Source organism: Tiliqua scincoides, chromosome 5 (genome assembly GCF_035046505.1).
Source record: "Tiliqua scincoides isolate rTilSci1 chromosome 5, rTilSci1.hap2, whole genome shotgun sequence".
In the NCBI taxonomy this organism is placed as follows: domain Eukaryota; kingdom Metazoa; phylum Chordata; class Lepidosauria; order Squamata; family Scincidae; genus Tiliqua; species Tiliqua scincoides.
In genome coordinates this window covers 94,531,875-94,603,963 of record NC_089825.1, presented here as the reverse complement: position 1 = coordinate 94,603,963, position 72,089 = coordinate 94,531,875, and the positions used below count along the sequence as shown (strand labels likewise).

General features: G+C 45.4%; 2 protein-coding genes across 2 annotated transcripts; one reads left to right on the top strand and one right to left on the bottom strand.

Moving 5' to 3' along the window:
• The first annotated feature begins 5,232 nt into the window (after window positions 1–5,232).
• On the top strand, window positions 5,233–16,130 carry LOC136652376 (vomeronasal type-2 receptor 26-like). Its single transcript, XM_066629314.1, has 4 exons — window positions 5,233–5,520; window positions 9,876–10,088; window positions 12,106–12,232; window positions 15,229–16,130. Exons 1-4 carry the CDS (start codon window positions 5,233–5,235, stop codon window positions 16,128–16,130), a joined length of 1,530 nt encoding a protein of 509 aa, XP_066485411.1.
• A 26,541-nt stretch (window positions 16,131–42,671) lies between these two features.
• Window positions 42,672–56,441, bottom strand: LOC136652375 (vomeronasal type-2 receptor 26-like). The gene is made up of 5 exons (XM_066629312.1): window positions 56,389–56,441; window positions 53,855–54,146; window positions 48,549–48,761; window positions 47,324–47,450; window positions 42,672–43,567 (listed from the first exon to the last, which is right to left on the bottom strand). Exons 1-5 carry the CDS (start codon window positions 56,439–56,441, stop codon window positions 42,672–42,674), a joined length of 1,581 nt encoding a protein of 526 aa, XP_066485409.1.
• Between the last annotated feature and the right edge of the window lie 15,648 nt (window positions 56,442–72,089).

The following is a 72,089-nucleotide window of genomic DNA, read 5'->3' as shown; positions in this document are numbered from 1 at the left end:
CTTCAAATCTTATTAGCTTTTCAACTGCTTTGTGGGGTTGAGAATCATTTTGTAATTGCTCCAGCATGCCCATCTGGTATTCTGGGAAATCTGGCTTAATTTCCAGGCACCCCAGTGAAAATGCTATACACACGCTGGTATGGACAATACAAGCAATATTTAATTTTTTCATAAGCCTACACAATTTCTCTCTAATAAATTCATGCATCTAATCAAAACATTTGTGAACTTCTTGACCAGGGGCCCAGATTCTGCAACCTTCACATGAGACTTTTAGGTACTTGGTCACACAAAACTACACAATGGTGTACAGGCTTGCTCTCAGCATACTTTTTGTGATTCTTTGCCTTGTTTGTGATGTCAGATTGTTATGTCTGTCCAGCGGGAGAACCCCCAGGATGTTACGTAAAGTTTTGGAAACGTCCTGCTTTTCATCCGGTGGGGTAGCGTACAGAAAAAACACAAATAAGTATTTTTTTCCATTTTTGTTTTTTTACAAGTCAGTCAACACACACACACACACATGTGTACATGCTTGCACTCAGACACACAGATTTACCTTTGGCGCTGGCTCATTCTCTGCTTCAGTTTCACGAGGTACAGGCGCATCTTCCATTGCAAACTGGTAAACCAGGATCAGAGATGGAAATGGTAACACGTCTGAGGTCTCATCATCATCATGTTTGTGTTTCTGCTTTTTCATAGGTGCTTGTGGTAGGGTTAGAGAATCAGTTGGTCTGACCGGGGTCTCCGGGTCTTCAGGGCTCTCCATCTTGAACAGCTGCCGAGCGTGGCTTTCACAAGTGGGGGGCTTCTGGGGAGTCTCCATCCTGGCAGGCAAAGCGGGTGTGTTTTTCAGAGGGGATGCCATGGCTGCAGCAGGCTGAATGGCTTTCTCCCTCCCCCGAAGGCCAGGGTCTTAAATACAAGGGGGATTCCCGGGCCTGTTCCCATTCCCCCTTTTCCCCATTGGGGCCCTTCGGAGGTCTGAGAGCTACGAAACTTTCTCCTATTGGTCAGCAGAGATGGGGCAGGTTGTTTGAGGGGTCACATGATCCCCTTTCCTACACTTCATCGGCAGGCTACTTTTCCCGCCAAACCAAATGTCGGGGCGCTACAAAACCCCTCCCTAGTGGTCGATGGTCATGCGGAGAGTTGTATGAGGGGTCACATGATCCCCTTTCCTGCACTTCATTGGCAGGCTCCTTTTCCCACCAAACCAAATATTCTGGTGCCACAAAAACACTACCTTCTGGTCGGGGGGGGATGGGTGAATGTTGTTTGAGGGGTCACATGAACTCCTTTCCAACACTTTATTGGTGGGCTTCTTTTCCCACCAAACCAAATACTGGGGCGCCACAAAAACCTTTCCTAGTGGTCGGCGGGGATGGGTAGAGTTGTTTGAGGGGTCATATGAACCCCTTTCCTGCACATCATTGGCAGGCTCCTTTTCCCACCAAACCAAATATCCTGGTGCCACAAAAACCCTTCCTTCTGGTCAGGGGGAATGGGGAAAGTTGTTTGAGGGGTTACATGAACCCCTTTCCAACTCTTTATTGGCGGGCTCCTTTTCCCGCCAAACCAAATAGCCTGGTGCCACAAAAACCCTTCCTAGTGGTCGGCGGGGAGAGGGGCAGTTGTTTGAGAGGTCACCTGACCCCCTTTCCTACACTTCATTGGCAGGCTCCTTTTCCCGCCAAAAAAATGTTGGGGCGCTACAAAACCCCTCTCTAGTGGTCGAATGTCATGGGGCTGTTGTTTGAGGGGTCACTTGAACCCCCTCAGGGGGCAGGATTTCGGGTAAAGAGGGACGGGACTTCCGCTGTCAAGGATAGTTTGAAATGAAGTATGTATATTTACTACGAACTTTCTCCTTTGCAGGGATAAGGGCCTCTGGCTTGGCCAGAGCTGTGAGCTTTTGGCATGAGTTGGAAGAGCCAGGGGCCTAAAGCTCTTGATTGTTGGTTCTTTGCACTGAATTCATGCCTGAAAAGCAGCAGGCACCAGCAGCAGGTTTCACCATCAACCCTCTACCCATTGTGAAGAGAGAAAAGGTGAAAAAATTATAGAAGTGGGAGTAGCAGCATGCCATTTCTGCCTGTATCGTTGTCCATCCAGCATTAGAACCAGCTTGTCTCTTACCAAATTACTGTTTGTTTGATGGACAGAAGCTGCACCAGCCTAACAGAATCAGGCTGAAGGAGATCAAAATAGCAGCAGAAGCATTCATGACCACAGGATCGATTTTTTGTAGAAGCAAGAAAGAGATTTAGATCTTGAACACAGAGTAAGAAAGTGGGTGGAAGTAACCCAAGACCCAGTGAGGGAGGTGGAGTTGGAAACCTGAACCTGTTTCAGGGGGATGGTGTAGGCTAATGTTGTTATGGAAGCAAGATTGAGATGCCTAAGAGCCCAATACTGAGCTCTGCAAGCTGGCTTACTGCCAGCGCATTGTTGCAAACATGCCATAATGCAAGGTGAACACCAGTGCTAGCCCAGTGCTGGCCTGGCACCCGGCCTCCGCTGCTTGGTGGTTGCATGGACCAAAGAGCAGTGGAAAGGTAAGCGGGGGCATTGGGGGAGGTGGGGAAGAAGCATTGCGGGGAGGGGGGAGGCAGGCAGAGGGTGGGAGAGGGCAGGGAGGAGGTGTGACAGGGAGGTGGAAGGCAAGGAGAGGGCGGGGGAGGAGTACCAGGTGGAGGGAGCGGGGAGCAAGGGAGGCGGAACCAGTGGAACTTTGCTGCACCAGATCCAAATCCTCCGTGTTGGGCTTGCCATCCAACACAGAGGCTTTTACCTCAGTGCATACCTTTTGGTCAGTGGTGAATTAAGTAGTTGCTGGCAGCTTGAGGTTGTGGCAGCAGCCATTATTGGGCAGCTAAGGATTGGGCTCTAATTCCTACAACCTAAATCCCAAGGGGGAGTTGATGGTTACCTTGGTTTGAGTGGTCTGGGTGGGTGAACTATTGGATGCTCTGCTGGATGGTTGAATGGCTAAACAAACTTCCCCAGTTTAACATGGTGGAAGGTCTGCAGGCTCAGAGTTTTGAGTAGCATCCCAGCTCTACCTGCTGGATGTTTCTGGGTGCTACATCCTTTTGTTTTAAAAATCAACTTTTCTTTGTGCTTTCCAGACAAGCTTGGATATTTCCCATCCATCTGCTTGTACTTGTACTACCCACCTTTCAGTCTGTCCTACTGCTTCATTCTGATTTCATTAGACTTTGAATAAACTAGTTACATTTCAGCCCTTTGCCTGCCTTGTTCATTTCCCCTGCCAATTCAATGGATTGTTCTATATTTTGCCATGCAGATGCTGCTATGGATTTAATTTTTAGCATGAAGCCCAGGTTTTGTGATCTTCTGGTAAGGGGCTGTTGCCCAGAGGGCCCCCCCAATCTCTGTAGCCTGGCATGGTGTCAGCAGATATAAACTATCATGGCATCCACTCTGTTCACTGGAATAGGGAGGGGTGTAGGTGCACTAACCACTAGGCCATACTCCTCTTGGTCAACCTGATTTCATGCTCTCCCTCCTTTACAGAATCCTAGAGGAGACTATAGGAACACCAAATCTTGCCTAGTCAGATTCTCACAAACACAGATGTTTTTTCGAGTTGCACTGCGTATTCAGGTCACCAGGGAAGTACATATTATTCTGTAATCATTTATATCACTGTGATTTGTTTTGTTTTCTACAGTTAATAATGGAAAAATAATCTAGATTTAAAACATGGATGGTTTTATTTTGAACTGTCTTTTTCAGCAGCCTCAGTCAGAAGTCATGTGTTTCTCCAATTGAGGGTAGGGATGAATCAGGCGTATCGTCTTTAGTTCACCACACAGGGAAAAGCTTTCGAGCAGAATCTCCGGGAACACAGTTCTGCTTTTTTGAGGCTCCAAGGACTATCGAAAGAATGCAGCTGTACAGCTGTTACCAGCTTGCACCCCATCTATTTTCAAACCTATGGCTGATTTTGCTCTTCTTGCTGCTGCTTTTTACTCCACCTCTATGTTCAGAGGATATGTATGCTGACTGTGAGGATGAAAACAATCTTCGTAGGTCAGGAGATGCTATCATTGGTGGGGTCCTATCTTTTCTACAACCCTTAAGGCCTGTCAATAACTTTCAGAGACCACCACCTATGGAAGCAAGTGATCATGCGTAAGTTTTGTAATCTTTTCTAGTTGCTTTTGCCAGGTCATGCCCAGGGTTTCAAACATGCAGTGGAATCTCCACATGAGCAGCTGTTCGCGTCATGGAAGAGAAGTGATCAAAAGTGATTGACAAAGTTTAATTTCTTTTTATAATTTATTTCATAAAGGAATTGCATCCTCCTCACATCATCGCTGAGCTATAATGATGACCCTAATCCGAAAGAATCTTAGGGGGTATTCAGAGTTTAAATTCTGAAGGAATTTGTTATATAATTTAAGTGATATAATTATATAATTTTTCAATAAAAAGGCTGCATATGTCTTAAGAACATAAGAACAGCCCCGATGGATCAGAACAAAGGTTCTTCTAATCCAATAATTTCTTTCCCGCAGAGATCCAACACCCACCCTTTGGAATCCCACGAGCAGGAGTGAAAGGCAGGAGAGATTTTGCTCACCTGCTACTAGCTGTCCAAGGCACTCTGCCCCTGAAACTGGAATCTAGCACATAGACAACATGACTAACAGTCATTGACAGACCGGTCCTTCATACATACATTCATACATACAGTCCCGTACTATCTAACTCCCCCCATACCGATGTAGCTGTGCCAACAGAATGTCTGCTGCATCTTATGGCGGGGGGCAGTAGCAGACAGTGAACTTTTGTTCCCTTAACCTGGATAATGCCTCTACTTTTGCTATGTCCTTGGACTCCCAACACAGGGTTTTTGATCATATACTTTCATGCTTTTGGAAGCTAAGCTGAACCTTCACACATCACTATAGCATTGTGAGAAACTGAGTCTGTTCAGAGTGGAAAACAACCACCTCCTTTGATAATTATTGTGGCATCAGTGGTGGAGTGGTTGAAGGTGTGGAAAATGAGCAGGAGAAAAAGTATACCGAAGGAGCAGATTAAGGGCGCAATGAGCAATACATGCCTCCTTTTCTCACTGTGCTTCAGATTTCCAATATAAGGTATAAGGTATACTGATGTAGGTTGTGCTATTGCCAGTGCAGTAGACATTATCTCTCAATGCCTTAGCCACAATTTCAATCTCATTACAGAATAATGTTTAAAGATTATCAGCAAATCTTCTCCTTCATTTTCACCATTGATGAGATAAATGGGAACCCCATCCTCTTGCCCAATTTGACCCTGGGGTTTAACATTTATGACAACTTTTTCAATGAAATGGCAACATACGAGGCAACCCTAGATCTACTCTACAATCAGCAAAGGAATACACTTAACTACAAGTGTGGAAAAAAATGGAATATCTTGCCTGTCATTGCAGGGCTCACTGTAGACTATGCCATTCAAATGGCCACCATCTTGAGCCTCTATAAGTATCCCCAGGTATGTGCACTTGTATTATTATTATTATTATTATTATTATTATTATTATTATTATTATTCCTGTATAGGTGGAGTATGACTGCTATTCAGGTATCCTTTGAGGCACTCCACTGGTGAGGGATGAAATCAGGGGCCTGAAAGTATGGGTTGTGGGTTCATAGCTATCAGAATAAGCATCCACGGTCTCATCAGTGACGGAAGTGTGTTTTTGGGGCTCAGTGCACGATTTTGCACCAGTGACCCAAGAACATGGCACTGGTACAGTGTGTGGTAGTTAAATGTGCATTGGGCTGGTGGTGTTATTCATAATATTGTAGACCTCATCTCTACCTCAATGTTAATACCTCCAATTTTGCTGTGCTTTTGCAAACGCCAGCAGAAGCAGCACCAAATGCATTGGAGAAACATTTATCTCACCCAGAAAGGGGAGATCATCCAGATGATGGTCCTTTTAGCATTCCTTTGCAAAAGGGAATAAATGGTGAAAAATCAGCATCATTGGAGTATAAAGACTATTCTGCATGAGAGAGGGTCTTCCTTCAATGCTGAGGGCACACAAGGGGCCAAGGGTTCAAGACTGCACATGTCTTAGGTATATATGTGTTGAAGATCATTCTTTGTCATTCTTCAACAAGTCTGTTTTCTAAATGTTAAGAAAATGCCCGCATAAATACTGTATATTATTATATTATTACTGTCTATATATAGCATATTCTAAGCCAGTGGTCTCCAAATGCTTCAGCCAGAGGACTGCATCAAATATCTGGCATAGTGTCAAGGGCTGGCAAAATAAATAAATATAAAATGAATATAGAATTTAAATAAAAACATTAGAGATGGAACTTAGGTGAATGAAGAAATGAATGAATGGGCACAAAGTTCCAGGATTTCTCCGAGCACCATCACACATGCAACAAAATAAAGCTCACAGGCAAACGACCCCCCATTCCCCCTCCTCCCAAGCAGTTTACTGAAATATATTGGAGTAAATACCTCAGAACCAGCACATCAAAGGAAACACCCAGAGATTGTTCTGGCTTTTTGGAAAAACAAGGAAGAGAAGTTTTTAGGCATTCTGAGGGCTGGGGAGACAGCCCCAGGGAGACTGGGCAGTCTAGGAGGCCTCTGCAATGTAAAGGAACTTGTGTTCCCTTAGCTTTGGGCTGCATTGCAACTGCAGTGCTGGAAAGTTGCTTAGGATTGGGCTGTAAGTATTTATATGTACCTGTTCTAAGGTTCAACAATGCAAAGGTAATGAGACATTTCATTTGTAGAATACCATACAAGATACAGAAAGCTTTCAAATGTGCCTACCTTGGATTGTGGGGTGATGTATTTCTTATCACATGACAGGACCTCTGACTTTCCCAACTCAGTCAACATGGAAACTAGAAAGTGGTATGGCTAGAAAAAATCATTATCAGAAGGCTTCCTTGTATTCTCAGAACTGAAGCTGAAACAAATTAAAAGCTCTCCTATGAAAGCTTCTGTCTGTACCATGTATCCACCATGCATCACATGATGTGCTTCCGGTATTTGGGTTTCATAGCTAGGTAGCTAAGTCCTAATGCCCTCTGATGCAGCTGTGCCAACAGAACACATGCTGAATCTCATTGGGGTGCAGTCTGGAGCTTAACTTTCTGTTAAGGAACATTTGTTCCGTTACCTGGGGGTAACGGCTGCAATCCCTCTGGGTCACATTAGATCTGCCATAGTTATTTTGTTGGTGTAGCTTCAAGATGGGTAAGGGGAGAGGAAGAGAGCCAATAAATAAACAAACAAACAAAAAAAAAAAAAAACAAACAAACAAATGGGCAGGAGGTCTGGTCTAGAGGGTAGAGCCTCTGTTTGCCTCAAGATAACATCCGCAGGTCACCAGTTTGAGGCCAGCAGCACTGTGTGACCTTGAAGCAGCTGACAAGCTGAGCCGAGTTACTCCATCTGCTCTGAGTTTGGGAGGATGGAGGCCAGAATGCGAAACCAGATCAGAAAGAAACATCTGAATTGTTATAGTTCTTGAAAGATAGAACCTTCTTTCAATTGTAAAAATCCCTACTGGGATTTAAATAGCCTGCCTATGTAAACTGCCTTGAATAAAGTCTGAGGAGAAATCTGACGACCAAGAAAGGTGGTATATAAATACCTTTATTATTATTATTATTATTATTATTATTATTATTATTAAATAAGAGGAATGGTGGTGTAGTGGTTTGGGAGGTGGACTCAGACCTGAAAGATCCATGTTGCAATTCCCCCTCAGCCACAAAGTTTCCTGGGTGACCTTGGGCCAGTCACTTTCTCTCAGCCTCACCTACCTCACAGGGTTGCTGTGAGGAAAAAGGAGGGGAGCAGACGTGTACACCGCCCTGAGCTCTTTGGAGGAAGGGTGTTATAAAAATGTAATAAATAAATAAATAAGAGGAATGGAATGGGCTGAGGATACGTCATCAGCAACTGTCATGTTCCACACCATTCCACCTCCTACCCTCCCTGACATTTCCCCATTCTTCCCCCTCCCAAACCTATTCCTCCCACTGTTGGATTAACTTCAACGCCACAGGTAGCTGGCATGGAGAGTGGGCCATTTGTGGTAATAGGACTGAAATTTTCCACTGTCCTAAAGGACTGCCTAGGCCTAGTTAGGATCATGGTGGATAATATCCATTTTAAGGTATTTGAGACCTAGATTGTAAATTTTAACATAGGATGACATATAAAGCACACTGACAGGACAGTGGTAAACATGACTTTTTTTTACAGCTATCCCTATACAAGTTTCTGAATGTTTAAAGCAAAGATCTACCTATATCTAATTTCAGCAGCATCTGCCATGATATACATGCCATCTTGAAAGCAATTGAAATATTTGCTTTCCATTGTCTCTTATTAATGATTTCAGTTGGGAATACTGTTTGTTCAGTACATATAAAATATCATCAATAAGCAGAAGTTTGCATCTTAGTACTGAAGAGATTCTTATTGGTTTGAAAGTTGCAGGAAGTTTTCAAAGCACTGATGAGTCATATTTTTTTTCCCCATTAGCTCACTTGTAGGACATATGAGGCTCCACTCATTGGAAAAAAATTCCCTTCTGTCTACTGGATGGCACCCAAAGAAGGGACTCTGCATGCAGGAATAGTCCAGCTACTGCTGCATTTCAGATGGACATGGATTGGCCTCTTTGTGTCAGATGATGATACTGGAGAAAGCTTTCTGCAGAAGCTGGCACCATCGCTTGCCCAGAGTGGCATTTGTGTGGCTTTCTTGGAAAGAACTGGAATAATAAAACAATTGAAAATTCACCAATACAATCACATTATAAATAAGATAAACTCAAGCCTTTTCTTGAATGAAGTCAATGTGGTTTTTGTCCAGGGGGATATTCATTCTTTGTTAGCTTTACTATTAGTCTTTCATGAAAATGAAAAACTCAAGGTCGATATAGGAAAAGTTTGGATCACACACCCTCAATGCGACTTCATCAGTGAAATTGGATCTTCCTACGATGCAAGGACTTTCCATGGCACTTTATCTTTCTCCATTTCCACAAATGCAGTTCCCAGATTCAGGGACTTCCTCTGGAGCTTCAGGCCAGATCAATCACTGGCACGTTTTCTCTGTTCTTTCTATCAACTCACATTTCAGTGTTGTGGGAATGGAAATGTAGATGATTGTGAACACTGTACAGGACAAGAATCATTGGAGAACATGCCTATACCTGTGTTTCCAATGGAAATGAGTTGGCAGAGCTACCAGGTTTACAATGCTCTTTATGCTGTAGCACATGCTTTTCATGCCATATATGTGTCCAGGAAAAGAACAATGGTAGACAGAGGCCATTTCAAACATGTAAACATTGAACCTTGGCAGGTATATTCCTCATTGCATTGTATGATTTGTATGCAACCTCAAGTGTTTGCTAGGGAGAAAACTGTGACTGAGCTCAATGGGCATGATTTCTGAGTATTCTGAGTAGTTGCATTTCCTGGTTCTAGTATGTGGGCACATCAAATGGGCTGTGTGCTCTCACTAAGCGAATCTGTATCAAGTTATGGCCATTATGAAAAACCTCCTAGGAAACCTGTGATTACGATGTTGGGTTCCATAGTGTGGGAAAATTGAGATATAAAAGTTTACTGAATCAAATCATCCACCCTGGCATCACCACAGATCTCTTTGTCACTTCCTATGTAGAGTACAAAACCAAGTACAAAAATTGAGAAAAAATGAAAAATTCTCAGATGCCAGTAAGCTGAGAGAAATCTGCTATATTGATTCTTACAGTTTGTGCACTACTGAATGGCAGAATGCGCTGAAGGATTTGACTGTAACTTCAATATTCTCTCCCAAATTAGTGGCACTCTTTTATCAAACATGTCCGCTTCAACAATGACGCTGGGCAGGAGGTCTCGCTTGCGAATGAGGAATTATCCTTTGGATTTGATCTTATCAATGGGGCCCTTTTTCCCAATCAATCCTTCATGAAAGTCCGAGTTGGGAAGATTTCATCAGATCAACACTTTACCATCAGTGATGATGCCATCGTGTGGAATAGCAGATTTCAGCAGGTAGCAATAAAATGCACAACATGAGTCACAGGTACTACTAACTAGTGTCTTAGTTCTATCCCCTGCCAGTGGTGCCAATGCAGCCATGTCATCAAGGCATGAGCTGCATTCAATGAAGGGGGGGGATATGAAAACCTTACCTCAAGGTAAACCTCCTGGTGCCTTATGCATCTATTTATATCTGCAGGATAGTGCAAGTGTGAATGGATCCATGGGGGTGTGAATTTATGCCAGATGGGGGGAGCATTAACTATCAGTGGTACCATTGCCACTGATATCCCTTACTCCTGCACCAACTTAGCAGCACTGAGGGAAACAGGAGAGCTGCTATTACATGGATTGCACTTCCGACCTTTTGTGGTAGTGACCTCACAGCATACAACAGCAGGTCATATTTTGCAAAGCTACAAATCACCCCACATTGCTTCCAGCCTGCAGTCAAGGGATCAGATTGGGAAGTTAAGAGTCACAGTTGCTACTGTCCATGTCTTATGGCAATGCTGTTGGAGAACCATCAGCATGAAGAGACAGAGGCCACATTATTGATTAACAAACCGTGCAATGCCAAATTTGAACCAATGCTACTGCTGGGCTGTTGTGATGTCCATTGCCAATCCCAAGCCAATCCCAATGAAAGGAGGAAGAGAAACAAGAGCCCAGTCAACTCTACAGTTTTGCAGCCCTTCCAATAACCCTATTGCTGTCCATGGAAACCCTGACACAACCCACCAAGAATGGGGTGGAGGTCTGATGTCAGACTGACATTGGCCCAATGCTCATAGAACTGGTCACTACAAGCTACTGAGCCCCAACACCAGTGGTCAGAGAAGCAATGCCAGAGTGAACCAAGTGGGGGCAGGGACGGGCATAAGTCCAATGAATGGCCACTGGTGGAATGACACCCCAAAGGACCCACAGGAATAATGGAGGAGCAGATGCTCAGATGCTACCATACGTGCAGCAAAGAGATGCCATAGTATCCCTCCTCCTGTAGATCTACAGTGGCAAAGAAAGCAGCATCCCACAGTATCCTGCCTCCACATGAGATCTACCTTGTAAGAAAGCAAGGAAGTAAAGGCTGAAAATGGGTTGGAAACCCAAAAGCCCAAGTTCACGTCCTCTTATACCACTAATTTGTATTGGGCATGCTTTTAAAAACATATTAATATGCACACGTGGAGGACAACTATCTTGTTGCTGGGATCTTGCATAGTGGTCAATGGTGTCGTTCAATAGTTCAGTGGGAAGTAAAATGGAGACAAGTATGAAGCATGTTTTGCTACCATTATTTGCTCCAAGTCAGGAAGTACCCAGGGGTGGAAATCATTCAGCAGACCAAATGTGTGGTGCAACCGAGGTGTGTTCATAGAACGAACATGGAATTTTTCAATGAAGCAGGCAGCTCCTCACAAGCCAGGCTGATAGAGTGATGGTGGGATTTACTGTACTTCTGATAAAAAGTAATCCCCCCTTTGACCTGTGGATCTGGGGCTTCTCATAATAAGTACTGCTTCTGAAACTGAGAACACAGTCCTATCCAATGTTCCTGAGCTGATGCTGCCGTGCCATCGGGGCGTGTGTTACATCTTACAGTGGGGGGGGGCAGTCATGGAGGTCTCCTAACGATAAGGGGCCTTTGCTTCCTTCCCTTGAGGCTGTGTTGTGGCTGCATCAGTATTGGAAAATTGGATAGAATTGCTGGTGCCGCCGTTCCCCCCCCCCCCAAAAAAAAATTAGAAATTACTTGCTTGAGTCATCCTTTCTTGGCAGACACCCAGCAACCTGTTCTCATGTTTCCATATAAAATAACCTTTCAGGCAGTATCACACTAACATGTTCATTCAAGACATACCTTTTTGACTTCAGCAGGTGGAGCAGAAAGAGAGCCACTTCGGATCCCAGCCAAATAATAGTGTCCTTGCTATTTCATTTGGGCTCTCTTTTGAAAACCTTCTCTGCAGCTTTAAGGAGAGAACTATCCCAATGGCAAATAGGTGTCCCCATTTTCTATTCTTAGATTCCGCCCCGTTCAACATGTGTCCAAAGCTGCCGTGCTGGACAGAGCAAGAGAGTTCAAGAGGGAGAACCAGTGTGTTGCTATGAGTGTATTCCTTGTCCGGAAGGCATGATAGCAAACCAGACCGGTAAGTCCAAGTGCACAGAACTGCGTGGAAATGTTTGCAAATATTTCTTTGCTGAAACACAAGTCTTCTCTTCCATGAACATTGGAATTATTTCTTACTGATCATCTCCTAGTCACAGAAGACTTTAGAGAGCTTTAGGTCATTTACATGTGAACTAAATCAGATCAGTCCTGTGCCAGGAAGCTGGAGGTGCATAGACCTGTATGACCATTCTCCATTCTGGAGATCTGGATGTATGTTGTGGAGATGGGAAATGCTTTTTACAAAGGCCTTACCCTGCTGTTGCCTTTCAGTTTATTTTTATTTCTATTTCAAAAATTCATGATGACATTTATAGCCCACTCTGACAGAGCTGGCATTGCATACCAAGCTGGGGGGTTGGGTCGATCACATGGCCCAGAGGAAGTACGTTAAAATCACTTTTATTTATTCTTCACATTTTTATGCTGCCCTTTCTCCCAGGAGCTCAGGGTGGCATATGTACAACCCAATCCTGAACTGCCCGGTGCCCAGAGGAACAGTGACGCCAAAATGGCGACCACTGTGTCCTGAGCATGCTGGGGAACTACTGGCAGGTCCTTGGGAGAAGCAGACATTCATTCTCTTCCCCCAGATAATTCAGCAGGCCCCGCAATGGGGCTACTCAAGTCAATGCCTGCTATTTAACCCATGCGGAGTTGAGAGGCCCCGTGCCAGGCCAGGAGGCCCAACGTGGGGTTCTGGATTCAGCAGGATACTGTCCCCTAGTGCTCCCTCCCTTCCCCCACCCTCCCTTCCCCTCACCCTCCTTCCACCCCAGAACTCCTCCCCCTGCCCCCACTCACCTCTCCACCACTTGGAGCTGGTCCTTTGCTCCATGGAGCATTCGACAGGCCTCTGGATAGCAGTAGCTCAGGACAGACTGGCGCTGAGCCAGTGTCAGTGCTGAACTGGTGCTGAGTGTCTCAGGTGTGACTTTTGGCACCTTTGCCACACTCAGTGCCGGCAGAGGGCCGGCGCTGGGCCTTTAGGATCAGGCCCTTAGTTCCCTCCTTTTATTCTCACAACAACAACGCCATGTTGTAGCTGAGAGATAGGGACTGGCCCAATGTTAGGCAGGAAAGCACATGGATGAGCAGGGATCGGAAACTTGGACAGATTGATGGAGGAAAAGTTCATCACAGATTACAAACCAGGATGACCAGTGTAAACTGGCCACCACTGTTCACTCTTGTCAGCGAGAGCCAGCCTGCGCTCTATGACACATTGCATTTTGGGACTGCCTTGAAGCTCACTGACCTGCCAGAATGTGAGTCCTGCTGATCTAACAAGCCTAGATAATTGACCGGTAAGTTAGAAAACGGGGTATGTCTCCTATCTCATTTATTTGCGGTGCCACTGATCGGTTTGGCATGACCAGAAGCAAAATATTCTTCAATGGGACGTCCAAGAAAGAACCATGAATAAAATCATCAATAGGAATATCTTCTCTTACATTAGTTCTATGAAAAGATGTACTTCCACAGGAATTGACATTGGCCTGAATCTGGATAAAGATAATTATGTCCCTCAGTACTACATGATATAAGGGCACAATCCTATCCTGCACTGTAACAGACAAGCCAAGAGGCTTGCGCTGTATCCAGTGCAGGATAGGGGCCATAAGTGGCTCAGCCAGAGGGAAGGGGAAACATTTCTCCTTATCTCTGGGTAAGGATCGCTGGCCCCTCTGGATCTCCTTGGACTTGCGCCACCTCTAGGTAGTGGGAGATTTGTTCCCTTGCCTGGAGGAAGCTGTCACTAACTGCATGTTTCTATCTGGATCCGTTTCAGTGATTTAGTAAAAGTCCAAGTGGACCCAGGATCAAGGCCAGGAAGTGGGATGGGATATTGGCGGCACTCTGCTGGTGTTACTAACCCCCTTCCCAAGTTCAATCCACTTTCCTTTCCACACTGACCCCTTCCCCGTTCCTCCCTATTCTGGTTCCCCTCTGCCCCTCCCCCCACAATGACTTACATCTGAGAGGAGATAAGGACAGATCACTTGCTGTGGCCATTCACTGCTGGTGGTGGTGGCCTGGTTGTGCAAAACAGCATGTCAGATTTGCTGACAGCTGTAAAAGAAATTATGCTGCTGGAAGGAGAGTTCCTGCAGTGTAAGACACTCATAGGATTGTGCTATAAAACCACAACAGTGTTTCAGTAGACTAGTGGAAAGACTGTGTCTCTGGTTACAACAATTAATCAGTGGCTCAGGTCTAAAAAAATATAAAGGCAATTCACCCTACAATTGCACACATGTAATCCTGCTGGTGCCTCTCCAGGATTTGAACCAGCAAATGAAGGCTGCCAAAAAGGAAAAGTAAATAATTCCTTTCCAGAATGGCATCTTGTGTTCTCTGCCTTTATAAGGAATCAAGAACTACATGAACTAAGAGACATGATGACTCTCTGTTTGGTTCCTTCAGATGCAGTTCATTGTGTCCAATGCCCAGAAGATCAATATCCAAACAAGAACCAAGACCAGTGTATCGCCAAGGTCGTCACCTTCCTAAGCTATGGAGAGCCCTTGGGAATCGTTTTGGTTTCTGTGGCTTTGTCCTTTACTGTGATCACAGTTGTAGGCATTACACATTGAAACATTTTCTTGCTGCCTCAAAAATGTGAATTGAAACATCTAACAATTCTGGCAGTGTAAGGTCAATAACACCAGGAAAAAGGGATTGGGCACCAGGATTGGGCAATAACACCAGGAAAATGTTTCATTCCAGGAGACTAGTAAAGAGACTGAAACAATTCACTGGTGGTTACAACTATCAATCTGTGGGTCAGGTCTGAGAAACTATAAAGGCAAATCATATGTCATCCTGCTTTCTGGGATTTGAGCCATCAAATGAACATTGCAAAAAAGGAAAAGTAAATCATTCCTTTCCAGCATAGCATGTTCTCTGCCTTTATAAGGAATCAAGTACTATATGAAAGAAGAGACATGATGACTCTCTGTCTGGCTCTTTCAGATGCAGTTCATTGTGTCCAATGCCCTGAAGATCAATATCCAAACAAGAACCAAGACCAGTGTATCCCCAAGTTCATCACCTTCCTTAGTTACAAAGATCCCATGGGAACCATTTTGGTTTCTGTGGCTTTGTCCTTTACTGTGATCACAGTTTTGGTGATACTCATCTTTCTGAAGAACTGGAACACCCCCATTGTCAAAGCCAACAACCGGAGTCTCAGCTGCATTCTTCTCAGCTCCATCCTGCTTTGCTACCTTTCTTCCCTGCTCTTCATCGGCAAGCCTAGCAAGGTGTCCTGCCTCCTCCGGCAACTGACTTTTGGCATCCTTTTCTCTCTGGCTGTTTCTTCTGTGTTGGCCAAAACCATCATAGTCATTCTGGCCTTCATGGCCACACAGCCAGGCAGCAACATGAGGAAATGGCTGGGGAAAAAGGTGGCCAACTCCATTGTTCTTTCCTGCTCCCTCATCCAAGTGGGGATTTGCACTGTATGGCTGTCAACCTCTCCTCCATTTCCAGACACTGACATGCACTCACTTTCTGGACAAATCATCATGGAATGTAATGAAGGGTCAATCATCATGTTCTACTCTGTACTGGGCTATGTTGGTATGCTGTCCATCATCAGCTTCTCTGTGGCTTTCTTTGCCAGGAAACTACCTGACACGTTCAATGAAGCCAAATTAATTACCTTCAGCATGTTGGTCTTTTGCAGTGTGTGGATCTCTTTCATTCCTGCTTACCTCAGCACCAAGGGGAAATATGTAGTGGCAGTGGAGGTCTTTGCCATTTTGGCCTCCAACACTGGCCTCCTGACTTGCATTTTTCTCCCCAAATGCTACATTCTTGTTCTAAGAGCAGATCTCAATTCCAGGAATCTGCTAACAGAGAGAAGTAATTAAAGGTCACAAAACAGTGAAATCACTCAGGTCCTGTGCACAGGAGAAAATGTGACAAGAACTATGTTTGAATAGCCTGTCTGTAGCATGTAGCAAGTAGCAGCGGGGAACTGATTGCTAACTCTGTGCACCTGATTGTGGGCGTGCCTTGTGCATAAACCAAGCCTGCAGACAAAATGCTCAAAAGGAGAGAGAAGAAGGGGGACATAGGAATCGAGAAGCCATATGTGTGTTGCTGTATGTTCAACCATGTGATGGTAAATATCCTTTGTATATAATATACCTTGGTGATGGAACCCAGCTTTTCATGTCGAGTGCTTCTTTGCCATTTACAAGCCTCCTGAAGGACTGCCTTGGACATTAGCCTTGAGTTTCTGCTGTGCTGCCTTTTGTTTTGCTCTGCTAGAAACTCCTACACCCTCCCACAACAAAGACCTGGGCTGCATTTCCACTAGAGCTTTAATACACTTTCAGTGCACTTCTGTTCCTCTAATGCAGGTTGACCAGATACAGTGGAAGCTTGAGTGCCTATACCTTTAAACATTGTATAGAAGAAGGAATGTTGGCAGGTGCAGCTCAACATGGAAGGGTTTGAAAAGCTGCCCCTGCCCCAATTCCCTCCACTGTATCTGGTCACCCTTGTTGGGAAAATTTGGGTTCTCCCAGAATAGATGGGCATGTGAAAAAGGTGGAATGACAAGGATGGCGTAATGGTTTGGGAGATGGACTTAGACCTGGAAGATCCAGGTTCAAATCCCCCTCAGCCATGAAGCTTCTTGGGTGACCTTGGGCCAGTCACATTCTCTCAGCCTCACCTACCTCACAGGGTTGTTGTGAGAACAAAAGGAGGGGAGTAGATGTGTACACCACCCTGAGCTCTTTGGAGGAAGGGTGTTATAAAAATGTGGGGGGAGAAAAAACTGCACTGAGGCAAGGGGAACAACAACAGATGGGAAAATTTCTTATCTAGAAAAGAAGATTTAACATGGTCTTAGCTATGCTGGCTACAAACTTTCATCCCTATTTCATTCCCTTCAGCAGCTGCCCAGGATGAAGCTGTAGAGCAGGCAAACAGGCCCAGGAATAGAGTGCTGCTGCTCAGGCTCTCAGGAGCCTTGCTAGAAGGTTGGGTCAAAAGCTGGGACTTGGGCTCCTCCTTTCAAGGCAGAAGGAACTCTTCAACTCTTTATGACCTTAGTTCAGATCTCTCATCAAGATCTGCCACTTGAGTGTCCCTCAGGCTGGACCTGAGGACCCTTTATAGACCTTGCAAAGCCTTCTTGCTGGACCTGAGAAACCTATCATAGTCTTCAGTCAGGTCTGGGACTGAATGGCAGTTATTGTTACTGCAGGAACTCGTGAACTCTTTCTTAACACCCTTCTCTCATGCACTCTGGTGGGACTGTAGTTTGTTAAGGTGTCTGAGAGCTATTAGGGCTACCCTCAAAACACCATAATTTCCAGAATGCATTGGGGGAAGACATGTGCACTGAAAATGGATTAAAACCATAGTGGAAACGCAGGCCCTGAATAAATTCATTTTGTACTGGACAGTCTGTTTTGTGATGGTCCAGGCCCCCTGGAGGCCTGGGCCCTAGGAATTTAGCCCCCAGTCCCCTGCCACCCCTCTCCATAGGTCAGCCTCCCAGTACCTTGGCAGAAGTGGTGCTGCTGAAAGGGTGCCTTTCATGATAAGTGGCCTCTCCCAGTGGGAACCTTTCAGCCGTGCTGCTTCTGCGAGTGCATCACTGAAGCTCAGCAGCTGAGAGCAGCTAATGGTGGTGTTGGGAGAGCCCAGTTATCATGGGGGACACATCCAGCTTGTGGGCCTTTCGTTTAGCAACCCTGAGCTGAGCTATTGCAACAGCTAAGCAATTGCAAGGCCAGCCAGATCTCACTTCCCTCCAGCACTGCACAGAAGAACTTCATACTAGCACAGAGAAGGCAAAAGTTATATGAGCAACATACAAGACTGAGGAATGACTTTTAGTACAATGTGTGACTTGGCTTGTGGCTATGCACTTTGTCCTCTTTGTTTCATCTGCAGCCACTGAGATGGGGCACAAGGTGATCTCAACTGGAACATTGGCAAAGGCACATCATCTCACACACCAATACCAATTCAGATCATTACATTACAACCTCTAGAGCAGGGGTCGGCAACCTTAAACACTCAATGAGCCATTTGGACCCATTTTCTGGAGGAAAAATAACCTCAGGAGCCACAAAACCCTTTTGACATCTAAAATGAAGATAACACTGCATATAGTTTTTTTCCCCACCTTTATGCTCTTATAGGTCCCATTTTTATAATGTAGCCCCCTCTTGTAGCTTTTAGTTAGTTTTGTCATACATTCTTGTCCTGTGTTTTCAGACACCTGGTCCTCTATGGTGTTTTGCCTGATTCCAAAGCCATTCTCTGCCTGGAGAATTAGGCCTACTTTAAGCAAATTAGCTCCCCTTCTTTCCCCCAACAAATGACCCTGGTTCTGCCCTGCAGTCCTGCTGGACCCCACCTCCAGGGTAGCTTGCCTGTTCAACCTGCAGAGGTCCTCTCTCCTGCCAGCAGCCTCCCACCACTACAGCAGACCCTGGGTCCTCAGCAGGTCTTGGGCACAGCAGCCACACACCAAACTCCAGTGTATCCAGCAGTCCATTAGTCACAAAGTCAGTCAGAGCATCCAGGGCAGAGTCCAAAGTCAATAAACCAAGTCACAGTCCAAGGTCAGATTCCAAAGTAAGTCAGTCAGAGTATCCAAGTCAATAAACCCAGTCAATCTCCTCTCCAACCTGCACTCCTTCTACAACCCACGCCCCCTTCCTCAGATGCTCCTTATATCCCTGAGGGCCCTATTACCTTCAAGTGGCTGCAGCTGTGCAGCACACTCTGCTGGATGCCCAGGCCCTACCCTTAAAGGGGCCACTGCTGACACCACATCTACCTCCTCACCAGATCTTCCAGGATTCCAGTACATATGGCGGTTATGACATCTGCTTATCTTACATGGATACTAAAGAACTCCCCCCACCTTCCAGAGGCACCCTGCTGAAAGGAAAAAAAGGACACAGACTCCAGAGATGGGGAAGAGAAGAAGCCAGAGCTGGGGAGGGCAAGGTGGAGGCGGCAACCACAGGCTAGCTTCTGCCCTGCCTGCCTGCCCTCCCTCCCTCTCTCAGGCTGCAACCCTCTCCACACTATCCTGGGAATAAGCCCCATTGGCTACAATGGGACTTCTGAGCAGACAAGTTGGTTGGAGCTCTCGGGCTGCAGTCCTCTCCACACTTTCCTGGGAGGAAGCCTCACTGACTACTTGTGAGTAGACCTACATAGGAGGGGGCTGAGGCTGCAGCCCTCCACACCTTCCTGGGAGGAAGCCCCACTGACTACAGTGGGGCTTACTTGTGAGTAGACCTGCACAGGAGGAGGCTGAGGCTGCAGCCCTCCATACCTTCCTGGGAGTAGCCCAGGGACTACATCGGGGCTTACTCTGGAACAGACCTGCGTGGGCTCCCACTCACCCATCCTTGCGCTTGACCTTGAGCAGGCTTCAAGGCTGCCATCCCAGGCACCCTTTCCTGGGAGTAAGCTTCATCCTCTGTAATGGGGCTTACAACTGAGTAGACACGCGTAGGAGCAGGTGCCAAGGCTGCCATCCCAGGCACCCTTTCCTGGGAGTAAGCTTCATCCTCTGTAATGGGGCTTACAACTGAGTAGACACACAGGATGTCTCCTCTGCTGTGGAGGAAAAGCCTCTCCTTGCACTGAGTGTGGACCTGCTCAGGGAAAGTCCGGCTGCAAGGGCTTGCAATGGCTGAGGAGGAGTGAGGCTCAGGATTGGCTGGTGGTCAGCCAGTGAAGGGCCCTGAGCCATTCCAACAGAAAAAGCCAGGAGCCTGCTGGATGCTGATTGGCTGAGCCTGCTAGAGAGTTGGGGAAGGGAAAAACAGGGAACTTAAGCCTGCAGAGCGGGCAAAATTGAAAAGGGAAACCAATGCGGGGCAGGTGGGGGTGAAGGGAGAGGAGGGTGGAGGGAAGCAGCCTGCACTCCCAACACAGGTGCCTCCTTTCACACTCTTTGCCACTCTTTGCCGCAGCAGACAGCTGAAAGAGCCGCATGCGGCTCTAGAACAGCAGGTGGCCGACCCCTGCTCTAGAGCAGTGGTTCTCAAACCTTTAGCACCAGGACCTACTTTTTAGAATGACAATCTGTCCAGAACACACAAGCAGTGATATCATTTAACTGAAAGTGATATCATGGTGGGAAGTGACATCATCAAGCAGGATGTGCTTTCCTGAGAATGCAGCAAGCACTGAAATTGTAACATTTTCCCTAGATAGGTGTGCTATTAATAATTAAATAAATTAAAATGAGTAGTGGTTCATGACCTTCATTTTGAGAATCCCTGCTCTAGACAAACCTCCACAATGTCTTTATGTTCAAATGCCTAGTTTGATTCTTACAAACAAACATATCTGTCTTTCGAGTGGCCCAAAGAATTGAGGTCATCAGGGGGAATTGCTAATGTGCTCTGTCATTATCTAGATCAGGGGTGTCCACAGTTTTTGGCAGGAGGGTGACATCTTCTGTCTGACACTGTGTCGGGGGCCGGGGAAAAAAAGGAATTAATTTACATTTAAAATTTGAATAAATTTACATAAGTTTACATAAATGAATATATTAAAAATGAACTTAAATGAATGAGTGAAGGTCTTGCAATAGCTCAAGGCCTATAAAAGGCCTTGCACAAAGCAAGGCTGGCCTTTCCTTTGTTGCCACTACTGCATCACAGATGTGAAACAGCAAGCAGTGGAGGGAGCTCTCATCCCACAGCTCACACGAGAGGTCAAACAGTTGCCCTCACACTGAGAGAAGTTGTGTCAGGCCAGTGTGGGCTCCAACAAATCTCCAGAGGGCCAGAGGCTCATTGGAGACTAGGAGCTCCCTGAGGGCTACATTGAGAGGCCTCGAGGGCCGCAAGTGGCCCCAGGGCCAGAGTTTGGGCACCCCTGATCTAGATCACTGTGATTTTGCTTCTTACAGTTTTCGAAGACCAAATGGATTCAGATAAAAATGTAAGAACATAAGAAGAACAGCCCCACTGGATCAGGCCATAGGCCCATCTAGTCCAGCTTCCTGTATCTCACAGCAGTCCACCAAATGCCCCAGGGAGCACACCAGATAACAAGAGACCTGCATCCTGGTGCCCTCCCTTGCATTGGCATTCTGACATAGCCCATTTCTAAAATCAGGAGGTTGTACATACACATCATGGCTTGTAACCCCTAATGGATTTTTCCTCCAGAAACTTGTCCAATCCCCTTTTAAATGCATCCAGGCCAGATGCCGTCACCACATCCTGTGGCAAGGAGTTCCACAGACCAACCACATGCTGAGTAAAGAAACATTTTCTTTTGTCTGTCCTAACTCTCCCAACACTCAGAGTGGATGTCCCCTGGTTCTGGTGTTATGTGAGAGTGTAAAGACCATCTCTCTGTCCACTTTATCCTTCCCATGCATAATTTTGTATGTTTCAAACATGTCCCCCCTCAGGCGTCTCTTTTCTAGACTGAAGAGGCCCAAATGCAGTAGCCTTTCCTCATAAGGAAGGTGCCCTAGCCCAGTAATAATCTGAACTGCTGCTCAGAAGACTCATGTTGCTCCCTTGAGGGCCAAGGATTTATCCAGAATTTGTTCTATAATTCACCACACAGGCAATGGTTTGTGAGCAGAATCTGTGGGAACATGTTTCAGCTTCCATATGGCTCTTTAGCAAAGTTCTTGCAAGGTGCCTGCCATACAGATTAGTGCAGCAGGTACTATAGGAAAGAATGTGGGTGTGCAGCTGTGATCAGCTTAGGCACCAACCTGCAAGTATCTGTAAGTTATGATCAATTAACCAGAAAATGAAAACACAACTGCCTTATGGAACCAAAAGTGAATTTCATAACTCAAAACTGACCTATGAGACTGATTGTTCTGAGAGCCAAAGACATGTTATTATGTTATTGACATGTTGCAATGACATGTTATTATGATACAGCATGAAACCAAAAAGGTGTTAATATGAGTCAGCTCACATTTCCATGTATCATATCATTACCCCTGCTAACTGGTAAAAAGGCACTTTTTCAAGTGGTGCCCCTCTTATATTTTGCAGGCAGATAATAACCATCCTTCTTCACGCTAAGCACAGTGTCTCGAACCAATCAGGGGCACACGTTTCATTTATTTACTTAATTAAATTTGATTTTGTCTAGGGGGGTTACAAATCTGACCCCAGTTAGCAGATAGATGCCAGAGCTATACCACTGACTGGTGTGAAGCAGCAGAGCAAGTGGGTCGTGAGCTGCTAGGGGGAGGAGGTGGGTCCCTCCCAATTTTCACTTTTAAAAAAGCGGGCGTGACGTCACTTCTGGTTGTGACATCACTTCCAGGGCAACATTTTGAGCTTGGCACCGGGCTACATGATCATTAGCTACGCTGCTGCTACCAACCACACCCTCAGATTCTCTCTGCTAGTTTGTCACTGAACCAACAGACATTGTCTGTGTATTGGTTAGAACAGGATGGTTTGCCATCAACGACATGCACTGATATTGAACTGCATTGGCCTTTTGGAAGTTCATTCCCCTAGACTGGAGAAGTCCTTGCCAACTCTTCATAATCAGATTTGGTTTTTAATCACCTTGAATAGTTTGTGTCCTCTGCGAACTTGACTACCGCCTTGTCTACAAACTAACTCTGGATCATTTGTGATTAACTAAAAAAGCACCAGTTGGGAGTCCCCGTTTCCCTTCCATTTCTAACTTCTGGGAATTATCCTTTTATTCCAATGTTTTCTTCTTGTTCTTTTACCAGTTATTGATCCCTGGAAAGCACTGGTCATTTCCAAATTTGATTGGCGGGACAAACAACATTTTATATTCGAAGATCAACAATTTAACATTTCAGTTCCATATTCCTTAAGAACTATAGGGTAGATGCAATCAAAACCACTGATTTTGCCATGCATCTTGTGTGTGGCATGACAACCTTTTTATACCTTTTTTAAATGCATGATGTGTGCTATGCTTTGACTAGACATGTGGTGCAGGAGAACATGACCCATGCCAAGGAAGAGCAATCAAGGGCCATCTAAGCACAAACTAAGGTTCGTTGCTGAATTCACCCACCAAAATATCTCAAATGTCTCCATTCCTCCTTCCGCACCCTGCCTTGCTCTCAGTATTGTTCATTTAATAGCTGTTTGCACCTTAAGCACCCACATGCCAGCTACTACCCACTTTGATGCCTGGAACTGGTAACTGACCATTGTCTTTCTAGCCTTCTTTTATTCTCTGTTTCTCTTTCTTGAGTGCAACCCAAGAGACTTCTGCTGTCACTTCTATTTGACTCGAATCCTCAGACTCCCTTTCGGAGAAATTAATATCCGGCCTGGGTATCTGAACTGCATCTTCTGTCATAAAGACTGACGAGAAATTCATTGAGCTTCTCTGCAACCTCAATAGCTTCTTTAGGGCTCAATCTTATCCAACTTTCCCACACCAAAGCAACTTCAATTCAGTCCGAAGGTAAGGGAACAAGCTTTGCCTTACCTTGGGGGCCTCTGTAACTGCCCCACCAGCACCACAGGATGCAGTGTATGCCCCATTGGTATGGTTGTATCAGCACTGAAATGTCGGATAGGATTGGGCTCTGAAGCTTTCTTTTTATTCCCACACTATTTTAGGTTGCAGCCGCTGCCCTGGAAAGTTTCCTTCTGTTGCTGTATTTTAAAAAGTTGTTTTGTTCACCTAGCTGTTTGTAGCCGTGTGTGTGTGTGTGTGTGTGTGTGTGTGAGAGAGAGAGAGAGAGAGAGAGAGAGAGAGACCTCCTTTTCTCATTGTGTTAGGAGTGAGATTGGTGTTGGTGGTGCTAGTCAACTTGTGGTAGGCCTTATCTTTACCTCAATGTCACTCTTGCTACAGATCAGAGCCTAAGCATTCTCAGCATCTCCTCTCCTTCATTTTCAACATTGATGAGATCAATAGGAACCCCAGACTCTTGTCCAACGTAACCCTGGGGTTTAACATCTATGACAATTCTTTCAATGAAATGGCAACATATGAGACCACCAGAGATCTCCTCTTCCATCAGCAAAGGAAGATACCTAACTACAGGAGTTCGATCTCCCTTGCCTTTGACTTCAAAGTACTTTTGGCTTATTGTTCTGCTCTTCTCTTTTTTTTCATACTTGCTGGAACAGCATTTAGACTTTATCGGTATTATTTTGTACTTTGTATTTTTGTGTTTCTGCTGGCAAGGCATCTGTTTTGGCTACTTTGAACGCTGCGGCCACCATATTTATCAGAACTGGAGATATGCAGCTGATTTTAATGACTTGGATGTTTCCAGGTTTTTTTTGAGTAAGCCTGCTTTTTATTTGATAAGAAGTCATTTTGTTTCGAGATATATACCAACTCAACGATCTAATTAATATACTGAATATATACTGAAGAATATATTGAAGAAAGGAGGAATAAGGGAGAACTTGGAGAACTTGGTGCTCCCTCATAAAGAAAGAAAGAAATTAAGATGGTATTGACAAGAAATAATTATAAACAATTGGGTTTACAAATTCAATCCCCTCTGAATCATGAGAGGAAACATCATCAAACTGCAACTCAAGCCAAAATAACAAACTTTTTTTCACGTACTTCTCCTTCATCCACCTTAAGTAATTGTCCTCCTCCAGACGCTGATGCATTACCTTACTCCTCGACAAGTTTTTGTTGTTCCCCAGCTAAGACTTCATTACAAACATATCCATTGAATGAGTCTCCTGTAGCTGCTAAGAACCCTATTCAAACGGATTTTGTGGACAAAGCTGTACAATCTGATGATTTATCTTCAATCAACTCCCAAGCAATGACACTCCCCGTGTTGGATTTATTCTCTTTAGATACCCTGGGTACTCAAAATATGCTGATAGCTAACACCTTTCAGCTTCTTTTGCGGGACATAGCATCATTAAAATCTGATATTGAAGTTCTAAGACGTCATGTAATTGACTTGGGTTCTAATCAATCTACTCTGCTCTCCAATAATTTAATAGATCCCCTTTCCTCAAAGCCAGACTTGGGAGGTATTATATCTATGAGTCAACCTCTAGCTTCTGCAAACTCTCCTATTGCTGGTTTTATTCCGAAGCATTCAGAGACTCAGATGAAACCCTCAACGACTTCGGATTTGGATTTGAATGCTTGTAAATCAACTGATAATGTACTTATAAGATCTAAAAGGACAAAGTTGAAATCTATGAAATCTAAATTCCATTTTTCTGTTGGGAGGAGAGCTAGGGTGAAATTGCCTCGTCATTCCAAATCAAGATCTAAAAACCTCCCCCGAATTGTGGAGTCTCCCGGATTACCTATGGATTCTGATAGACACCATTTAAAGTGTGTGTGTGTGTGGGGGGGGGGAGGTAAACAGTCCATATTTAAGAATGTGATTTCTGAAGTTTGCCCTGGCATGTCGACCCAACCCTTCTGCCACCATTCCTCCAACTTGGTCGATTGTTCTAGTTCTGTTGTGCAGAATCACTCGACTGTTCCTCATATCAAATCCGGTTCTATTCCTTTTATCCCCCCTCCATTGGAGTTAGGTGAGACAGCTGAGGTTGAAATTCGGGACCTTTTATCCATTCCAAAATCTATATCTATTGTCAAGTCAAGTACTCCTGCCACCCCTGTCTTAATTTTTCTTAGGGATCAATTGTTTTTTTTTTTAAATTTCCCCAAACCAGCAAAAAAAAAAAAAATGTCCCCTATGGAGGGAAAATCCTTTTTTATACAAACGCTTTCCTCCCTTGGTATCAATTTTATTTCTATTGACGAGATCAGGGAGGTGGAATATCTATTATTCCCCACCCTGGTCTTAGGTGTAAGAGTTGCATTCATAAATGTATCCCTTGCTCAACTGTTCCTTGAATTTAAAGAAAGACTTGCCAAGGCAAATATTGTGGTTAAAAGACATTTTCATACCTCTTTAGCTTTACCATTGTCTGATGTTCATTGTAATTCTGATGTAAATCGCAAGACAATTTGTGCTCATTCACAATATGTCCACCCCGCTGTGACGAATGATTTAATTAATCTAGCCTCTCAGGTGGGAAATGGCCTAAGGATCTAAATATTGAGAAGACCTCTGCTATTCTAGATAAAAACAGTTCTATCTCATATGAGAAGATTTTAACTTCCACTTATTTTCCTGTTTCACTAGGGGACTCTTGTCCCGCGAAAGCCCTGGATTCAGATCCGATCTCTGAAGAGGAGGCTACGTTGATAACAGGTTTTTTTCTGCTCCCTAAAGAGGGTCAAAAATATATTATCAATAGGCTTTACTCACTTCTTACTATGCTTAGCATAGACCTTCCCAATAGTGATGAACATCTTCCTTCCCCTGCAAACTTTCAAGGCCTATCTATGACCCCTGGGCTTAATATGGATAATCAGCGATTTTCTGTTCAGCCACTTCCTTCTTTAGATTTTCACATGAATCTCCCTCAAAATAATATTAAGGATACACATTGTAGTAATTCGGGACCAGTTACCCAGGCTTTTTTGAGCCATTTGCAGTCTGAAACTTCTGTAAATAAAACTTTAACTAATCATAAACAAGATGGGAGATCCTGTGTACTGGATCATCCAGGGACTGCCCCTATTATTCATCCAAATACTTTCTCAGTTAAATTTAATAGTTTATGACTACCTTCTTCCTTGCGAAATACCTCTTATGAGCTTACTTTTATATCTTGGAATGTTGCTGGATGGCAAACTAAAGTGACAGATAAAGACTTTAGAGATTTTTTTTCTCAATTTGATGTGATTTTTATCCAAGAAACTTGGTTATCCCTTTCTATGCCCCCTTTTCTCCAGAGATATCTCACATTTTGCTAAACCTGCTATGAAATCTTTGACTGGTGGCCGTTCACGCGGAGGTGTAGCCACACTTATTTCAGTAGATAAGAACCCCACGGTTGTGGATTTAAACATCTCTTCAAACCTTAATATCCAGGCCTTACATGCCACATGGCCTTCGATGTTTAAAATAATCCTTTTAAATGTGTATTGCCCCCCCTTCCCCTGCCTGATCATCCGACGATTCTTTATTAACTGAATTAGATCAGGTCCTTACAGATTTGGCTGATAATTTTCCTGATATACCCTGTCTATTAGCTGCGGATACGAATGCCCGTATGGGCCAAAATAATGCTGATATTGGCGATAAGCTAGGTCTTGCCTCTGAAGATATACATTACCTCCCTGTTAGATCTTCCCGAGACTCTAGAATGAACAAAAGGGGCCGAATATTGTTTAGTCTCATATATAAATTCCAACTATGTATATGTAATGGCACTTCATCTGATCCGGACTCTGGAGATTACACCTTCTTTGGTCCTAGAGGTAGTAGTGTTATAGATTATATATTGATCTCTTCTTCCATTTTTTATGCCCTGCAATCCTTTAGGGTTCTTTGCAGACCGGATAGTGATCATATGCCAATTCAGATGACTCTTTTTCCTTCAACAGGTATAACCTCAAAATTAACTGATCCCCCAGAATTTAATGGAAATTTATGTGTACAGGGAGAGAGAAGGATTCGTTGGTCTGGGACTATTCAGGAACCGCTTATTTCACTTTTAGAGTCTGAAAAATTAATGGCATTGAGAGAATATATGTCTGATGATCCCTTGGATACTTATCAAAAGATAGTTGATTAAATTAGACCTATATTAGTCACCTCTAAACCTCTGCCACAAGCTCCTTGTTTTTATAGGGGCTGGTTTGATTTTCAATATGCTTCTCAGAAACAATGTTTAGCTAAAGCTCTCAGAAAATTGAGAAATGTAGATTCACCTGATAACCATCATCAGTATGTTTTACATAGGAGAGCATATAACAATTTATTGAGAAAGAAAAAGGAAGCCTATATAAAGAAATTGTGGCAAGATTTAGGCTTGGCAGCCCTGGATAGAGATTCTGCCAAATTTTGGTCTCTGGTTTCCAAAGGAATGAAACCATATTGTGGTTCTCTGGATAACCAGATAACTGCAACTCAGTGGCATGATCATTTTTCTGCCATTTTTGGTAATAGCTTAAATGAGAATATTGTTACCCCTTATAATGATCAGGTTCTATTTCCTCCCTATTACATCTCGCAGTGGGATCCTATTAATTCGGAGGAAATAAAAGAACATTTCATCACTACCTAATAACAAAGCCCCGGGTTTAGATATGCTTCCAGGAGAGTTATTTAAACAGAATATCGACTGGTGGAGTGTAATTCTCTCTAAATTATTCACCTTTATAAATTGTACTGGAGAATTACCCTTGGGCTGGGGTGACAGTGTTGTCGTTCCCATTTATAAGAAGGGACCCAGAGCGGATCCTAAAAACTATAGGCCAATTAGTCTACTCAGCGTGGCTTCGAAATTATATACCAAATATTTGCTCTCCAAATTGGAGCATTGGGCATCTGAAAATGAGATCATTGGTGAAGAGCAGGCGGGCTTTAGAAAGGGAAAATCTACGATCGATGATTGTTTCGTCATCCAGCATCTGATTCATAAATACACGCAGATAGGGAGTAAAAGATTATATGTTGTCTTTGTTGACTTTAGTTCGGCAGTTGATTCCATAGACAGGGCCTTGTTATGGAAGAAATTATATGCCACCAATATTGACAGGAAGCTACTATTCCTAATTCAGAAAATGTATTCTAACTTTACTATGAGAGTTAGATTTGGAGCTAATGGTCATCTTTCAGAGAAGATTTCGACAGTGAGGGGAGTTAGACAAGGTTGTTTATTAGCACCTTTTTTATTTAATTTCTATATTAATAACATTATTGGTGAATTCCAAGATCCCGCTATTTTTCCACCATCTATTTTTCCACCAAATTATCTATCCTCCTTTATGCTGATGATATTGCTCTATTTTCTATTTCCTCTATTGGCATGCACAGAATACTCTCTAAATTGAGTGCCTTCTGCACACATGAAAAGTTAACTATAAATCATAGTAAAATCAAAGTAGTTCTCTTTGGTTCAACCAAAAAGAAGCATATATGGAGGCTTGATCATACTCAAATTGAGCAAACTAGTCTTTAAGTATCTTGGGGTTTCTTTTAATGCCCAACTGTCTTGGACTCCACATCTGAATGCCTCTAAACTGAAAGTAGTGCATTCATTACAACTACTTAGGCACTTTGTAAGATCGAAAGGGGGTAATTTGGTGACCCCTGTGATAGAAGTATTTGCTAGGAAAATAATACCTCAATTAACTTATGGTGCTGAAATATGGGGTCATGCGAATTTGCTCAGTCTAGAGACACTTCAAAACTCCTTCATTCGTTTCCTTCTCGGAGTTCCTCATTCAACTCCCTCTTCTTTACTTAGATCTGAGGTAGGCCTGATTCACATTGAGGCCTCTTGCCATATTGCTCTGGCTTTGTATTGTTATAAACTTGTCTCTATGGCTGATTCTTCCTTACCTAAAATCTGCTTCAAAGAACAGCTTACAATTCCTTTTCGTAAATCATGGTTATCTTTGATAAAGCCCATCTTGGAATCTTATGAAATAGACATGAATCTTTTACCCACTTTTACCCAAGATCAAGATTTTAATTAAAAATAAAATTCAGCTTTTTTTTTTAAGAAAAAGGATTTATGTAATATTCTTAATTTACCTTTCCCCCCTCCCCTTTCCTATATAAATCAACTTTTGGAGCAGAAAAATATTTAACTAATTTAACTTTGCTCCCTCTATGAAAGGCTTTCACTGCATTGCGATTTCAATGTATGCAATCTGCTGTCTTAGTAGGGAGATATGAGAACATCCCATATGACTTAAGACTTTGTGTCTGTGGTGCAGATGAGGTTGAGGATATCTCTCATTACTTATTAACTTGTCCTCTCTATGAAGCTCCAAGATCTAAATTCTTGTCCACTCTAATCCCCTTGTTACAGGACAGACCTACTATAGCTCAGGTCTGTTGCCTTTTAGTAGATGCTGACATGGGGATTACTTTGAAAGTGGCCAATTTTGCTCTTGCAGCATTGAAAATTCATACAAATTATGTACAATCTTGTGCAGTGTAGTAATTGTTCTTATGGGAAATTAACTTATTCCATAGAGCTGATTATGTTAGTGAACATTTTACTTCTATGGATTTAGACTCGGTTTTTATTTTAGCTAATTTTACCTAATTTTGAGCTAAGCAGTAAGCCCTTTTAAATGGTTTTTGATACTGTGGTCTATTTCATGTTTTTATATCTTTTATCAGTTGATTTGTCTGTATGATGTTCATAATTATTCTCCCTTTTCAGCTTATGGATATATTGTAACTCACTGATTTTTTTTATTGTAACAACCTATGGTTATCACAATTAAACTTTGACTGACTGACTTATCTTTGGTTGTCAGGTTAACTTCTCACCTTGTAAAAGTCATAAATCTTATCTTCACCATTTGCTTTAGAAATGTGAAGTGAAATTTGGGGGGGGGGGCTGAGTCTTCCTGCCATCACAAAGGGATGAGCTGATGAGCTTAAAAAAAACTCTACTATGTTGTTTTCAAAGCTACCTCTGCTGCCAGAAGTTGACAAAGGAGTGAAAAAAGAAGATTGTGGGTTTCTACATTGCTCCCTTTTAATTTCAGAAAGCATAAATTCTCTTTGGCATGGGCTGCTCCGGGAAGCCCCCGGATGAACTTATCAATGTGTCATCTTCCCCCAGATCCTCCTAAGTCATTATAATTAAAAGAATTCTTCACCCTCAGTAATGAAGTAAGTCCCCCTGAGTTCCACTCTATGCGATTCTTAACGAAGACTCTCTTGATCAACATTAGAGCCTGTCCGTCTTATGACTTCAGTTTTGTGCTTTGTTCCTACCTGCTTAAATTTGCCATTCCACACAATGACATCATCATAGATGCTGAACTCTTGGCTTGGAGAAATCTTTCCAACTCGAACCTTAAGGAAGGACTGATTGGGAAAAGTCACCCAGTTGAAGATATCCAACCCAGATGACCATTCCTCATTCACAAACCAGACTTCGTGCCCAGCACCATTGTTAAAGTGAACATTTTTCAGGAAAGAGTGCAGCTAGGTTGGGAGAGAATACACATATCATAATTTATACCACAATCTGCCATCAGTTATACTGCCCTTTCCTTAAAATAAGTACTGTAAATCTGAAGTGTACAAAGATAAGGTTGGTAAATTTCCCACACCTTCCTTCTCACAGCACCATCATACACACTGGTGCTGCTAGGAGGTGCGGGTGCACCGGAAGATGCTCATGGGGGGGGGGGAGGTGACAACAGTACTGGCAAATATTGTTAAAATTGCAGTTAGGAATAATACCATCATGTTATATATCATTCAATGTGTAATTTCATGCAGAATGCAATGAAATAAACCAGGTTAAAATACATCTATTCCAGTGTTTCTCAAACTGTGGGTCGGGACCCACTAGGTGGGTCATGAGCCAATTTCAGGTGGGTCCCCATTCATTTCAATATTTTATTTTTAATTTATTAGACTTGATGCTACCATGGTATGTGACTGTATTTGGGGAAATGTTACAGACCTGTTCTTTTAACAAGCTACTACGTATATTCTTTTAACAATGATAGTCAGTGGGACTTACTCCTGGGTGTGGGTAGGATTGCAGCCTAGGATTGTTAAAAATGTTCCTGCTTGGTGATGTCACTTCTGGTCACCACATCACTTCCGGTGGACCCTGACAGATTCTCATTTTTAAAAGTGGGTCCCGGTGCTAAATGTGTGAGAACCACTGCTCTATTCTGTCAAAAGTTATAGCCAAAAAACCAGTGGGGGTGGGGTGATGATGTGTTGCCATGCCCTCCACCTGGAGCATTGTCACATCTACTGCATGGGAGGTGGTTCATCATGGGGGTGATGCACTGCCCTCCCATACCAGGTGACGTAAATCCTAGTGATGCCACTGAGCATACAACACTCCCACATCTATGTGAGCTGTTTTATTCAGTTCTGTACCCCCAGGTTTCTAGACAGCTTTCCTGTAATGATGTTACTTTCAGGGCCCAATCCTATCCAATTTTCCAGGTGTGTGCTGCATCCTATGGTGGGGAGGCAGTCACAGAGGCCTCCTCAAGGTATGGAAACATTTGTTCCCTTACCGCAGGACTGCATTGCAACTACACTGGTGCTGGAAAGTTGGATAGGATTGGGCCCTCAGCCATCCAACATGCATATCCCACCTTATTTCCATGATGAAATACTGTCTGGTGTACATGGGGTTCCCATGGAGTGTCTTTTTGAGGTACTCTTCAGACCCAGATCTGCTTACCTTCAAAAAGCTGGCTGCCTCATGTGACTTCAGACTAAAGCCTTGAAATGATATTTCACCAAACACTATCCAAGCAATCACAAGCTTGTTTACTTATAAAGAATCAGCAGTCTCCCTAGTAACCATATGCTTGAAATTGCATTGTGAGCGCCCAAGGCCCAGCACCAGCACTGAGCCCTAGCGCCAGCGCTGAGTGCGGTAAACATGCCATAAAGCATATTTATGGCACCTTGTGAGGAGGGAGCCCTGATGGTGGGCCCACACCAGTCAGGTGGTGGGCTCAGCACCAGCAGGAAAAGGACACGCCAATGCCAGGGGTAAGTGTGGCCTCTGGGGGCAGAGGGAGGGGGGAATGAGGGTAGGGGAAGGAACCAGAGTGTGATGGCAGTGGGTTTGACCAGAAGACCCATGACGAAGTCTCTCTAGTCTGTGCTGGCAAAATAGCCAGCACAGACTTGAGAAGTCCCATTGCAGGACATGAAACTTTCCTTGGGGATAGGAGATGACAGTCCCCTTCCCCCGAGGAGACCTCTGTTGGCTTCCTGGAACCTGCTGGATACAGTGGTAGCTGCTTTGGCACCATTGCTCCAGTGGATGCTGGGAAGCTCAGGATTGGACTGTGAGTCTTTCATAACAATGAGGAAAGTACCTGCCAGGGTTGAATGTCCAAATGCATGGATTTTTCTCTATCTGTTTTTTGTTTGGACTCATGTATGGCATGTAAAGCAAGTGCTACAGCATAGAGAGCACTGTAAATATGGTAGCTCTGACCACTTATTTGCATCTCAAACTGAGACCCAGGAAGGCTCTCCAGCTTCTCATCTCCTACACAGGGTTCAAAATCTTCTATTTCTTTATTAAGACAACACTTGAATGCAGCTTCCAAGAAGAAACAGAAAAAATGTGTCAATGACTTGTCAGGCTTTAGGTTCTGGAGATAGTCCTGGAATCCTGGCAGAGAATGTGTTGGGATGGAGAAAGACAAGGTGCCCTGGAAAGTTTTTGTAGAGAAGCCCTCAACATTAATTTCACTGGTGAAATCCCATTGAGGTGGTGTGATCCAAACCTTCCCTATATAGGAATTCAATTCAAATTCATTGATACATATGACTGTTGCTAAAGCCACCAGAGACTGAGAATCCCCACTGACAATAACAACGCTGGCTTTGGTCGATATAAGTTTTGAACGCATAATTAATAGATGAGGAATGTAATGATTCACATTATTAGCATCCAGGAGTACGACAGCCCTTCCAAGAAGGCAACACAAATGCTATTCTGGGCAAGCAAAGGTGTCAGTATCTGCAGAAAGCTTTCCCCATTATCGTCATCTGAAGCAATGAGGCCGATCCATGTCCACTGTAAATGCTGCAGCAGCCGGACTATTCCTGTGTGCAAAGTACCTTCCCTGCGTGCCAGCCAGTATAGAGAAGGGAAATGACTTCTGATGGCCGGAGTCTCATATGCACCATAAGTGAGCTAATGGGGAAAATATGACCCATTATGGCTTTGAGAAATAACTGCAATTTTCCAAGGCAATGTGCTGACTTCCTAAAGTAAAATTTTGACTGTCATGTTTATTGCTTTAAAAAAAAATCACTATACAAACATAATGTCTCTTTACCTTTTGAGATTCGCAACTGAACATTTTAGTAAGTGTAGTCAAAGGAGTTTTCACAACTGTAGCCACAACCAGTTTCCTGAATATGTTAACCCATTGCTGCCAAGCCCACAGGTGTACGCATTTGATCCCTGCTGCTTATGCAGCTTGTAAATGGATAATATATGTGATCGAGATTGAGCTATTGTTTTCTTCAGCACTTTAACAAAAACATTTACAACAAACAAATTCCCATGCACTCTGTGGGTATATTCAAAGTTAGGCATAGGCACCAAGGAATGCAACAAGTTAGTGGTGAAGCTAAGCTGAGCCTCATTAATTTTCTTTGGAAATAAACCTGTGCTTTCTGCATTCAATAATATTTATGCACGTCTAATAGCGCAATCCTATGTGCAGCCAGTGGCATTGTCAGTGCGGGATACTTGGGACTGGTGTCACCCGCCCACACCACATGATACACACATACCCCATACTCACTAGTAACAACGCATGGCACCCAGAAGTGGTTAAGCAGTGATGCAATAATGTCATTGCGCACACCACTGAATTGCTTCTGGGGTGGCCATTTCCAGCCATTTGGAGCTTGATGGGGGGCACCAAACATGTCACAGGCCTCTGATCAGCAGGGCTGAGGTGGTGTGCCCATCACCAGCCAGGGCTCATCACCAGAGGCAGATCACCCCTGCCCCCCCACTCCCTACTGAAGAAATGTGAACAGCTACGCAGAAATGTATGCATTCATTCATTCATTTGAAGAGGCTTTGATACCTTGTTTCCCAAAGCTCGAACAGGTGCACAATACACAAGTACAGGAATTAAAAACATGCAAATATAATAAAAATAAACAAACATGATACAGGAGCAGGTAAAAACAATATGAACAAAGCAATATGAAATTTGTTAGAATTTAGTTGTACCTGATCTATTTTCTGTTGCATTTCTACTTGACACTTGTCTGCACATGTACATGATGCTGAGCACATGGCTGGGGAGCATGCCATTGTGAATTGGGCTGATGAGAGGAGGACTCGCTTCCCTCAGGTGTTGTGGAAAATACCAAATGGTGGTTCATCAGACCAAACTCACCCCCCCCCCCAAAAAAAAAAAAAAAAAACAACAACAACTAGTGTGTTTAGGAGAAGCCTTGCCTTTTCTTCTCTTAGAATATTTCAGGAGTAGCTGTACCCTGCTTCCGCAACAGATTTAAACATGCAAACAGGTCACACTCTGGGACCTTCTTGGCTTTAGAATAAATAAAGTCATTAGCAACTCAAAAAAGATGCCTCCATTCCTAGTTTCCACTCACCAACTCCATGGCTAAATTCAACCAAAGGTAATATACCAACTAAAAAGAGAGGATACTTCCTTCTAAACTCTCTGGGAAACAGAAATACTGCAGGGGAAGCATTTAAAATGGAGATCAGAGCATCCAAGAAGCTGAAATAGAAAGTCTTCCAATGTCTATTTGGACATTGCAAATAAATAGCAATGTCTATTTTTTTCAGTGGCACAAGGACATTTTCTCAGCTCTCAGAATAGGATTTAATGATTAAAATGTCATCAAATTGTCATCTGGCACTCCAAAAATCATCACATGGTCAAATAAAGAGTCACAGTACCATTGGCAGGTTGCTGGGGGAACTGGGAAAAGTCCTTCAGTGAATCTCCCATGGCACCCAAGCCCAACCATTGATAGTACCTTGGTCACTACTGCTACATCAGGTACTGAGAATTCAGAACTTGACTTGACTGGATAGTCTTCCTAACAGGTTTGGGGACACAACCATTACCTTGACTCCTGATGCCAACCATGATCAATCATCAGGATTATTACATCAGAGGATAGCTGCACAATAGGAACAATTCATCCATACACAAATATGAGTTGATACCTGTGGAATCTTGAAAAGACTCAGGATGGTGGCCATTTGGATTGTAGATGCCACAGTGAATCCCGCAACAACAGACAAGACCTTCTCTTTCTTATCACACCTGTAAATCAGAGCTTTCCTTTGCTGGGTGAAGAAGAGATCCAGGATGGCCTCATATGTAGTTGTGCCATCAAAATAGTTATCATAGATTTTAAAGCCCAGGGTCATGTTGGGCAGGAGTTTGGGGTTCCTATTGATCTCATCAATAGCAAAAGTGAAGGACAAGACATGCTGATAATTTTTAAGCAGTATTCTGCAATGAGATTGACATTTAGATGTTCAGAGATTACAATAATCTACCATAGGCAGGAGGTGAGAGCCAGAGATTGAGAGCCCAATATTGAGCTCTTACTGCCATTCCTGCACCAGCGTTGAGTGTCGCAAACATGCTGTAAGGCACATCTGCAGCCCTCAGTGCCAGTCCAGTGCCAGTGCTAGCTCAGTGCCGATTGGTGCTGGACTAGTGCTGGTGGATCGTCGCTGCTCCTCTGCTCCGTGGCCACTTGAACCGCCAGGCAGTGGAGAGGTAGGTGGGGGTGTGGGGGAGGTGGGGAGGAGGTGAGCCAGAGGAGGGAGCGGGACGGGAAGGAGGTGGGACCAGAGGAGCTCTGCTCTTCCACATCCAGAGTCTCAGGCCAAAGGCCCAACATGGAGGCTCTTGATTCTACAGAAGCTCAAGGGTTGCCACAGGATCGAGTAGCCCCATTGTGGTGCTACTTGCCTTATCCACAGGAAGGGGACAAATGTCCCCTTCCTCCAAGGATCCAGTGGCGGCTGCCCTGTTGCATGCAGGATGCCACGGCAGCCGTTTCGGTGCCGTGGCAGTCGTGGCACAATGGGCAGCTCAGGATAGGGCTGTGAACTACCTGATGACTGCCCAAAGCTAAACAGGAGTAGCCAAATTTGTGCCTGTAAGGGAGACTGGAAGTCACCGATGAACTGACATGACCCTTGGTGAGAGAAAGGAGTCATTGCTGCGTGCTGCAGTGAGAGAAAACAGACGTTTTCACTCTACTCATTTTGTGTATGTGGTAGCTATTGAGACATTTGCAGCCAGCTACTTTAGTGACTGATTTAAATGATAAAATATAGCTTGCCTTATCTTGAAATGTTTATTGATTGCAGCCAATAGCAGTCAAGCAGCAATGCTAAAAAACTACTTTTCTGAAATGTACACCTTTGGCATCCAGTTTTATCAACTTCATATTTGTATCATACATAATCTATTATGGCAGTGGTTCCCAAACTTTTTAGCACTGGTACCCACTTGTTTATACAACACTCTATTGGGACCCACCTAGGTTTTAAAAAGGAGAGCTAGGAACAAACATTTATTTATTTATTTATTTATTTATTTATTTATTTATTTATTTATTTATTTAATAAATAAATAAATAAATAAATAAATAAATGACGACCCTCAAAAACATATATCCTATAGTTATACATGCTTGAAATTGAGTTATTTGCAGGGTAATTAACAGCCAGTGGCATCTCCAGGGGGGTGCGGGTGGTGTGGGCCGCACCCAGTGATGCGCAAGGGGGAGTGACGCACACTGGGGGGGGGTGACATGCTAAAATTGAGGTGGTTAGGAATAATACTGTCATGTTATATACTTTTGGATGTGGAATTGCCAGCAGAATGCAATGAAAAAAACCGGAGTGAAATATCTCCTTTCTATCAAAAGGTATTGGCAAAAAAACAGGAACACAAAAATGCATGGAGCCCTATGGAAAGTGAAATCGAGTTGTATCGGGCGTTTACTCGTGAGTAGGTGAACTTGCATTAGTCCGTCAGAAAGGGCAAGCTGAGAGGAATCCAAAGACATCAGAATGGTCCTGATCCAATGAAGGTAGCCCTCAAAAACACCTGCGAAGCTGGTTCCTCCCTCCAAGCTGGTGAATGTATTGAGCCCTATGGAAAGCAAAACTAAGCCACACAGTCAGGTTTACTCATGAGTAAGCAAATGTGCCTTGGCTCCTGGGCAGGTTAGGCAAAGGAAAATGTGAAGCCATCAGAATGGTCCTGATGTGATGGAACTAGAGCTCAACAAATGCTCCAAAATGCAGGCCCCCCGAATAAAAAGAATGAAGCAGATAGGGTAAGGTGATTTTTTTTTTCTTCCTGTTTTAGGCTGCAATCCTTTTCACACTTTCTTGGGGGTAAGCTCCACTGACTATAATGGGACTTACTTCTGAGTAGGCAGGCATAGGTTTGGCCTCTCAGACGTATAAAGCCAGGTGGGTCCTGACACTGATATGCTTGAAATATAAGAACTTAAATTGAACTGGGTACTGGGTAGGGCTGAAAATCTTACTGATATTTTTGTTTTTTTTGGTGGGGGGGGGTGTTACTGCAGGCAGGCTACAGAGAAAATTCACTTGGTGGAACAGGACTGGCTTCCCCTTATTTAATTATTTGTTTTACTTTAATTTAATTATAAATAAATTAAATTGTTTATTTTAATTTGCTTTGTGATGTCACTCCCGGCCATGACATCACTTCCTATGAGTCCTGGACAGATTGTCATTCTAAAAAGTGGGTCCTGGTGCTAAAAGTTTGAGAACTGCTCCATTAAGGTGTTAGTAAGTTGACATGGGGGGAAGGGGTGTGTGTGACACCACTAGTGCCCCAAACCACTAAAATCCCAGTTTGTAAGAATAATACCATCATGTTATATATCAATCAATATGTAATTTCATGCAGAATGCAATGAAACAAACTGTGTTGAAATATCTTTATTCTATCAAAAGGTACAGCCAAAAGACCAGTGGGGTTGGGGAACAGTAGATTGCCACACCCACCACCTGGTGTATTGCCCCGCCCACTGCATGGGGGTGACACGCTGGCCTCCCGCACCAGGTGATGCGAACCGTAGTGTCACCACTGTTCACAGTTACAGTATCTGATTGATCTTTCCATCACCCTTTGGCATCTCACCAAAAGTCAGATCAGGTCACACCAGTGGGTCCTGACTCACCGTTTGGGAACCATGTTATGGTACCAACGTGTCACTGGAAGTAAAAAGTTACATGCATTGTCGCCATATAAAGGCTTGTTCAAATAGACTTCAGTCCTATCTGACCATGAACACTTTGGGGATCTATGCAGCTTGTTACAACTCATCCCTCTGTTCTCACTTTTCTTAACATGAACATTAATATCTCACTAAAAACTTTTTGAAAAGTTCATTGCTTGCAAGTTTCCTATCCCAATGGTGGCCTGTTCCAAATTAATCCATTATCAGCTCTCTATTTTTCATTTCCTCTCTGCCTATCTTGTAAATATCCCCCCATTCTACACTAATGCCCCAGTGATGACTGCAGCAGACATTGTTGAAATTCCACCCCTCATGTGGTTGTTTGAAACCCTCCAGTCATCACCTAGCAAACACCATTATGACTACCAAGCAATAAAGAACTTACCTATAAATTTGTACCTTCATATCTGGAGGTCTCTGAAACCTAAGTGCCAACATATCAGGATGTATCAGAGAGAGGACTCCACCAACGATAGTATCTCCTGACTTATACAGATTATTGTCATGACTTCTTTCAAATTTACATTCACTGGGCATATCCTCCCAACAGACGAGAGAAGGGAAAACCAGCAGCAACAAGGGCAACAGCAACCACCGGACTACAAATACATGTCTGACTTGGTCCCAATTGTATGCCTGCATCCTGAATTCCTCCTTCAATTATTTGTATGGCGGCACCTTCCTCATCTAGGAGCCACACGGAAGCAGAATTTCCATTCTACTTGGAAGCTTCTCCCCGTGTGGTGAACGAAAGATGAAATGCCTGATTCATTTCTGCTTCTCAATGACACAGTTATGAGCAGCAGTTCAGAATAAGACCACCTAAGTCTTTTATCTGGGCTTTTTTGTTTTTTTACAGATTGTCCCAGAAAGAAAATAACAGTGACCTGGATAACTACAGTCACTTGGTCTTGGTCTACAGTCACTTGAATAATTAATCCTAATTAACAATAGAGTCCACTTCCCATATGGCCTAGATTTTCTGTGCAAAAACAGTCATGTTTGTGAGAATCAAGCTAGACCAGCCATTTTCAACCACTGTGCCATGGCACACTGCTGTGCCACAGATGGTCTGCAGGTGTGCCATGAGAGTTTGGGGGAGGGTCATTTGTTACTAGGGCCACTGGGGATTGTGAGTCCCCTGCAGGCAGTATAGTGTGTCTTGTGAATTGTCAAAAAGCGGATGGTGTGCCTTGACAATTTTAGCACCTTGTCAGCAAGCCGTGAGATAAAAAAGGTTGAAAATCACTGAGCTAGACTATGCTATGCGGAGGAACAGGCAAACATCTCACATCTCATCTAGTTTGACCATAAGGAACATATCACATATTAGAATGCTTTGGGCCCACATTATCCATGGGGCGTTCATTCCCTGAATCCCCACAGATAAGGAAAATTGAGGGTATTCAAACCCATGGCTTTCAGGACCCCCCACCCTATGAACCTGACCAGAGCTGAGGGTCTTCTGAGGCCCGCAGAGGCGATACATGACCATCTGTTGCCTCTACGGGCCTCAGAATGGTCATTTTGTGGAGGAGGGGGGCAGGCTACTTCCAGTTTCTGTTGAGAAACCTGAAAGGATGTTTTTGTGCTTTATAAGGCATTCTGAGGCCTGGGAAAGCCTTCCAGGTGGTCGCACACTGTCTCAGTGGGCTTCAGGAGGCTCTCCTCTCCTCGCAGCTCCACCTCCAGAGGGTCCAGGTCTGCCCACCCACGGGTTTGGGGGGACCTGTGGATAAAGGAATCCATGGGTTCTGAATCTGTGCAAAATGCTGGCGACTTGTATATGCATGATGTGGTCAGGTAGTCATAGTAGTAGATTTTTTAAAAATAGCTGCTGGAGAGGCACCATGAAACAAAGTGGAACTGTGAAGGGGGTGTGTGGGGTTACATTTTGCAGGCTCATGGCAGCTATTTTCTTTTTTAGAATCAACAACAACTCGGCCACATTTTGCATTTAGCATAATGTATTGTTGGCCGTTGAATTTCACAACATCTCAACTTCTTTAGTAAAGAAGCAATAATAAAAACTTATTCTCATTCAGTGAATGTGTGAACATGGATAGGCAGTGGGCATGGGGGTGCTGAAAGCCACCCCTACTCATTTGCTGCCTGGGATGACATGGTCCTCTGGACCCCCTGCCAGGTATGCCACTGGCCCCAGTCATGCTTTCTCTCCCCATCACACCCTTCTGAGTGCTATTTGAAAGACAACAGCTTACATTGGCTTTATTGTAAATCATTTTTTTCTGTTTAAAGAAGCACACTGTGGCACAATTAGGAGTGCATTGATGGCTGGGGTGATTTGTTCCCTTACTCCAAGGAGACTCCAGCTGCTGCCTTGACCCCACAGGATACAGTGGCAGCTGTTCTGTGTAGCTTTGGGTCAGCTTAGGAATGGGCTAGCAAGTTGCTGCTGTGTGCAGCTCTGGGGATAAGTTCATTAACTATGCTATCAGAAAGGAAGAATGTGGTCTGTTTTAGTGTGCAGATGTGGGACTTGGTAGTTAAATTGCATTGGAATAAGGGCTACTGTGTCCACAATTAAGGGATAACAGAATGTGGAAAGACGGGATGTTGCCCAAGGCTGGATACTGGGAACAGATAAAATGCAAATGTTCACATACCAGGGGGACGTACGGGAATAGGGTTGCATTGTAGCAAAAGCACACAGGAGATTACATTGTGACATTTAGGGCCCAATCCTAACCTAATCCAGTAGGCTTGCTCCACATCCACAGCAGGGTTTGGGGCCAAGAACAGCACAGCCTGGAGCAAGGGGAATTGCTTCCCCTTTCCCTATGTCACACTGCAGCAGTCCCAATGGGTCTACTCAGATCTGCACCACCCAAAGAGGTGGCACAGATCCGGGCAAAACAAAGCAGCCTGAAGCCACTTTATGCCACCTAGGAACGGGGCTAGGATCCAGCACAACTGCTGGGCCCTGGTCTTGCCTCCTGCTTTCCTTTTGCCCACCCATGGAACCACCCTGCCACCTGCCCTCCCCATGCCCCAAAGTGCCTCCTCCCCATATCTTCCCTGCCCTCCCCACGCCCCCCAAACCTCCACACCAGCTGAGCTCAGCAGGCGCTAACTCACCTGTTGCTACCATCATGGAGGCTGGATGTGGCTTCCACAGGCCAGCACAGCTCCATGCGCCCACGTGGCTTACTCTGAGGGAGGCACAAACAAGCTTTATGGCACATTTACGACCCTCCCAGTTTGGCGCAAGGGACTTGTGCCAGCCCAGGGCACACATAGGATTGCACCCTTAAACAGATAAAATGCAGATGTTTTACACCATGACATGTTTTACACCATGAATATGGAGATGGCATGGGGAGAGGCAAATACAAGCAGGAGGTGATACAAAGGAAACAAGCGAGGTGACAATCATAGGCATTAATTAAAGAGAAATAATGATAAAAGACTATTCCATAACACCCTACCATGAACATTCTAAAGCAATGAACCTGGATACAATTATAAGTCTGCTGTTTTTTGCTCTAGTGTGCATCTTGTATGGATACAGATAGAGAAAAAATATGCAAAATTTAACACTAGAGTTAATGGTTTATCTCTCTGTTATATGTTTTCTGGAGTTGAGATCTGTTCTGAGAACAAGAATGTAACATTTGGGGAGGAAGATACAAGCCAACAGCGCAGTGCTGGAGGCCAAGATGGCAAAGACCTCCACAACTACTACATATTTCCCTTTGGTGCTCAGGTAAGCAGGAATGAAGGAGATCCACACACTGCAAAAGACCAGCATGCTGAAGGTGATGAACTTGGCTTCATTGAAGGCGTCAGGCAGTTTTCGGGCTAAGAAAGCAACAGTGAAGCTAACCATGGCCAGGATACTGATGTAGCCCAATACAGAGTAGAACATCACAATAGAGCCTTCATTACATTCCACTATGATTTTTGTGGACTGGGAGTTCATGTCAACAGCTGGAAAGGGAGGAGAAGTTGACAACCACCCAGTACAAATCCCCACCTGGATGAGAGAGCAAGAAAGAACAATGGAATTGGCCACTTTTTTCCCCAGCCATTTCCTCATCCTGTTGCCTGGCTGAGTGGCCATGAAGGCCAAGACCACAGTGATGGTTTTTGCTAACAAACAAGAAACCGCCACAGAGAAAACAATGCCAAAAGCTGACTGTTGGAGAAGGCAGGACACCTTACCAGGCTTGCCAATGAAGAATAGGGAGGAGAGGTAGCAAAGCAAAATGGAGCTGAGCAGAATGCAGCTGAGACTCCGGTTGTTGGCCTTGACAATGGGAGTGTTCCAGTTCTTTATAAAGGTTAGGATCACCAGACCTGTGATCATCACAAAGGAGACAACAGTGGAAACCAAACCAATCCCTAATGGCTCTTGGTAAGAAAGGAATGTGATGACTTTGGGAATGCATTGGTCTTGGTTCTTATTTGGATGCTGGTCTTCTGGGCACTTGGAACAATGAACTGCATCTGAAAGGGACAAACACAACACCTGGAGCTCTCTTAGTTATTTTAGCGTAGAGTGTTATGTGAAGTAAAGATAGTGCAAAGCAAATGTTGAAGTAGGATGTCTTACTTTTTTGTCACTAATATCTGTTCATGCTAGGTACAGTCAGTTCTCGTTATCCACTAGGCTGAGGTTTCTGAAAAACCTAGAGGATACCAAATTAGAAGTCTTTTGGCACCTTCTCTTGGCTTACCCCAGCCCCAGAGCAGCCCTCAGGTAGCCTTCCAGAGGCCTCTCATCATGGGCCACTCATCGTCACCAGGGTTGTGAAGGTTCAACTGGGGTCCCCAAGATGGTGCCCAAGAAAGTGGGGCAAGTCTAGTAACGGGCACAAATGTGGGACATTACTAATGCCCAGTGCTTTTTTTGTAAATAAAAAGGTGCAGGAACTCACAACTTGTTAATCTTTTATTTATTTATTTATTTATTCATTCATTTATTTATTTATAAACCATTTTTTATTGGAGAAATAAAATATTTTTATGTGCTTCCCCCTAAAGATGAACTTACTTCTGAGTAGACATGCATAGGATTGGGCTGTCAATCTCCACATCCCCTTCCCCCTAGCTACTTTTTCTACACAGGGGGAAAAATACTGTGCAGGTGCACTTGTAGCATGTAGTATGTAGTGTGGCACTACTTAGAGGACAGGAAGCAGTGAATGGATTCTGAAAAACAGCTTACATGAGTTCCATGTAGTAAAATTACTCTAAACAACTGTGGAAGTAAGAACAAAAAAGGAATTCTTACACAAGAGGGGTCCTTAGGTGCACATAGCTACGTTTGCAAACAAGCGATTAAATATGGTTTAATTCAGGTATCAGAATACTCTGTGTCTTTGGGAAGGCACTTGGCATGCAAGTGTATGTTCTCTGCTGCCCTGAGCAGCTGCTGTGCATTGCTGGAGAGGAGCTGCAAACGCTGGCTGGTGGAGGTCATGCTTGTGGGGGAAGGATGAGGAGGATCTCTGGCAAGGCTGGACAGCATGTTGTACACACATAGAATCCCTTTTCACCTGCCCTTAGCATGTGAAAATGGGTGCATATATATCTCTGCCAGGATTAAGAGCCCAATCCTAGGTATGTCTACTCTGAAGTAAGTCTCGTTCTAGTCAATGGAGCTTACTCCCAGGAAAGTGCCTAGGATTGCAGCCTAAGAGCCCAATCCTATGCATGTCTACTCAGAAGTCCACTTTAGTGAATGGGGCTTACTGTGGATAGGATGGCAGCCTCAGAGCCCAATCCTGTGCCTGTCTCCTCAGAAGTCAGTCCCATCAGAGGCAGTGGGGCTTCCTCCCAGGAAAGTGAGGAGAGGACTGCAGCCACAGAGCCCTTCCTCTGCCTGTCTACTCAGGCTGCAAGGCTATGACACTTTCCTGGGAGTAAGCCCCATTGAACACAATGGAACTTACTTCTGAGTAGACACGCCTAGGCTCCTGCTGCAGATTGGCATGGGGGCTGCACCAGCCAGCTTCCTTCCCCTCATCCTCCACCAAGCCAGTATCTGGGCGTTCCGTGGGTGCCGCAGCCCGTCTCCCTGGCTGGCTGGCTGGCTGGCTGTCTGTTCTCCTCCTCGGCGTTGGCGTGTGACCCCCACACCCTCCACCGGCTTGGAAGCTGCGCTGGGAAGCAGCGCGGGGGGAGGGGAGGTAGGCTGGGCTCAGGCGAGAGCTTGGAGATGGGGGCAGGAGGGGGTCGTTGTGCGGTCAGGCAGGGGCCAGGCACCCGCCCATCCTGCACCCCCCAGCACCCACCCAGCGAATGCTTCTGTTTTGCTCCCCCCTCCTGGAATGCCTCCAAAGGGGAGGGGCCCCTGCAAAAAGGTGCCGGAACTCCGTCCCCCCGCGTTCCATTAGAAAAAAAGCCCTGCTAATGCCCATTTGATGCAGCATGAGCACCGTATTCACAGATAATGGCAGAGTCATGAAAAGTAGATGGCAATTCAACCTCTCATGATAAGTGAATTTGCAGATAGCACATATAAAGAAAAGTGATTGTTGATCAGAATTTTGTCCTGTGAATTTTTTCCAAGGTCACTCATATCATTATTACTCATATCATTACTCATATTATTACTCGTATCATTACTACGATACAAGGACATCTGCAAGAGGGATCTGAAGGCCTTAGGGATGGACCTCAACAAGTGGGAAACCCTGGCCTCTGAGCGGCCCGCTTGGAGGCAGGCTGTGCAGCTTGGCCTTTCCCAGTTTGAAGAGACACTTGGCCAACAGTCTGAGGCAAAGAGGCAAAGAAGGAAGGCCCATAGCCAGGGAGACAGACCAGGGACAGACTGCACTTGCTCCCAGTGTGGAAGGGATTGTCACTCCCGGATTGGCCTTTTCAGTCACACTAGACACTGTGCAAGAACCACCTTTCAGAGAGCGATACCATAGTCTTTCAAGTCTGAAGGTTGCCAGTACAATACATATCATTACATAAGAACAGCCCCACTGGATCAGGCCATAGGCCCATCTAGTCCAGCTTCCTGTATCTCACAGCGGCCCACCAAATGCCCCAGGGAGCACACCAGATAACAAGAGACCTCATCCTGGTGCTCTCCCCTACATCTGGCATTCTGACTTAACCCATTCCTAAAATCAGGAGGTTGCGCATATACATCATGGCTTGTACCCCATAATGGATTTTTCCTCCAGAAACTCGTCCAATCCCCTTTTAAAGGCGTCTAGGCTAGACGCCAGCACCACATCCTGTGGCAAGGAGTTCCACAGACCGACCACGCGCTGAGTAAAGAAATATTTTCTTTTGTCTGTCCTAACCCGCCCAACACTCAATTTTAGTGGATGTCCCCTGGTTCTGGTATTATGTGAGAGTGTAAAGAGCATCTCCCAATCCACTCTGTCCATCCCCTGCATAATTTTGTATGTCTCAATCATGTCCCCCCTCAAGCGTCTCTTTTCTAGGCTGAAGAGGCCCAAACGCCGTAGCCTTTCCTCATAAGGAAGGTGCCCCAGCCCCGTAATCATCTTAGTCGCTCTCTTTTGCACCTTTTCCATTTCCACTATGTCTTTTTTGAGATGCGGCGACCAGAACTGGACACAATACTCCAGGTGTGGCCTTACCATCGATTTGTACAACGGCATTATAATATTAACCGTTTTGTTCTCAATACCCTTCCTAATGATCCCAAGCATAGAATTGGCCTTCTTCACTGCCGCCGCACATTGGGTCGACACTTTCATCGACCTGTCCACCACCACCCCAAGATCTCTCTCCTGATCTGTCACAGACAGCTCAGAACCCATCAGCCTATATCTAAAGTTTTGATTTTTTGCCCCAATGTGCATGACTTTACACTTACTGACATTGAAGCGCATCTGCCATTTTGCTGCCCATTCTGCCAGTCTGGAGAGATCCTTCTGGAGCTCCTCATAATCACTTCTGGTCTCTACCACTCGGAAAAGTTTGGTGTCATCTGCAAACTTAGCCACTTCACTGCTCAACCCTGTCTCCAGGTCATTTATGAAGAGGTTGAAAAGCACCGGTCCCAGGACAGATCCTTGGGGCACACCGCTTTTCACCTCTCTCCATTGTGAAAATTGCCCCTTGACACCCACTCTAATGGGTGACACCCATCATTATTCCTTTTGTGTTCTAAATATAGTTTTAAGTATACAGAAAAAATATGATGCAGATACATGTTACAGTCCACCAGTATTTGGACGATATCTCCAGACAAATCTGTGCAGCACAACTCACCAATCTGGTTAGAAATGGTGCCTTCTGGGCATGGGGTACAGTCATAGCAACAAACTGGCTCCACCTCTCGAACTGTCTTGCTGTGTCCAACTTGGCAGCTCTCAACACATGTTGAGCGGGGCAGCGTCTAACCATAAGGAAAGGGGAGATAAGTTGAAGCAAACCTTGGATGCCCATCACTACAACCACCCTTCTGTTGGCCATCAAGGACATTTTGACTCCAAACTTTTGTTGGAAGATTTCTTGTTCAAGGAGAGCTTGCCGCTCTTGTTGCCACCACCATCACTTTCACGAGCAACAGTTTGCTCATGTCCATGTGTGAGATTGTGTACAACCATGACACCGTAGCAATGTGAGAATGCACCGGAATCAGGGTCAGTTCTAGCCTGATTGGATCCTGTGCCTGGGGGAGGGTCTGCCCTGCCGTGGAGAGCGGGTCACTCACACCTGCAGCTGGCAGATTTCATGGAGTTAAGCCTCCATGCAGAGGCTGGCATGGCAAGCAGAGCTCTCGCTAGGCCATTCCCTCACCCCTGCTTCCAAGTAGCCTGGAATCAGGTCACTTCGGAAGCAATGTTACAATGACATCAGTGTGTCACAAATCTACTTCTGGGCACTGTGCTGGCATCCAGCACCATACTTGACCCAGGCCACCTCCACTCATTGCAGTAATGGGGGGTGGGTGGGCTGTGCAGCAGGAGGCCATGCAGCAGAGCACTCACAAAACAAATGTGTGGGGCCCCACAAGAACCTTACATAATTGGGCCCCACACTTCCTAAGGTCAGCCCTGACCGGAACTGCTCCTGTTTTAATTCCAGACCATAGATTCTGTAATTTTAGATTCCTAAGATTCTAATTTCATTTCAGTTCTACATTTAACTTATCTAAATACAGCCATGTCATATCATACCAGAACAGTGCCTATGGCATGAAGTGGCTGAATGTATGTTCATCACTGATTTTGCCCATGTTTTGGTTTTTCTTATTTACACTCATTCATCATAATCTAAAATGGAACCTTTACACAATGGCAGAAAATCCTAGTTCCTTATCTCTTTTAGGTATCTGATGGTACATACTGAGACATTACAATTAAAATAATTTTTCACCCTCAGTAATGAAGTAGATTCCCCTGAGTCCCACTCTATGCAATTCTTAACAAAGACTGTCTATTGATCAAAAGCCTTTCCATCTTATCACTTCAGTTTTGTGCTTTCTTCCTACCTGCTTAAATCTGCCATTCCACACAATGGCATCATCACAGATGCTGAACTCTTGGCTTGGGGAAATCTTTCCAACTTTAACCTTAAGGAAGGACTGATTGGGAAAAGTCACCCAGTTGATGATATCCAACCCAGACGACCATTCCTCATTCACAAACCAGACTTCGTGCCCCGCACCATTGTTAAAGTGAACATTTTTCAAGAAAGAGTGAAGCTAGGTTGGGAGAAAATATACATATCACAATGTACACGTCCAGCCTATTTATACACATATTTTTTATACATGAATTGGACTCAACATGGATGGCCACTGCAAATCAGAAGGAACGTGCTGATCCCTGGAGAAGGAAAAAAATGCATCCCTTTAAAATCAGTTTAAAAAATTGAACAGTCCTTTAACAATAGCCAATGGGGGGGGGGGGCAGCTGGCTGACAATTCATCAATCATTCTCTCTCCAGGCGACCCCTCCCTTCCGCCTGAGCACATAAAAGAAAGGTGATCACTTTGCATTGGTGAAGGGAGGGACTGAGTGAAGCACCTTTGTAAGCTCTTAGAGGGCAACTGATTGATGGATTGTCTTCTTAATGACTCTTATCTTACATCGTAAACGTCAGCAGGACTGTTTTTAAATCACCGGAGCAAAGAAACTTTGTTTTTTAAATTGATTTGCTATAGTGCGTTTTTTACCATCCACGTGAGTGCTTGGAACGGAACCCACGCAAATAATGAGACTCAACCTGTATAACATAATCTGCCATCAAGAGTTCTGCCTTTTCCTTAAAACAAGCACTTTAGATCCGAGGTGTACAAAATGCTTTTACAGTTATAACCTAATTATCCTCGGATTTTTCATCCGCAGTTTTATCTCAATGTGATGAGAAGAGCCCTTTAAATTAAAGGAAAAAAAAGTTGTTTAACAATAGACACATTCATATGAGAAAGGGCAGCTGGCTGACAATCCATCAATCATTCTCTCTCCAGGCACTTAGGACAGCTTCACTCTGGCAAGAGACCCCTCCCTTCACCCTGAGCATTAACACTTCGCATTTCTTCTCCCACACCAAAGGGAACTCAAGGCAGCTAACAATATCAACATAAAATAAAGCAATATACGTATTTTAAAAACAATTAAAACGTTAAAAACAATTAAAACATTAAAACTCCAAGATCACCACAATTAAAATATAAAAAAGCACCAGCCCCAGTGTCAGTGAGGCTGCAATCCTAACCACACTTTCCTGAAGAGTAAGCCCCATTGAACAAAATAGGACTTACTTCTGAGTAGACCTGGTTAGGATTGCGTCCTAAAAAGCCTTCATAAATAAGAAGGTCTTGAGGCCCCGCCAAAAGGTCTCCAGAGAGGAAGCTGTTCTCAGTTCCAGGGAAAGGGAATTCCATAAACAGGGCGTCACCACCAAGAAGGCCCTATTCCTAGCCACTTCCCCTAGACTAGAACCAAGAAATGATCTTTCACCAAACAGTACCCAAGCAATCACAGGCTTATTTACTTATAAGGAAGCAGCAGACGCCCTAGTAACCATATGCTTGAAATTGCATTGTGGGAGCCCAATCCTAAACAGGCCCAATGCTGGCACTGAGCCCAAGCATTGGCATGTTTACATTGACTGTAAATGTGCCATAAAGCACATTTATGGCACCCTGTGAGGAGGGAGCACTAGTGATGGGCCCCTGCTAGTCAGGCACTGGGCCCAGCACTAGCAGGAAAAGTGCTGCTGCCCGGGTGCTACCACCAGGCAGTGGTGCAGCCTCTGGGGAGCAGGGGGAGGGTAGAACGAGGGCGGCAGGAGGGGAACCAGGATGGGACAGCAGTGGGATTGACTGAGCTCTGCTTTGCCAGATTCTGAATTCCATGTTGGGCCAGAAGGCCAGACATGAAGGGCACAATCCTAACCAACTTTCCAGCACTGACTTAGCTTCAATGCAGCCCCAAGTTAAGGTAACAAACATGCCCTTACCTTGAGAGGGCCCTCTTGACTGCCTCCCCACTGCAAGACGAAGTGCACGCCACACTGGCACAGCTATGTCAATGCTAGAAAGTTGGTTAGGATTCTGCCTGAACTCTCTCAGGTTTGCGCCAGTAAAATATTTGGGGCATACTTGAGAAGTTCCATTGAGGGGCTTGGGGCTTTCCCTGGGGATAGGAGATGACGGTCACCTTCTCCCAAGGAGACCTCTGTTGGATTCTCAGTGCCTGCTGGATACAGCGGTAACCACATTGGCACTGCTGCTCCAGCGGGCGCTAGGAAGCTCAGGATTGGGCTGTGAGTCTTTCATAACAATGAGGAATATACCTGCCAGGGTTGGATGTCCAAATGCATGGATTTTCCTCTGCCTCTATCTGTTCTTTGTTTGGACTCATTTATGGTATGTAAAGCATGTGCTACAGCATGGAGAGCATTGTAAATATGGTAGCTCTGACCACTTATTTGCATCTCAAACCGAGGCCCAGGCAAGCTCCCCAGCTTCTCCTCTCCAGTACAGGGTTCACAGTCTTCTACAGTTTTATTAAGACAACACTTGAATGCAACTTCCAAGAAGAAACAGAAAAAATGTGTCAACGACTTGTCAGGCTTTAGGTTCTGGAGATAGTCCTGGAATCCTGGCAGAGAATGTGTTGGGATGGAGAAAGACAAGGTGCCCTGGAAAGTTTTTGTAGAGAAGCCCTCAGCATTAATTTCAGTGGTGAAATCCCATTGAGGTGGTGTGATCCAAACCTTCCCTATATGGGAATTCAATCCAAATTCACTGATAGATATGACTGTTGCTAAAGCCACCAGAGACTGAGAATCCCCACTGACAATAACAACATTGGCTTCAGTCGATACAAGTTTTGAACGCATAATTAATAGATGAGGAATGCAATGGTTCAGATTATTAGCATCCAGGAGTACGACAGCCCTTCCAAGAAGGCAACACAAATGCTATTCTGGGCAAGCAAAGGTGTCAGCATCTGCAGAAAGCTTTCCCCATTATCTTCATCTGAAGCAATGAGGCCAATCCATGTCCATTGGAAATGTAGCAGTAGCCGGACTATTCCTGTGTGCAAAGTACCTTCCCTGCATGCCATCCAGTATAGAGAAGAGAAATGATGTCCAATGGCTGGAGTCTCATATGCACCATAAGTGAGCTAATGGGGAAAATATGACCCATTACGGCTTTGAGAAATAACTACAATTTTCCAAGCCAATGTGCTGACTTCCTAAAGTAAGATTTTGACTGTCATGTTTATTGCTTTTTTTTAAAAAAAACACAAAATCACTATACAAGCATAATGTCTCTTTACCTTTTGAGATTCTCAACTGAACATTTTAGTAACTGTAAACAAAGTTAACAGACTATGGCCACAACCAGATCCTCAAATATGTTTAAATGGGTAATATACGTGATTGAGATTGTTTGTTGAAAACCCGTTGTTTTCCTCAGTACTTTATCAGAACACTTAAAACATACTCATCCCCATGTACTCTATGGCAGCCATTTTCAACCTTTTTCATCTCACGGCACACTGATAAGGCACTAAAATTTTCAGGGTGCACCATCGGTTTTTTTGACAATCAACAAGGCACATGACACTGCTGGTGGGGAGCTCACATCCTCCAATGGCCCTACTAATAAATGACCCTCCCCTCCGAAACCTGCAGCACACACATGGTCCATTTGCGGCACACCAATGTGGTTGAAAATCGCTGGTCTGTGGGTTGTATCCAGAGTTAGGCATAAGCACCAGGGAAGTCATTGAGTCAAGTTAGTTCTGTGGCTAACCTGAGCCTCATTAATTTTCTTTGGTTACAAACCTGTGCTTTCTGCATTCAGACACATTTGTGCCAGTTTAACAGTGCAATCCTACGTGCAGCCAGTTGCATGGGCTACCTGGGACAGGTGTCACCCCCCTGTGCCATGCAATGCACACACCCTGTACTCACCAGAAGCAATGCATGGCACCCAGAAGTGGTTGAGCAGTGATGCAATGGCATCATTATGCACTCCGCTGAGTTGCTTCTGGGGTGACCATTTTCAGCCATTCGGACCCTTGAGGGGGTGTGTCAATCAACAGGTGGTCAGGTGGCACACCCATCATCCCCCAGGGTGCATAACCCGCAGCAACCACCCCCCACTTGCTATGACAGAAATGTGTGCAGCTACACAGAAAGGTATGTAGTCAAAACCAATCTAGGAATGGGTACAAACAAAAAGAAAACAGCAACATTGAGCTCAGTAGAATTTTGTTCTTGCCTGACATGTTTTGTGTTGCGTTTGTACTTGACACTTGTCTGCAAATGTACATGATGCTGAGTGCATGGCTGAGGAGTGTGGCATTTTGAATTGGGCTGATGGCCAGAGGACTTAGTTCCCTCGGTCCTTGGGGAAAAGGCCAAATGGTGGTTCGTCAGAGCAAACTCCCCCCTCCCCCAGAAAAATCTAGTGGGTATAGGAGAAGCCTTGCCTTTTCTTCTCTTGAAATATTTCAGGAGTAGCTGTACCCTATTGAGCAACAGATTACACCTGCAAACAAGTCACATTCTGGGACCTTCTTGGCTTTGGAATACACAAAGTCATTAGCAACTCAAAAAGATGCCTCCACTCCTAGCTTCCACTCACCAACTCCATGGATAAATTCAATCAAAGGTAAAATGCTAACTAAACAGAGAGGACATTTCCTTCTAAACTCTAGGAAAAGTTGAACAGAAATAATGCAGGGAAAGCATTTATTATTATTATTATTATTATTATTATTATTATTATTATTATTATTATTATTATTATTATTATTATTATTTATATACCGCTTTTCAACAATTTTATCTCCATTTTAAAATGGAGATCAGAGATCAAAGAAGTTGACAGAAAGTCTTCCCATAGCAATGTCTATTTTATCAGTGGCAGAAGAACATTTTCTCAGCTCTTCACCTCTTGTTCAAAAAGGAATTTAATGATTAAAATGTCATTAAAGTGTCATCTGGTACTCCAAAAATTATTGCATGATCAAATAAAGAGTCACAGTACCATTGTCAGGTTGCTGGGCACTGGGCAAAGTTGTGCAATGGATCTTCCATAGCATCCAAGCCCAATCACTGATGTTATCTTGGCCACTTCTGCTGCATTAGGTTGTAAGAATTTAGAGGTTGATCTGGCTGGATAGTCTTATTGATAGGTTTGGGGATACAACCAACACCCAGTCTGGCTGATTCCAGATGCCAATCATGATCAGTCACCAGAATTATTACATCAGAGGATAACTGCACAACAGGAACAATTCATCCACACACAAATACGAGTTGATATACCTGTGGAATCTTGTAAAGACTCAAGACGGTGGCCATCTGGATAGTGGATGCCACAGTGAATCCTGCAATGACAGACAAGACCTTCTCTTTCTTATCACACTTGTAAATCAGAGCTTTCCTTTGCTGGGTGAAGAAGAGATCCAGTATGGCCTCATATGTGGTTGTGCCATCAAAATAGTTATCATAGATTTTAAACCCCAGGGTCATGTTGGGCAGGAGTTTGGGGTTCCTATTGATCTCATCAATAGCAAAAATGAAGGACAGGACATGCTGATAATTTTTAAGCAGTATCCTGCAATGAGATTGACATTTAGACATTCAGGGATTACAATGGTAGTCTACCATAGGCAGGAGGTGTGATCCAGAGGTTGAACTGCCTGAAAACCACCCAGAGTTAAGCAGGAGCAGCCCAATACATGCCTGGAAGAGAGACTGGAAGTCTCTAATAAGCTGACATGACCCTTGAGAGGAGTTGTTGCTGCATGCTGCAGTGAGAGGGCACAAACTATTTCCTTCTTCTCGCACTTTGTGTATGTGGTGGCTATTAAGACATTTGCAGTCAGCTACCTTAGTGACTGATTTAAATGTCGAAATCCAGCTTGCCTTCTCTTGAAATGTTTTATTGATTGTACACAATAACAGTCAATAGGCTGTGGTGCCCAAACTTTTAAGTACCGTACCAGGATTCACTTTTTTATACAGCACTCTTTTAGGACCCACCTAGGTTTACCAAACTTCTAAAAAGGATATCTTGTTACATGAAAATTCCCTTTTGCCTTTTAGTTGTGATTTTCTCTCTAAATCTGGCTATGTTACTATGGACTAAAATATCATGCAGGCTAAACATCTCCCAGCACACAGGCCACATTTCCAAAACTCTGGTCAAGTCACAAGCTCATGGTTACACCACCACCACCACCACCCCACCCACCCCCATGGTCACACATTATGGGAGGAAGTTTGGCATCTTAAATCATTGTTTAAGTGTCTCCTACATTACTGTATTCATTGTATTGTTTTAAACCAATCACTGTTTAAGAACTGTATGCAAAAGTGTCTCCTAACCCAATCACTGTTTAAGTACTGTATACAAACTTGAACTGCCTTCTTGTGTTGCTGATTCATTGTATTGTTTAAGTTCCCCCATCTAGGAACCCAGCCATAGACCCCATTGAATTTTGCTGATAACTGACATCCTGATCCCTTTTCAATGTTTTACATACCCCAAGCACCCTGCTGTGTGGTAGTAATCCAGCTACCATCCAGCTCAGCTCTGTCTGAAAACCCCTTTTAAGTGAGGGCTTCCTCTCTCTGGCTCTCTCTCTCCAAGGACCAACACATCTGTGTTGTGTCAGAGGGTCCTCTTCACAGGACTCTCCCCCCCTTCAACTGCTCTACAGGACAGGTAACTATCTTGCGCCTGGAACTCTTTCCCTTCTCCCCCCCCTTTTCTCCCCTTCTCTCCCCATCTTTTTTTAGCAGCTGGAGATGGCAGGTCAGGGACCCCTAAAATCCTTCCCTACAACCTTTCCTTTTTCTAATTTCCTCGGATGCACCAAATACTCTTTACATGCAACCACCATGAAAGCTAGGTACCCTAGATTCAAGTACTAGGACCAAGAAACATATAATTTCTCCATGTGCATTATGTTTACCTTTGTGCTTTTATAATAAAACTTTAATCTTTTATTAAAAGTTATCTTTCTCTCAGTCTCTTAAGCAAAAAGGGAATTTCTCTGCATTATGCTGTCTTGTTATCCAGCCTACGACCCTCAGGTAGTGTAGGGCAGTGTAATGATTCCCCTAAACAAAACAACCCTTTTGGTAACAATCTAGACATACATTTTATTTATTTTTTTATTGATTGATTGGTTGATTGATTGATTGATTGATAAGTAATAATAACCAGAAAAAAGGCCCTCAAACATTTATATCCTTCTAGTTACACATGCTTGCAAACTTAGCTCTTTGCAGGGTAATTAGCAGCTACAGTATCTGATTAATCTTTCCATCACCCTTTGGTGTCCCACCAAAAATCAGGTCCCAACCCACAGTGTGGAAACAACAGTATTATGGTTCTGAAGTATTAAATGCAAAAAATCACGATCATTGTTGCCATATAAAGAATTTTCAGATAGACTTCAGGCCTATCTGAACATGAAAGTTTTGGGGATCTATGCAGCCTGTTACAATTCATCCCTCTGTTCTCAATTTTTCCTCTGTTTTTCTTAATATGGACATTAGTATCTTACTGTTTTTTTTTGTAATGTTCATTGCTTGCAAGGTTCTTATCCCAATGGTTGCCTATCACAAATTAATCCATCATCAGCTCTTTGTTTTTCATTTCTCTCTTTGTATCTCATAAATATCCCCTCATTCTGCTCTAATGCCCCAGTGATGATTGCAGAAAATGCCTGTTTTGGACCTTGAGCAGAAGTCGTTGAAATTCCACCCCTTGTGCAGTTGTTCGAACCTCCCTCATCCATCATCACCTGGAAAACACCATTACAACTACCAAGTAATAAAGAACTTACCTATAAATCTGTACCTCCATAACTGGAGGTCTCTGAAAACTGAGTGCCAACATGTTCGGATGTATCAGAGAGAGGACTCCGCCTATGATAGTATCTCCTGACTTATACAGATTATTGTCATGGCTTCTTTCAAATTTACATTCACTGGGCATATCCTCCCAGCAGACAAGAGAAGGGAAAACCAGAAGCAACAAGGGCAACAGCAACCACCGGACAGCAAATACATGACTAGTTTGGTCACAACTGTACACCTGCATCCTGAGTGGCTGTTCCTACTTCAATTATTTCTATGGCAGGCACCTTCCTCATCTAGGAGTCACACAGAAGCAGAATTTGCATTCACTGAGCTTCTACTCGAAAGCTTCTCCCTGTGTGGTGAACAAAAGAAGAGATGCCTGGTTAATTTCTGCTTCTCAATGACACAGTTCTGGGGTTCAGAATAAGTGGTTCAGAATAAGACCACCTATGCCTTTCATCTGGGTTCTTTTCTTTTTTTACAGATTGTCCCAGAAAGAAAATAACAGCGACCTGGATAATTACAGTCACTTGGTCTTGGTCTACAGTCACTTGGATAATTACAGCGACCTGAATAATTACAGTCCCTAATCAACAATAGAGTCCACTTCCCTAATGGCTTAGATTCTCTGTGCAAAAAAAGGCGTGTTTGTGAAGATCAAGCAAGACCAGAGGTTCTCAAAGTTTTTAGCACTGGGACCCACTTTTTAGAATGACAACAGAAGTGATGTTTTTATGCCTTTTAAAGTATTCTGAGGCCCAGGAAAGCTGGGCTTCCCTGAGAATGCCTTAAAAGGCATAAAAACATCACTTCCTGTTTCCCTCAGGAACCTGGAAGTCACATTCTTTCACCTCTGCAAACCATTCTGAAGCCTGCAGAGGCAGCGGATGGATGCACGCTGTGACTATGGGCTTCAGAAAGCCCTCTGGAGGGGTCCGAATGGTCCCCTTGGGAGGGCTTAAGGGGACAATCACAAATTTTATTACCCCAACACCCGCAATAAAGACACGAGACTTCGGCTTGGATGAAAATGGGCCACTTTATTGAACTTCAACTGCAGCAGGGCAATGACACTGAACATCAATTGTGCGGGGCCATATGGGGGAAGCGGTCCTAGCCGTCTGCCTCCCCCTGCGTACTCATTGGGCATACTACCTGGCTCGAGGCCCCAGCCGTCAGATGCCAGCTTAGGTCTGTCACCGCCACCCCCCAAAGGGGGGCAAGGCAGCTGGACTTCAGGCTGGTCAGCCGAGCTGCACCATCCTGTCAGTCCAGGCAAGGGGTTCGCCTGCCTGCCTCCTGGAGCCGGTCAGGCATCATAGGAGCAGTTCAGACTTACCCCTCACCCTGCTGCCTTGGATAAACACCGAGCCAAGTACCTGCCTACCCAGCCCCGCACGTACCCTGCCACAGGGGAGAGACAGCCTAGCGCTTGTCCTCACTGCTCACCACAAGGATAAACTCTCTCAAGCCCTGCTGCAGATCATGCAAAAATAAATCATTCCCAGATGCACCCCATCGCTGTGGAAAAGGGCGGGCTCCTTGAACCCAATAGCCGGGTGCCGAATGACCGCCCCGCCCTGCTCCACCACTACCCTCCCCAGGTAATCATTGACTCATTTCCTAGTAACATCGATCCTGCGGACGCTACGGGCTCCACGCCACACCCGCCGCGGGAGGAGATTCGACCAGAGGATAGCCATCCCCGGGAACCAGCTACGGAGAATCGAGAACTCCCTATGTGCCTGGAGCCTCAAGGACATTGATGTCATCTGGCCCAGATCATTCTCTCCTAGATGCACCACAATTACCTGGGGACGGGTATGCCATTCTAAATAATTCAGCAGCATGGGCATGAACTGACCCCAGCGCATGCCCCTTCTGGCAACCCAGGTGACACTGGCCAGACCCCCCAGTCCCAACTGGGAGCCGAAGCTGCTTGCCACCGCTCTCTTCCGGGCCCAAAAGATAATCGAATGTCCGCAGATGAGGACCCTCATCTCAGATGAGGAGCCGACCAACGCCGACCTGTAACAAGAAGGGGGGAACATAAGCCAAAGTAACAACAACCCACAAGATGCCCGCAGGCAACAGAACTGGGACTCCCACCGGGCGGTCCCGCACTAAACACCAAGGCTGGCTACGACAGTCAACACACCCCCCCAACCGCTGAGGGAGCCCGCACTGAACACCAAGGCTGGCAGCGCCAGTCAACATGCCCCCCCTACCGCTGAGGGAGCCCGCAAACCGCTGATACCAGCCCCACCTAACGATGGGCCTAACGCACGTAATACTTGAAGGCACCGGAGCGCCAACTACTGATCTTTCGAATGGCTCCTGCCTGGAAGCCAAGCCTAACCACCATAGATGCGGCGCCAATCCGGAAGGACTGCAGGCCAAACTGGCCAGGTGACACACCACGCCTCTGTAAGGCAGCATGGAAAACAGCTCTGAACTGGTAAAGTGTCAAAGGAGAGGTGTCCTGGTGACAAAACAGGGGTCCAGTTCCCTGCGGCGCCGCGCGGTGGTAGGCCACCAATGCCTGCACTGGGCAGATCTCGACATTGGTTGCCCTCTTCAGATGGACCCACTGGCCCTTACCTCGTTGATCGTTCTTAGAATGCCTTAAAAATAAAGAAACACGATTAACTTCTAACTGACAATCTCCCCACTGCAAGGCTCTGTCCCCCGGGTTAAACTTGGAAACAGACAGGACCTCGCTAGGGCGAAAGGCCCCCAAAAATAAAACTAGGCAACAAGCCTTAAACAATTGCGCCTCATAACGCGACACACAGAGTACTTGGAAGTCAGCACAAAGGTCCTGCAACATACCCAGAGTGACCGGCATACAGGCATCTGGGGTCTGGGGCAGCTCCTTCTCAACCCCTCCAGCATTCTTCTGACCCGAAAATCAGAAATACTGTCAACCCAACCCAGCGCCCGTGACTGGAACGAGAGAGCAGCTAAATAGACAGCGATCGAACGTGCTGACAGGTCTCTATCCCGAAGGGCAATGATAAACCTCATCAGGTGCTGAACAGGCAGAGGCCAAGCGTCCTCAAGACACTGCCTCCTACGGAAAACCACAAACTCCTGAATCTTCCTTGTATAACTGACCCTGGTGGCGGCTGCTAAAGAGGCCCAGATCATGTTCTGGGTGTTGCTGAGCCAAGGCTCCACAGCCATAGGGGCATGGGTTCTGGGTCCCGCCTCGCCTCCGGTGCCAGCTGCCTGAAACGCTCCTCCTGAAAACGAGAGAGAGCGTCGGCAATGCTGTTCCGTACACCGGGTACGTGCCTGGCTGAAAAGAGAACATTAATTGACAAGCACTGGAGGACAAACGCACTCACCAAGCGCATGACCCTAGGGGACTTAGAAGTCTGGCTATTAATAATCCTGACCACTGCCTGGTTGTCGCACCAGAAGCGGACAGAAGTATTAGCAAACTCGTCTGCCCAGATGTGTACAGCGACTAAAATGGGAAAAAACTCGAGAAATGTTAGGTCTCGAGTGATGCCATCCTGTACCCAAGCGCTTGGCCAACGGGCAGCGCAACAACTGTCCCTGAAATAAATTCCGAACCCGTGTCCACCTGCAGCATCAGAGTGCACCTGCAACTCAGCTTCGACCAAACACCTGGTCCTCCAAAAGGACACCCCGTTGAACTGGTCCAAGAACCGGAGCCACACAGTCATGTCCTCCCGAAGGGCTGACGAGACCCTTATGCGATGGGATGGCCTGTGCAACCCAGCCATAGCCTCGCACATACGCCTCAGGAAGGCCCTACCCAGTGCCACCACCCGGCAGCCGAAGTTGAGGTGCCCGACAAGCACCTGCAACTCCCTGAGAGACAGTTTCTTGGCCCTAGATGCTTGCCGAAGCAAGCCAGCCAACCTGACGAGCTTAGCCTCCGGGAGCCTACTGCACTGAGCGATGGTGTCCAACTCAATGCCGAGGTAAGTTAACCGAGTTGCCAGGCCCTCGGTCTTATCCTGTGCCAGGGGAACCCCCAACTGCTCGCACAACTCCACAAACGAGGCGAGCAGCATTTCGCATGTCCCAGTACCGGCAGGGCCCATAAATAAAAAGTCATCAAGATAATGCGCAGTGGTCACATGACCAGTCCGAAATTGGAACGCCCACTCTAGAAAGGTACTGAAACATTCGAAATGGGCGCAGGATATCGCGCAGCCCATCGGCAGCGCCCTATCCACATAATAGGCGCCCTCAAAGCGGAAGCCTAGGTGGCAAAAATCAGCAGGGTGGATGGGCAGCAGGCGAAAGGCTGACTCAATGTCCGCCTTTGCCATCAAGGCGCCCACGCCACAAGACGGCAGCCGCCCAACCGCCTGGTCTAATGAAGTATACCTGACTGAACATAACTCGCTGGGGATACCATCATTCACGGACTCACCCTCTGGGAACGGTAGATGGTGGATTAACCAAAATTCCCCAGGAACCTTCTTGGGGACCACCCCAAGAGGGGAGACCCGCAAGTTGGGTATAGGTGGGGTTGGGAACGGTCCCACCACCCTGCCAAGGTCTACCTCCTTGCCGATCTTCCTCCTAACAACATGCTCTAATCCCTTAACAGAACGCAAATTCTCGGACAGCACAAGATCAACGGGCGGTGCCGCTGGAATCCAAAAACCCTTCGAAAACCCCTCCACCAAACGCAACACAACCGAGGCGTAAATGACGAAGCCATTCAGCCAGTTTGCCCAATTCCTATCGATTTTCCGTCTCCTAATGGATTCCTGATCCCTGACAGGCTCCCGCACCTTTGGCACGGGCTCAGGCTCGATCTGCAAAAGGCTAAACATATCCACATACTCACCTTTCCAAATTTTTTCTTTAACAGATAAAGCCAGATGCCCGCCCAGAGGGAGTGCAATATCACGATACGACACCCGGGGGCGCTCCCCTGACTCCATACCGCCACCAATCTGCGCTCCGGGAGCGGCCAAGGGGCCCATTAGCTGCCCCAGTGGGGGAAAAGCAGACCCGCCAATCATGCCAGGCCCCCAGGCAGGCGGAAGGGGAGTGCCATGCCCGGCCGAAGCCACCATAGCTTGTGCCCCACCACCTGGGATGCCCTGCTGATAAGGGCCCCAAGGATAAAAGGGGTTAACCGTTCCCCACTGAGACCAATGAAACCACGGGGAATTAAGGGCCGCTGAAGGTACAGCAAGGCCCTCCCTCTCATCCCATACCGCACCTACACTACTGCCCAAATCCTGTGCTCGCTCACCTGAAGCACCAACAGCTGGCTGCCCGCTGCTCTGAGCAGCCTGCATGGCACCCATAGTCTCCACCTCTGGTGCGTAGGCCACTTGGGTGGCAGGCTCTGGGTCATTCTCGTCTCCCGAGCCCCTCACACGCTTCCTGGAAGACAAGATCTTGCTGAGCCTGGCCCCACGACCTTTCCTGGTCGATCTGCGCAGTGGAGTGGCCGTACCTGATACCCCCCCACCATCACCCCTCCCCGCCCTTCTCAAGGCTTTCTCCTTCTCCCTGGCATCAAAGCGAGCCAACATAGCCCTGAGCTCACTAAAGTCTTCTTCATCCTCCGAGGAAGAGACTGGAGAAGAAGGGGGAGGGGTGCAGGACGTCTGGGGGCTTCCCCCCTCTTTTGATTCTTTTTCCCCATCACTAGACTGTGTGAAATCCACCCCCCCCCCCCGTGTACTAGATTCACAGAGGATACAAGTGCTACACCAGCACAAAATGGGGGAGGAGGCGTGCTTCCTTCACTCCCACTCGCTCAGAAGCCAGTTGCAGGAACCACCATGCCAGCGGGGCTGGGCACTACAGCCCCAAGGAAGAGCCTCTGTCGCTGCTCCAGGACCCTAGCCGCCTCTGGCTGCTTCTCCCCACCAGAAGCGAGTAGCAGGAACCACCACGCCAGCGGGGCAGGGCACTACAGCCTCAAGGAAGAGCCTCCATTGCTGCTCCAGGACCCTAGCCGCTTCTGCTGCGCCTTCCGTCCTCGTTGCCAGCCGGGAACAAACTGAGCTCCAGCCAGAGCGCGCGCTCCTCGCTGGAGCTCAAGTCCCGCCTCCCCAGCCACTTCGCCCAACCATGGCTCAAGCCTCAGCCCTGGAGCAGGAGGCAGGGAGGGGGCAATCGGCTGCCAGTGCCTGATTGGCGCCAACAGCTGTTCTCTGTGGCTGTTTCCTGTGTGTTGGGAAAAACCATCACTGTGGTCCTGGCCTTCATGGCCACTCAACCAGGCAACAACATGAGGAAATGACTGGGGAAAAAAGTGGCCAACTCCATTGTTCTGTCCTGCTCTTTCATTCAAGTGGGGATTTGTGTTTCATGGCTGTCAACATCACCTCCATTTCCAGACACTGACATGAACTCCCAGACTTGGGAAATCATACTGGAATGTAATGAAGGCTCTGTCACTTTGTTCTACTCTGTACTGGGCTACATTGGCCTTCTGGCCATTATCAGCTTCACTGTTGCTTTCTTAGCCCGAAAACTGCCTGACACTTTCAATGAAGCCAAACTGATCACCTTCAGCTTGTTGGTCTTTTGCAGTGTTTGGATTTCCTTTGTGCCTGCTTACCTGAGTACCAAAGGGAAGTATGTAAAGGCTGTGGAGGTCTTTGCCATCCTAGCCCCAACACTTCACTGTTGGTCTGTATCTTTCTTCCCAAATGTTACAGTATTGTTTTTAGAACAGATCATAACCTCAAGAAATGGAGAATAAAGTAAAGTGAATTTTAAATCAGATTCTGAGAGTATAGATATTGGACTTTTTTCTTTCTATTTGTTGTCATTGATATCACCACTGTTCATGACTGCAATTAGCTGATCTGGCTAATCAAATATGCTAAATCAAATTGGGCACCCCTCTGCTTCTCTTCCATCCTGCAATCAGATGGACGGCTCTCCCTGTACATTGTGAATGGTGAATGATTCCCCCCCCAGTCCAACTGACTGTATTTTTGTTCCAGAAGGCAGAACAATTAACACACAAGATGGATGTACACCTAGTCGCACTGGTAAACTATGAACCAAACATTTCCATTAAAAACCCATTAAAAGAAACAGAGGCTTGATTGACTGTTACTCATGTTATTTTTCTCAGTTGTGCAGACTACCTATGACATCTGGGAGATTTTTCTCTACTCGGCAATTATCCAAATCGCTGTTATTTTCCTCCTTGTGCAGTCAGTAACCAATAATAAAATCCAGATTAAAAGCATAAGTGGTTTTTATTTTGAACTCGCTCCTGTGCTGAATGGCCACTCAGAGCTGGGGTATCGCTCCACAGCGCAGTACGTTTAATCAGTAATTTAGTCAACAGTGTTTTAGTGGAAAACCTCTGACCACCGATTCTGCTTCTTTGTGATTCCTTAGTGAAATGCATTAGGTTTGAGCAAGATCCTTGTCACAGAGACAACTCTAGCAGGGACAGACAGAGTGCAAGCATGTTGCCATGACCTTGGGAAGCATGGATGTCATCAGGTGGTTGTTACTTCTGTTACTGCTTCTTCTCCCTTGTTCTCTGTGTTGGGAAGAAACATACATCACATGTGATGACAGAAGAGCCCTTGGGCGCAAGGTATACAGGCCAGGAGATGTCATGATTGGTGGCGTTCTATCTCTCATACATCTTACCATGGCTCCAATCCATTTTCAGAAGCCTCCAGTTAAAGATGAGCAGAAAAGTTTGTAAGTTCTTCACAGATTAGTAGTCATAATGCTGTTAGACACATGATGATTCAGACTGACAGTCTACAGGATGGTTGTGATTTCCTATCATGACTGTGAACAATGGTGTTTGGGCTCATACAGCATTCTCTTTTGCTGACTGTCTGCTTGATCAAGGGCGGGCAAACATTTTGGCTGGAGTGCCACAGCATCTCTCTGACACTGTGTCGGGTGCTTGGGGGAATAAGAATTAATTTACATTTCAAATTTGAATAAATTTACATACATCTACATAAATGAATACATTAGAGACGGAACTGACATGAATGAATTTTACTGAGCTTCTTTATAATACACATGAGAACTATAATGCAGGTATGTAGAACCACATGAGAAATATGAACTGTTTGATGCACACCTTTTGCACAGTGAAAATATACAGACCAAGCCAGAAACACTTGGAGGCATAAGGCGATGGGGTGTGTGTGTGTGTGTGTTAAAATAATGCCCAAGGAAAAGCAGAAAATCAGACGAGAGACTAGACATGAGACTAGAAAAGGCCATGAACTAACTTGGACCGCAGCTTGGGTCTGGCAGTCATAACCAAAAGTCATGGGCCAGCATGGGCTCCAATAGTCTCTGATGGTTCAGAGGCTCATTGGAGACTGGGGGATCCCTGTGGGCTGAATTGGGGGACCCTGAGTGCTAGAAATGGCTCCAAGGCTGGGGTTTGCCCACCCCCCCCCGTGCTTGATGAATAGAAACTCAGTGCTTGCTCTTTGAACAAACCCAAAGTTTCATCCTCTTTTGAACTGTGGATATTTCTTTCTGTGGACTACAACAGTCTTCTACACAGGTTTTTGTACTCCTTCAGGGCCGAGGATGAGCACTCAAGTGCTATGAAGCCACAAAAAGGTTGCTTGATGAGTTCAACCTACAGAGGACCCCACAGTTTTCTACGGAAAAAAAAGTCTATAGCATTTTGAATCATAGGACCCTTCCTGCCTTTCACTGTTTCTGATTCTTTGTTATTCATTCCACATTTTGTTCCCTTGCTGATGGCTTTGTGGTTCATTGGCCAACCTGTGCTACATGAAGCACCCCATCAGTGGCATCACCAGGGGGGTGCAGGCTAAACTGGGTGTCCTGCACAGGGGGGTGACCCACTACTGGCCAAAATTTTCAAAATCATGGTATTTTTGAATAATAACATCAGGTTATATATCATTTGATGTATAATTTCTTGCAGAATGCAATGAAACAAACTGCGCTGAAATTATTCTAGCAAAATTTATAGCCAAAAAACCTGCGGGGTGGGGCAATGGTGCATTATCATGCCCACTACGCGGAACATTAACCCATCTACTGTATGGGAGGAAGTCCATTATGGGGGAGAAGTGCTGGCCTACTGCACTGGCTGATGCAAACCCTAATGATACCACCGACCCCCAGTCCAGCGCTACCCAAGAAGCACTGTGCCAAACCGGCACCCAAGACTCTTCACCAGCTGCTCCCCTCTTTTCAGCCTCCTTCCCTTCTTCCCAAATCCCCTTCCTTGAATGCACATGGAAAGCCATTCTGTGAGCATGTAGTAGTCTGCTATCCTTTTGGGAACTGCCCCTCAAAAGAAAGAAACATCCCCTTTCTTCTAGGAAAGAAGCTCTAGTTCCCTTGCCCTGCTTACCTCCCTGAAATCAGCTATGACTATAGCCTTCTCTCTGAGTTAACCTTCAAGGCCTTTTTCCTTCTGCACCCCAACTACAACCCAGGAGATGACTGGGTCCTGGCAACCTTGCCCTGCCATTCCTGTGGCACTTTGTATATATTGACTTTACTTAGGCCTCCCAAGATGTCCGGTCCCCAGCTAGCCCATAGCATGCATTTTGTACTGCCTCAGCACCTCTGTGTGTGGTGGGCCAGCCCTGGATAGGATTGGGCCCTTATTAATCAACAAAACAAAAATACATTCAGCCTACAGGTTGAATCTCATTATTTTCGAGGGTTCTGTTACCAGAACTCACATGGCTGGCAAAAATTGCATTAAAGTAAATCCATTTTAAAACAATGTCCCTTTGCTAGGCAATTTAAAAACAGACTTTCTGACCTTTCTGATGTAAAACAGAGACATTAGGCAGACAACCTATCAATCAGTCTCTTTCCTGCCGCTTAGAAAGGCTTCACAGGGAGCCAGCAACCCCTCCCTTCACCCAGAGCAAAGTGATTATCTTTCTTTCAGTACTTGTGGGGAAGTACTCAGGGGAACAGAGGGTTTGCTGCCTAGGAGTGAAGCTGAAGCTGCCTGGAGAGAGCATGACTGATGGATTTTCAGCAGGCTGTCCTCTCTCTTGTTAACAAGGCTATTATTAAATGACTGTTTTCCTTTAATTTAAAGGGCCCTTCTCATTGCATTGAGATAGAAAAATCTGTGGATAATTAGGTAATACCTGTAATTGCTTGCATGACTGTCTCTCTACAAAGGTGAGAAAAGCAGTATTTTAAAAAAAAAAACAAAACCTGTGATTTAAAGGGGATGCATTTTTCCCTTTCTCCAGGGATCAGCACATTCCTTCTCATTTGCAGTGGCCATTGGTGCTGAGTCAAATCCATGTATACAAAATCTGTGTATAACAAGGTTGTACCTGTACCTGTAACAGATCAGGGACAGACTACACTTGCTCCCAGTGTGGAAGGGATTGTCACTCCCGAATTGGCCTTTTCATTCACACTAGACGCTGTTCCAGAACCACCTTTCAAGAGCGCGATACCATAGTCTTTCATAAGAACATAAGAACATAAGAACAGCCCCACTGGATCAGGCCATAGGCCCATCTAGTCCAGCTTCCTGTATCTCACAGCGGCCCACCAAATGCCCCAGGGAGCACACCAGATAACAAGAGACCTCATCCTGGTGCCCTCCCCTAGTCCCCTCAACCTTTCGAGACTGAAGGTTGCCAACGACCTGTATTTTAAGTACTGTTATATGCCACTGATCTGGGGCAAATGACAATATCCTGGAGTTCATCTGTGATGGAAATTCCTAAGTCTCAGTGTCAATCTCATTGCAGGATAGTTTTTAAAAACTATCAGCATGTTCTTTCCTTCGTATTTGCCATTCATGAGATCAATAAGAATGCCAGGCTTTTGCCAAATACTACCCTGGGATTTACAATCTATGACAATGTATTTGATGCAAAGGTCACATATGAGACAATCCTGGATCTCCTCTTCCAAGAGCAAAGAAAGATACCAAATTACAAGTGTGGCAAGAAGCAGGACGTCTTTTCTGTCATTGGGGGACTTACTGTAGAAAACGCCATTCAAATGGCCAGCATCTTGAGACTTTACAAGATTCCACAGGTATGTGCGTTTGTGTTCATTTATGGAGGGAGTGATCCTACTGTTCAGTTATGCCCCAATTCTGTCCCCCTCCCCTCTTGGTGTAACTAGCATTGCACTGGCAGAGCTTGCTTTCCAGCTGTTGTGAGGCAGCCTCTGCCAATAAGCACAGCAGGCCCACCACCTGGCAGGGCAGAGTGGCCTCTCACACACTGGTGGAATTATGGGCATCCACTGAAGCATGTAAGCCCGTACAGAAGGTTGGAGGAAGGGGGTTGAATGTAGCAGGGAGAGGGCAGAAGGGGGAGGGGTGGGCTGAATGGGGCAGTGATGGGGTGAAAAGGAAGATGGATCAGGTCCAGGGAGGAGGCAGAATTGGCAGCAGCATGCACCAAATCTCGAGCCCCTTCCTGGACCTGATCTGCCCACACAGACCAAAGTGGACTTGCAGCAGCTGTGATTGAGCTAGCGCAGATCTGGCATGCCCCATAGAAGTTGCTGACGCTTACCCTGCGGAGACTTCCAACAGCCACAAATCCCCTGTAGGACGCAGTAGAAGCCATGCTAGAGCCACTGCATTGCTGCACAGGGATTTGTTGCCCAGTCCCGGTGCCCATGGTTTCAGCTGTGCCAAAATGGCGACTGTCAGATCTTATGGATGCTGGGACACCACCAGAGGTTTCCTTGGGGAGCATTTGCTCCCTTAGCCCAGGTAGACAGCAGCTGGTGGCAATGGGTCTCCTTGGTTCTGTGCCTGTGTTTGAGCGGGCACAGAGCTGAGGAGTTCCATGTTGGGCTGCCTGGGCCGGGAGGGAGGACAGGCTATGGCGGCAGAGCCTGCAATTAGAGCCACAGAGGTAAGCACCTCCAATTTGAAATATGTAGATTTTTTTGAAGTTCTATTGAGTCACATTTTCCCCATTAGCACACCCATGGTGCATATGAAAGTATGCTCATTGATAAAATGGACTTCCCTTCTTTGTACTGGATGGCACCAAAGGAGAATATTCAGCACATGGGGATTGTTCAGCTACTGCTGCATTTCAGATGGACATGGACTGGTCTCATTGTTTCCCAGGATGACAGTGGCGAAAACTTCCTGTGGAACCTGACACCTTTGCTTGCCCAGAACAGCATTTGTATTGCCTTCTTGGAAAGAACTGAGATAATCAAGGATGCCAATTTGCATCATTACCACCAACATATGTTAAGCATGTTGTCAGTACTTTCATTGACTGATGTCAATGTGATTGTTGTCAGTGGGGACTCTCAGTCTCTGCATGCTTTGCTAATAATCTTAGATTATGCTGAATTTGTCACAAAGTGCTATTTGGGAAAGGTTTGGATTACACCACCTCAGTGGGACTTCACCAGCACCATTAGTGTGAAGGGCTTCTCAGCAAAAACATTCCTTGGTGCTTTGTCTTTCTCAGTCCACACAAATGCAGTGCCAGGATTCCAGGACTTTCTCCTGCATTCAAAGCCTGATGAGTCACTGACACATTTTTGCTGCCTCTTCTTGAAAGTTGTGTTTCAGTGTTGCCTAACCAGAGTGAAATTTCAAGGTTGTGCAAAGTGTACAGGAGAAGAGAAGCTGCAGAGCTTGCCTATGTCTCGGTTTGAGATGGAGATGAGCGGTCAGAGCTATGGTATCTACAATGCTCTCTATTCTGTAGCTCATGCTTTACATAACATATATGAGTCCAGACAAAGAACACCGCTAGATGGAGCCAAATCTAAGCACTGGAGTACTCAGCCATGGCAGGTACATTCATCACTGAAATAAACTTCTTTGGATGGGTGAAATGGTGTTTGTTGACTGAAATGGGATAGCAGTGTGAGCACCAGGAATTAGAATTCGAATTCCGACAACCTTTATTGGCATCATACATAATGAATACACAGTCGCAATGAACCCACTAATAAAACACAAAAAACAACAGACCACATATAAAATGCACACTCAAACATACCAGTCGGGGCTACCTTAGACTGTTAGAAATAAAAACTTTTGCAAGAAACTTGGCAACAAGCGACGTCGTTTCTTGCGAAAAGTCGTGTAAAAGAAACGCTGCAAGAAGATGGGAGGGGCCAGAATAGCTAGAAAGAACAGGGTCTAGAATAGAGCGGCGGAGCTTGCTGAACGCAGGACAAATGCAGAAGAAATGAATAACAGAATCAGGCTCAATGCCACAATGGTTACAACACCTTTGGTCAAAGGGTATCCGCGAGTAGCGACCGCTCAACACTGCAGAGGGGAAGATATTCAACTGGGCTAACATAAAAGCCCTCCTCTCGAGGGGATTCGTAAGGAAATGAAAATAAGAATACCGAGCACCAGGAATTTCTACAGATATTTTGAAGGTTTCCAGAGAGATTCCTGGTGATCATGTTGCTATTCCATTTCAGTGGGATTTCCCAAAAATCAGAAGTAGCTTTAGATAAGTGATGAGGGCTTTGAAAACAAGCTGCGGAGGATATCAGAGGGGGCTGTGATCCTCCAGGACCATGCAGGAGGCCAACACTTTCCCCCAGGAAAGTGAAAAAGCCCCTTGGCGACAGCAGCATTGCAATCTCTGTTGCTGCCATTGGAGCAGGGCCACTCCCCTTAAGGGAGAATGCCTTGCTTCTGGTTGCCCTGGTGGATCAGGACACACCAGTTTGGGAGCCATTGTTCTAGGCCAGAGCGAGACAACCTAAGGCCCGTGGGCCACATCCGACCCACCACCTGAAATCATTCACCTCATAATCACCTCATAATCTCCAAAAGATATCCACTCATCCCACAGTGGTTCTAAAAATTTGTAATTCTGTCTCTATACAGTGTAATTCTGGACAGTGCCTGTTCTGGACCTTGTCATCTCCATGTAGGTCTGCAAAAGACCCTTGTCTGTGGCCACATTGATCTGAAATCAGTTAGTTTTGACAACACTAAGCTCAATTGATCAGTGAACTGACACAGTAAAAGGCAGTTTCCTATGTAGAGTGGGTATATTCTTAATTCATATACACATATTCTTCATGGTCTTTTCTCCCAATCTAGCTCAATTCTTTCCTCAAAAATATCATCTTTAACAATGGTGCAGGATATGAAGTTTTGTTTGAGAATGGGGAATTGTCCGTTGGGTATGACATCATCAACTGGGTGACTTTCTCCAATCAATCCTTCCTTAAAGTCTGGGTTGGAAAGATCTCACCAAGTCAAGAATTCACCATCAGTGCTGATACCATTGTGTGGAACAGCATATTTGAGAAGGTAGGAATCAAGGGTATATCTCTAAGTCAGTGGTATTCAAACTGGGGCATTGAGACGCCCCAGCCTGTGTGTCCTGGCCTCTGCCCCCTTAAGGGGCGGGGGCAGCCAGGAGACGGGGGAAGGCAGCAGTGCGATCCACAGGATCGCGCTGCTCAGGGGGGCTGCAGAGGCTTGGGTGCACTTGCCCAAGCCTCCTGCAGCCTCCCAGGGGTGCGGGGAGCCCTGTGCAACCTTCAGCAGGGCTCCCCAGGTCAGGAAAAGTGAAAGCAGAGCGATTGCGCCCCACTCCGCAGAACTGGAATCAGAGCACAATCACTCCGCTTTCCCTTCTGACAGGGCTGCAGCGACTGGAATGCACCCTCCAGTCCCTACAGCAGCCGTCCATGTTTGCGGGGAGCTCTGCACAAGCACCTGCAGGGCTCCCCAGGTCAGGGAAAGGGAGAGTGGGATGATCGCACTCCGCTTCCACTTTTGCGGAGGCAGAGCAGATGGTTCCACTCTCCCTTTCCCTGAACTGGGGCACCCTCCAGGCGCTCGCACAGGGCTCCGCGAACACAGGGACGGCTGCTGCAGGGACTGGTGAGTGCATCCCAGTCCCTGCAGCCCCCTGACCCACGCCATTCTGGGGATCATGTCGCTGCCTTCCCCCTGCCCCTGCTACCTCCCCCCGCCCCCGCAAAGTCTTACTGTGATTTTCAAACTCTCGGAGAATATGAAAACCACAGCTGTAAGTCATAGCTGAATGGCCAGATGGTGCTCTCCATGTGCTGTAATACTGGGGTTCAAGAAGCACATGTCTGGGTGTCTTCAGAAGCTTCAGTGCTATGTCATAATTGGAGACTTCCACCAAATCCTATCTTCCCATACCACCTCCTGTAGCATGAGTCCACACAGAACAGTACTAGCTATTTAGCTAGAGAAGGTACAAGTAACCCCCCCCGCCACACTGCAAAGGCTTACCCCCAGGTTCCTTTACCCAGAGGAGACCTCCTCAACTGCCCCCCCCACAGGATGCAGTGGTAGCCATTTCAGCACCACTGCATCAGCGGGGGTGGGTGACACACAATAGGATTGAGTTGTCAGTCTCACTCAATTTGCTGACGTCATGCAGAAGTTTAGGTGTATTGCTGAGCATTACATGTTTGGTGTGACACATCTTTCTATTTCTTATGGTTAGGTGCCACCCCGTTCCACATGTGTCAAGAGCTGTCATGTTGGACACAGAAAGATGGTTTGGGAGGGGAAACCAGTTTGTTGCTATGACTGTACTCCATGCCCAGCAGAAATGATTTCCAACCAGACAGGTGACAGTGCACGCATTTGCCAGTAACTGTTTTCAAATATTTCTATACATGGTATGCAGCTATTAAGTGATTGGCAAGACACTTTTCCATTTTACGGCCCACAAACCTTTCATCATTTCTTCCT

Bases quoted from the DNA above. Each gene is read 5' to 3' on its own strand.
- LOC136652376 (XM_066629314.1), top strand. From the start codon at position 5,233: ATGTTTAAAGATTATCAGCAAATCTTCTCCTTCATTTTCACCATTGAT. The intron at 5,521-9,875 runs GTATGTGCACTT...CTCCCAAATTAG, and splicing joins GCCTCTATAAGTATCCCCAG to TGGCACTCTTTTATCAAACA. The intron at 12,233-15,228 runs GTAAGTCCAAGT...TGGCTCTTTCAG, and splicing joins CATGATAGCAAACCAGACCG to ATGCAGTTCATTGTGTCCAA.
- LOC136652375 (XM_066629312.1), bottom strand. From the start codon at position 56,441: ATGTTGGCACTCAGTTTTCAGAGACCTCCAGTTATGGAGGTACAGATT. The intron at 54,147-56,388 runs GTAAGTTCTTTA...ATCTCATTGCAG, and splicing joins ATGGAGGTACAGATTTATAG to GATACTGCTTAAAAATTATC. The intron at 48,762-53,854 runs GTATATCAACTC...CTCCCAACCTAG, and splicing joins GTCTTTACAAGATTCCACAG to CTTCACTCTTTCTTGAAAAA.